The sequence below is a fragment of the Coffea eugenioides genome, chromosome 8 (genome assembly GCF_003713205.1).
Source record: "Coffea eugenioides isolate CCC68of chromosome 8, Ceug_1.0, whole genome shotgun sequence".
NCBI lineage: Eukaryota > Viridiplantae > Streptophyta > Magnoliopsida > Gentianales > Rubiaceae > Coffea > Coffea eugenioides.
In genome coordinates, this window is record NC_040042.1 from 13197295 (window position 1) to 13268497 (window position 71203).

A 71203-nucleotide genomic window follows, 5' to 3' on the forward strand; every position below is an offset into this window, starting at 1 on the left:
CTTTCTTGAATCTATGAGCAGCTTTTTTTCATTTATGTGACTATATTTTCAAAAGTGAAATTTCAGCGTTCCCTTTTCTTTTTAGTAGTTTTTCTTCAGTTTCTGCTTCATTTATTTTAAGTTTGCTGGTGTTATTTGTTTTGTGTGATCCTTTATGAAACAAATAGTTTTTATTTGAGTAGGTAATTGTGTTAATATTTTCTTAATCCAATTGTGCTGCTGCAACCCATTCACCTGAAAAAACAAGCCAAAAATGAAGATATGAACCCAGCTCCTAGTTCAATAATCCTTATTTTGAAATTTGGTGAATTCTTGAATCTATATATTATTAGTGGCATACCTACAAAAAAGAGAGATCCATTTGCTAATGTGATTATGGCCAATTGAACTGTCCTATTGGTTTGCATATTGAGGAGGCTCACCTCGGCCATCCCGCATGCCCGAGGTGAACTCACCTCGTCCCTCATCAGAGCTCGTCCGCGTCTCGGGGTTATCCCTTAAGCCCGGCCGGATCCCTAGTCTACTGTGTAGGTGATCTCGGCACCTCCACCTCAGCTGCACGCTGATGATGTCAAGCCACCTGACATCACCTGGGACCAGTGCTTTATCTGAAAAGCACTGGAGGCACTTAATGGCACCTGCACCATACTCTCCGCCATCATACCCAGAAGGCTACAGTGTCAGAGCCAGGCCGCCTGATAGGAAGCAGAGCCGTAATGGTAGGACATGGGTCCCACCGGCATAAGACCTCCGTCCTGCCCTCCACTCTCATTCTATAAATACCCCACACACTCCCAACAAGTAAGGGGACGGTTCATTTTTTAGATACTATTATCTTTCTCGTTCTCATACTAACTTAATCGTCGGAGTGATACCAGGGGAGAAGCCCCGCCATCCACTTCGCCCGCGAGGATACACCTCACCTCAACCCAGAGAGGTCTGATTTAGGTCGGTCCAACTACCCGCCAAAAATCGCCTCTTCACATATGATCAATGTTCTATCAAACAGCCAAATTGCTATATATACTAGAAAAAAGATTATAACAATGGACAACAATAACATATTTTGTGAGCCAAAATCATTAGCACAATATATTTTGTGAGACAAACTTTTGCTTGTGCTGATTTTGGGGCTGTGGCTGTGACGACCCCACCTCCCCCTAGGGCGTACCCCAGGGTTTAGCGGACCGCCTGCCCAACTCTCGCCAGGACTCACTCACTCACTCCAACTCAAATAGAGTACAACCTCAATAATAAAGGAAATAACAGTTACCCAATTTGAAAAGTACAATTACATTCATTTCTGTCTCAAACATCCATACAACCCCAAATACATCAAAAGATTGGAGTTCTAAATACATTCAACCCTAATCAAGCGACTAGTGCGACTACAATAACAAAATTCAAAAACTAGATTACGCCAACCTGTACAAGTCTCACGCCTCGTTCGTATCCCCTGTAAGAAAAACAAATGGCGTGGAATGAGTTAAAAACCCAGTGAGGTTCCAAATAGCAAGTTAACTATTATTTAGAAGTGAAAGTATCAGAATAGGAAAATAGCGAGCATAACAAGTCAAGCAAATGAGTAATAACACTTCAAATAGCAAATCTCAAAATGAGCGAGTGTAAAATTCTTTTTCTAAAAGAAACAATAACATTACGAATAACAATCAAAGTATAAGGATACAGATGGCTCTCAGGAGCCAAATTCCCGTTGTTTCACCAGAGCTTGATCAAGTATTAATTGACACTCCGTCAACTTTCAAGTAAAGTAACCAATCCAGTAGTACTTCGCTTAACACCAATCCATCCACTATTCAATCCCCTTACCGGGCCCGAACACCAACTAAACACTGGTGGTAATACTCGAGCATACCGATTAGTCGAGGAGATAGCACTCCACTCGACAATACTAGGTACCCATGGTTCGTTATCTAATCGACCAAACCCTTGCCGGCTCGACTCGATTAACTAGCCAGTGGGGTTTGGGTTCCCAAGTAGTCACTATAGACGATGACCAATCGACTAAGTCAAGAGAAAAGTACGGAGATGGAAACGAGAGGTACCTCCCACTCGTATCGAGTGTGGTACATGCTGCCGCTCAGTACTTACAAGTCAAGCACAAGTACGAATACAAGTACAGGTCAATGCAAATCAAGTTACTTGTACAAGCATGAATGAGATATCAAGTTTTTAGTTGAGTTAGGTCAAGTGCGATAAAGTACACACTTATCCGACCAAACCAAGCAAATCTTATCTGATCACGTTGGTAAAGAATTTAATCAAGTATCAAGTTCAATCATGTATTTGGAAGCACTCACCAAAGATTTAGTGCTTGTCAAAAATCACGTTTAAGTGTAACTCCTTGGTTGGAGTCCAAATCTGCGATACAATATCATTTAAAAGCTTGAAATCAACTAGGGTTTGAAATATAGGAGTTTCGCTTCAAGAAGATCAAGTAAATGAAACTCATTTAGATAGAATTCATGTTACGTATCAAACTCTAGAAAATTCAGTCTCGCTCTTTTGGTGTTGCTAAAGAAGCAACTAAAACTTTGGAATTCGCATTTGAGTCGCAAAGACGAGGAAAACGTATTTCTATTGATTTTTCCAAGGGTACGAGTTTTGGCCGAATTCTAGCTGATATACCTCTACGAAAGAGGACTCGAATAACCTAGATAATTCAAATTCAATTCAACCTCAATTCTTTGCTCGAATCACAAGTACACATACCTAGTTCTCGAGTGAAAATTTGGGCGGCATGCCCTTTGTATTTAGCTATTTTTCCAGCCATTTATGGCTTCCATGTTTTTCTCAATTCAGCTCCACAATCACACACAAGTAATGTTACTAACATAGCCCTTCAATTAAGCTCCAAAATCATCCAATTACAACACAAGTATAATAATACAATCGGAAATCAGTTTTGAAGACAAAAAGCTAAACAGCAGATTTGACATCTTATAACATTTTGGTCACAACTGGAGTTACGTTTATCGGATTGGGGTGCACCTTATACTATTTTGAAGCTAAGAAAAAGGATTACAACTTTCATGAATACAACTTAACCCAGTTCATAGTTGATCTAGGTTGAATTTGCAAATTACAGAACCCGAAGTTCATAGTTAGTCTGGTTGTCAGCACTGAATTCAAATGGTAATAACTCAAGCTACACAATTCCGTTTGAGGCGTTTTCAGATGCATTGGAAATCCGAAACATAGGCATAAAAGTTTTGTGTTCTGGCCAAAGGCTGATTTGATACGGATCAAGGTGAAAAATGAAGCCAAACTTGTGAAATCTCAAAACTGTCCACGAAATGAGACTTTTGGCAGTCAGGGGTATTTCGATCATTTCACATGCTACAGTGCTCCGATAGAGTTGAAATTTTACAAGAAGCTATATAACATCATTTTTTACAACTTTCATGTTTTAACCTAAACCTAATTCAGCCTCCATCATGGCCGAATGAAACTGGTCAGAACAGGGCAGTTCATCACTAACACAAGAGTACATAGAAGTTCATCAACCAAAACCCTAATCCAAACCCTTCATGCTAACCAAATGTTATATGCTACAAAACTAACAAGGTTTAACCATAAATTTACTTCCATAAACTAAGCATAGGCATTACTACATATGACCATCAAGAACAACCATAATTTCCAACAACCAAAGCTGAAATTTACACTATAAAGCTGAAATTTACTATACCCACTACTAAAACCATGAAATCTACCTAACAAGCCATAACTTTCACTTGTAAATCAATAAGTAGCATAACCATGAATTAATACCATCCTTACCTAGAATTGGGGAAGCACAACAACCCCTAAGAAGTTTGAACCACCAAAACTCTCCACTCCAAGATGGCAATCCACCTTTTTAAGCAACTTCTATGGATTATTTGGTGAATCTATTGGTTAGTTTGCAAGATTGAGCAAGAAATCAAGATCCCCAAAGTTGAAGCTTTTCTCTTGTTCTCTCCAAGGAGCTCACAGCCTCTCTCTCTTTTTTGTCTTAATGTTTGGCTTTGTTTGTTTTCCTTTCATTTACTAACAACTTAGATATTTAAGTTAAGGTCAAAGATACTTTTTCTCCACCAATCACAATTGAACTTAGGAAAATCCTAGAAGCTCTAAGGTTCCTAATATCTTACTTTGCTAATTCTCACACTATGGCCCCAATAACGTTTAATCTTTGTAATTATCTCCATAGTTCACCAACTAGTTGTTAAAAATTATCGCACGTACCGCACTAGCGGGTCCCACATTCAATCTACACTACTAATGTCACATGAACTAACTTATAGCGGAAAATGTCTTGGATCTTAATTCCCTTATAATAATAGCTAGAAAATTAATATAATAAAGGAAAGTATAGAAAATGTATGTACGGAATTAAATTAGGGCTAGAAAATAAGAAAAATGTCGAGTTCTCACCGTTTTTCCTTAACTCGTACGTACTAGGGTTTTCACTTATAATTCACTAACTTATTATTATTATTTCTAATCACACACTTTTTCTTATCTAAAACTCACTCTTAATCACTAAATTTAGTACACACTCTGTATAGATTACTCATACTACCAAAAGACGTAAAAACCCTAGTTTATCTTAACGATGAAAGTAAAGGAAAAATCCTTGGTTCTATGATTAATTGTAACTATTGAGAAAGTGAATGAGTAGTAAAGCTCTTGTAAAATAATGGATTCCAAATAAAAGGGACTTTTTATGAAAAGATGAGGGATTTTACAAGTCCTCACAATCACACTACCAAAATGCACACAAAAACACACACCAAAACCCTAGTATGCACAAAAACCCTAACTTATGCCCTTCCTTTAGAAAAATTATAACTTGAGTTATAAAGATAAAAAATTTATATAACTTGGCTTGTTAAAAACTAGACTTCAAATACTAAGAATCTTTAGAAGACACATCAAAGAGATTTAGTTCAGAAGTTGGTCCAAATTGAGCCATAAGCTACTACAACATTCCTATGTTTACTTGTGCAGGGCAGAATTTTCAGTCAACTTTGCCAATTTCCTAGAATTTATAAACATTGAATCAAACTCTAAATTTTACACCGTAGGAAGCCCTCTGAGTCTAGTTTCAAACGCAACAAACGGAACTCAATTCCGACTTTCCTATACGAAGTTATAGCCAATTTTCCAAAGCTGCACAGAGCCTCCTGCGAAAATTCGAGATTTTCTAACAACTTGAGATTATGAAACTTTTCTTAACAAAATTCACTCCCTTGACTCAAATTCAACCATTAAAGCAACCAAGAATCAAAGGTAAATGAGTTCACATAAGGGTTATAAAGACAAGTAAAATTTCGGGGTCTCACAGTGGCTGCTATGCTAAAGTTATTATTACATGACAAGTTCATTTTTAACTAATTTCAACCTCCTGCTACTGGTACTTTTGTCTTTAATTACAATATACATATCTAAAATATGTGACCTGTTGTTGTTCAAAATAAGGAATAACAGTGATTATCTATTTTTTTAGAGAACTTTAAGGTCAAGGCAGAGAGGTTGTTATTGGCAAAGCTTGTTTAGTCATCTAAGTGACTATTGGTTAAACAACTTAAGACTTTGTACTTCTTGTTTCTAATTGATTATTTAGTGTGTGCCTTGTTTGCTATTTCGTTTAGTCTAGACTTGTCTAGGGCAATGAAAAGCTTGATGGTTACCTCTTAAGGATATTGTATATAGAGCATCCTTCGGCTGTTATTCATTGTAGCCCTTTTAGGCAAAGCTCGTTCACTCCTTTATATGACTATCAGTTAAGCAACTTAGGTTATTGTGCCTATTTTACCCCAAGTTGCATGTAATATGCTTGCTGTTTTGTCTAATCTAGACACAACCTTAGGAGAATGAAAAACCTGATGATTACTTCTTAAGAACGGAGATTTGAATGGTGGTACTTGTTGTAGTCTAGCCAAAAGCTGGGCTCCAAAGGCATCAAATGTAATAAACATTTCTAAAGGAAAATAAAGGTTATTAACTTGGCATTCGGCTCAGTTGTGCTTTTAGGTGTCCGCTGATATCCTATTAAAATTACTTTGTTTTGTTTATAGTGCATCATTGCTCTTGCTGTGTTTGCTTCTAAAGTTCGAATTATGCATGCACCTATTTTGCTGTTTTTCTTTGCTCTTTTTTGTTCATGTTCTTTCCCTGATATTTCTTTTTCCTTGTGTTTTGTCACCTGGATAATCTTCACTTCATCTTAGAAGCAGAGCTTTGTACGCACAGAGCAAATAAATCTTTTTGGTAAATATAGGAGAAAATTTGAGTATCACAACAATTAAAATTTGCTATGAAAAGAAATTCCGTTTATAAAGTTAGTCCCCTATTCATCATGATTTGGACAAAGATTTTTGAACCAATACTATGTGTCCAAAAAAAGAGACATAATAAGTACACTACATTGATGTTAGCTACATACTTGATTGGTAATTTATAATTTTAAGAATGCTATTTCACAAACATTACTGTTACTCTTATCTTATACGAAAATATATGACAACAGATTATAGGGGGCCTAGGCTGTGCTTAGCACAGCCGATAACCTCCTAATAATTGCTACTACTAACTAACTAACAATCAAAAACATCAATGACATGAGGACACGCGGCATTCTTCCAGGAAAACGATAATAGCTGCTTCGTTCACATTTGTTATGTTGATTTCCAGTGAAGGCGTGCTTTTGCTGCCACACCTTTGACCTTGCCTTTTCCCATTTCATTTCATGCCTTCCTTGCTGGAACCACTCCTTCAGCTTATTTCTTCCTATTTCAATTCCTACTCTATGACACCATTCACCAAATTTAGGATTGTCGTGTTGTTTAGAATCACTAACAACATTATTAGCAGAAGGAGCAGAATCGCTTGGACCCATTGGAGGCAGGTCATTTATCACAATGGCAAGTGTCTAATTCTTCGACTTTGCATGTGTCCATTTATACCAATTAATGTCCCTAATTTTGTGAAACCTAACATGCTGTCCAGATCGTATTGACAAAGAAGGAGCCTAAGGAATTGAAATGCAATTAATGTTTGAGAGAAAATTGTGTTCTATTATATGAAACCAACAAGCAAAACACGCACTTATAATGAGTTTCAAAACCAGAAAAATTGACCAAATTGTGGCCAAAGACTAGATCTACTCATCGAAAAATAGGGAAGAGAGGGGAAGAAGTGGGAAACGAGAGAGAGGGAGAAGAGGAAGAGAAGGAGAGGAGGAGAGAGGGAGGAAGAGGAGAAAGAACGGAGAGGGTAACACAGAAGAGGTGGAAGAGGAGAAGAATGTGGCATGTAGTGATGGTGTAATGAGAGGAAAGCAAAAGAGAGGACTTGCAGCCATGGAGGGCAGCGAAAGAGATGGCTGGGGAGTTGCAACCATCGTCAACTGGAGAAGAAGATGAAAACTTTTAAAATTTTTAATTTGACCCATTAATTTTGAATTTGTAAGGAAAGAGTCCCTCAATTGACTATGTTTCTTTTAAAAATCTTAATTTGACCCATTAATTTCGAGTGTTGAAAAAGAAGTCCTCTATTGACTATTTTTCCTTTTAAATCTTGTAAAGTCTCATGTCACCTACAACTAATCCATTGGTTAAAGGTCAAATTTTATTTTTGTTAAAAGTAATCCCTTGCGGTTATGTTAGGATTTTTAAATAATAGAAAGGTAATCCACCGGTTTTGTGTCTTTCGATGATGCCACAAGGGCTCCATGTATTTTACCTACAAAACAACTACTCAACACATCCCATCTTAATTCATTCTTTATTTTCCAATTTCACTTTAAATATAGCATTTTTATGGCTTTCAATCCCGTCTTTCCGTTTCGCGTCTTTTGGACAACTATGTCCTTTGAACTTTACAAAGTTATTTCTTTCTCTTTCCTCAGTACCATTTTCATATTTTTCTCTTGTATCCGTAGGCTTTTTTGAGTCTATGTGCAAATATTCAATGATTAATTGATTCGTTTGCTTCTCAAGATTAATTAATTCCTTTTAATCTTTTTTTTTTATTTTCTTGACAGGAAGGGGTGAGATTTTAAGAAGCGAGAGTGGAATAGGAAGATTATAATCTAGAACCCCTAAGCTTTGAAGTCTTAACCTTAGTCACTAGACTAAAATTCCTTCTAATCAATGCACAATTTATACAACTATCTTTGCTTATACTTTCTACTTCGTACTCAAACTCAGGCACATGGCCTTGATTTTAAATCCTCTTGATTAAAATTAGGACCACAATATTATTTTTGACCATCCTTTCTGACCAGTATCAAATTCAACCATTTTTTGGACCTATTTTCAAGCATAATGGATACTATAAACTTTTAAAAAAATGATTCCGATATATATAAGGGGGAGCTTGTGTGTCACTGTTCACAAATTTTCATCTGCCTTGTATGGGGATTCAAGTTGTTATTAGTCAATTGGTTAAGCAAATTGTACAAGCATATGATGCACGAGTATGTACCAAAAGTCAAAAGACCATCTCATCCCTCCTTTGTACATACAATATGCACGTGTGAGTGACCATCAATTTGTTGGCGAAAAGGCTTCGAGTTGCCTCAAAACGCATTTATTATACACTAGGAGGCTGAAAACCCTGCAATGCACGGTTTTGTACATATTATAGTGCCCATGATTATGCAATTATGTTAATATTTTTTATTAAATAGTAAGTGAATATTTTCAAAATTAATTAACATGAAGGTTAATATTTTTCTAAAATGCATTGATATTTAACAGAATTGTGTTTAAATATTATGAAAAATTATAATTTATTTGTTGTAATAGTGAATGTACTATATTTGTTAATAAGATTTGACCAATTATATCTAAGTTGTGAACAATTGGGATATCAAAGTCAAAGACAATTATTTAGCATATGGATGCAAAATAAAAGATAAAATTTTATGTAATTAAAGTAGGGTATAATGTTGTATTTACTCACTTAATATTCAACAAATATAGACTTTTAGCAATAAATTAATCGATTTTCTTGAGACAACTCCCAACAACTACAATCATTTCTCACATTATAAATAAATAACTTACACTCAATAAACAAATGAATTACACAAAAAATCAATAAAGCAACAACTACTAAAAGTACAAATACCTGTTCATCAACCGGACTTAGCATATAATTATTGCTACAAAAAAAAAAAAGTACAAGCAAAGAAAGTCTCATGCTTCCGGATGTCTTCCCTGAACCAAAGGTCTAAAATCGGATGTCTTTCCTTAACTAAAGGTCCAAAATAAAAAATCACGTGGTAATCACAAGTGAAAGAAGGACAACAAAAATCGCTTGGAAGGTTTTTTAGTCACTTTGCTATTAGTATTGAAAAAGACGTCACTATGTAATATTCTTATTTCTTCTTGATAAAAAATAGCGAGTATAAATTGTCTAAAACATTTTAACATTTTTTTGAGCCCCAAAATCTGATTCTTTGTCACCAATATTAATTGTACCGTATAATGTAGATAATATCATAGTTGATATAAACATTAACATAAATAAATGTAGGCGCTAGAGTTCGTTTGGTTCATAGATTGGATATGATGGGATGACTCATCATCGGATTATTAATCTTGGGTTGAGTCATCCTTGGATTAATAATCTCCGTCATCTAGTATTTGGTTGGTTATAGATTGAATAGCATATATTGAGAAATAATCCTATCCTATGTTTAGTTGGAAATTGGATGAGATAAGATTACTATTTTAATGACTAAAATACCCCTTAATTTGTAGGGTCATTTTAATAAAATAAGTTAATGATTTATAACTTTATTAAAATAAAGTTATTTGAGACTTTAGAAATGTAAAGTCAATCAAGGATTTTGATATATAAAAAATTGCATTCACTCAAACTCAGCCAATTCAGGCCCTTAAAAATATGTTTTAACCTAATTTTTTAACTAACTTTGAAATTCAATTAAATAATGGGCCACATTTTGGCTAAATTATGGATAAATTGAACAAAATTCAACCCATTTAAGAGTTTTAAACATGCCAAGCTCAAGCTCATACAGAAGATTTTTCTTTGAGCGGAGCTTGGGTTCATTGAAACCCTCATTTGCAATGCTCAATTGACAAGTTTATGTATTATATAGAATTTGGTTGAGAAAATAAGATTAGTAAGGGCAATATAATCCTTTCATCATGATGTAACTAGGGGAAATTAGTCAAAAAAATTAAATTAATTAATAGGGGTAAATTTGTCAAAAAATTTAAAATAATGAATAGGGGCAAAATAGTCAAAAAAAAATTAATATAATTAGTAGGGACAAGTTAGTCCATTTATTATCATATTATTATGCGAAAGTATAATTATATAATATTCAATATGAATTTGTATCATTCGCAAGGGCAAATTAATCCAAATATTGTTATGTTGGTAGTAGGGTTAAATTAGTCAAAAAAACTTTAAATTAATTAGTATGGGCAAATTAATCCATTCATGTTATATTATCGTTTAAGGATAGGGTTATATAATTATGAGAGTATAAATTTATATTATTTATAAGAATAAATTAGTTTAAAATTTCATCATCCTACCTCTTAGTCATCCCGTGATAACTAATACCACCTCCTCCGTGGAATTATTTTATCCCATGAATAGGGGATTAATTCGGTTGGTTGGAATGTGTCATTTCGTATTTAAAATGCTATTAGGATTTAAGAGCAGAACAAACAACTATTGATATGTAAAGTATACAATAATTTAATGACAACAAGTCACCAGCATAAAAGATAAATGACATACAAAATTTAATGTAGGTCGGCCCCATCACTAAACCTACATTCACAGAAAGAAAATCTATTCTTTATTATAAGAGAAAAATTGTATACAAGAATACATCTTGAACCCAAGTCCAACCCTTGTATACCATCTCTCATCTCCTAAAAACCGCATCTCATCCCATGTATAGGGTTACAGATCACCCTTGTGTGTCCCTTGTAGTATGCCAACCCCACTTATTTATAAACTACATTATTTGGCCAACATTTTAATAATAACAGGAAATAACTGCTAATTCCTAATCTGATTTAGAATAGAAAAAACTCCTATTCCTAAACTTATACAAATAAGAAATTCCTTAACTACTATTTTAAGTAATTAAAATCAATTAGAAAACTAGTTACTTACAAAACAAAAAATATGCCTAAAAGAAATTAACCAAATTTCCTAATAAATACAACCAAACATGCGATGATAAATGATGATTAATTTAATTTTATATCATCCCATCAACCAAACGGAAAGATATACGTTTACAGTAAATGTTCTTGACACGTTAAAATTGGTGTCTTGCATTTAATCTCGTCTATCCAATCTCAAAACGCCTCATCTCTCACCTACAATTGCACCCGGGTGAGACTGCAGAGGACTTCAATCCACCAAAACCATGGCAGAGAAATCAATACAGAACTCGAAAGGCAGATCCATTGTACTGGTTCTTTAGTACGTCCTACTTTTTTTTTTTTTTGTTTATAGTACGTGGTACTTGCTTTGTAATCTGTCTTTTCACGTCTCCTCTTCTTCTACACCAAAACACACATTACACACACACACACCCTTTTTTAAAAAGTCTCTAGTCTATGGCCTCTTTCTTTTTTTCCATCTTCCCAATCCCAACTATATTTTTTTTTGTTTTTTGTATTTTTTGTTCTCCCCCTCTCCCTCTAGTTCTGCTAAACAGTTTTAAAAATTCGTGATCTATATATTAACTTTTATTAAAAAAATTTGGCTTTAGGATTACATATCGTTTCTTGTAGGCAGTTTCAAGTCGAGAGAGGTAGTACTTAGTTTTTTCTTTTGCTTTTTACTCCTGAATCTCACTGCTGTTATTGCTGTTTAGTGTTTCTGTATCTTTTTTTTTTTTGTTTTCCAAAAAGAAAGTTTTGTTCAGGCAAGATGTCTGGCCCTTTGGTTCAGCCAGTTCATGGCATCGTCAAGGAGGAGGTAAAGACCCACACCCTCGACTTTTTCATCCTTGATCTATTATGCACTTTTATTTCTGGCCCTTCTACTATGTGGTTTCTACTCAATCCATGGTACAATGCGTTTCATGGTACAATCCTGATCATGGACTCATTTAATAGTACGATCCTGTAGTTTGAGCAATGGCATACGGATCAGTTATCCCAGAAGCAATGCTGTACAGTATACTCAATACGTATATTGGTTTGATTTCAGTAAGAAACTTAAAGTTCTTATTTCTATCAGCCCTTTAGTATATTGCCATATATTGATGAAAAGCCATGTTTGGATGCGATGAACATGACCTCTGTTGCCAATCGAGAGCGCTTAAATTTTCAACCTGGATCCAGCAGTCGAACGGCTGAAGTTGATGATACTGAATATTACACAATCTCTGGGACAAGGCCGTATTTTGATGTGATTCTTTCAAGAACACATGTCACTCCTCCATATCGATTGGTAATGTCTTTCTTAGCTGAATTCATATGCAGCTAGATAGTGATAGAGAATGTTTAGCAGACTATCAATTCATTCATGGCTATACAAATGGTGAATGTTGTGATGTATTGAGCTTAATTCATAGATATAAACCAAGTAATGATTTCTCGGTTTCCTCTAGACTTAGTAACTTGGTGATTGTTGTACATCTTGTAAATACTCATGGAGGCAATTTAAGTTGAAGATACTTTGATGGTATTGTATCCTGGAAAGCAGATAAAATGATCAAGAATTTGTAATTTCTTGCTTTCAGAACCTTCCCACTAGAATGGTGTCAGAGCTTCCTTCTAAGTTAGTCCCTATGGTTCTAACTTCCTGTGGCAAGACCTGGGAGACGTTTTACCATGGACGAGGCTCAACCAAAAGATTTGGCTGGAAAAGATTTGTAATTGATAATGATCTGAGAATGGGAGATTGCTGTTTCTTTGAGCTCATGGAGTGCAGCACGACGAAAATCGTATTCAAAGTTATCATCCTCAGAGGTACCCTGCCTTTGGGTGAAGGAGCTGGAGATGGTGACACTCCGGAGACTGCAATCTTCATTGAATAGAACAATCCATTAGATTTATCACTACCTGTGATAGCTATTGGATCTTTCAACCATTTAGAGCTCCCACGTCTATTTACTGATTATCAGTTTATCACCTTATCTGGATGCTAAACATTTCATGTAACAAAATTTCTAGATCCACCCGGATGAGACCTGTGAGGTAAATTCATTTGTTTTTGTCATCTATCTACACTTGGTAAATAATCTGAGAACCATCTAACCTGACAAGTCATTTACGGCTGAATTCTGAAAGTTATGAGATGCTTTGGCTTGCTACTGCAAATGCCTTAGGTTGCCAAATATTCAGAAAAAGAATTCGCAGATGCCCTTTTCAACTAATGATCTAAAGACCTCTGCGTCTCTTGACTTTGTCTTGGATCCTTAGAGCTTGAAGCATCTTGACATGAGAAACAACAGGGACACAGGCAATTCTGCTAAAAAAACGTTGTTCCTGAGATTGCTATGCTACATTGGCTGGCATGTTTTCTGAGATGAATACTTGTAAAGTTGTTCTGGACGTATAACAGTCTTGGCACTAAATTTTCAACCATCATTATTTTGTTAATCTACCTGGAAGAATAAGCTGTTGCAGGCTGAATTGGCTGCAATTTTCAGCTTCGCCTAAAGGGCAGGTTATCAGACATTGATTCAGAGCCAATTCTGCAGATAGTTGCCTCTCTTCTCCCCTTCAACTACTGATAGGCTATTCAAATCTTCTACTTTGTCGCTGGTTGTTGTGTATCATTAAAATCTTCATCAATTTGAGCTAATGCAAGGATCCTCATGCGAGGTTCGGACAAGAAATATTTCAAGCCATACAAATTTCAATTTGAGTAAATATCACCATCAATTGCCCCAAAAATTGCAACCAATAATAGCTTTTGAGAATTGCAGAGAATCCTCTCGTCGAGTCAGCAATGACACCAGTTGTTTTGCAACTTAAATAAAATAGGAACGTTTCATACGACAACTTAGCTACGAGTTATGGACACTTTCCAGTTCTTCGATACATTCTATTTTCTGAGACAAATCCTCCTATGTGTCAAAAGAGGATTTTTCGGACTGCCAAGTGGTACTGAAAAGCCAAGGAATAGTAGTGTGGGGCAGGAGATTCACCCACGGAATTTAAAGAACCTAAAGGGCATGAGTCATATATTCTGCGGAACGCCGTTCTTGCCAAGGTTGTATGTCTTTTTTCAACCTACTCAAGTCCAACCCATTTGGACCTCTTAAAGGTTCTAACCAGGGAGCGCGCAGGTCCCAAAAACGCATGGTTTCTCCTCCAAAAATGACTTCTCCGGTTGGCGAACGCATTAGATATTTACCTAAACCAGTAGGCCCTTGGGCGGATCCCACATTAGCCCCAAGACGTTGGTCAAGAAATTTCCAAAAAGTGCAAAATAGTAGTGTGAGAGGCTCATGTGTCTTTTTCCAACTTTTTTTTTTAGAGAAATAAAAAGTTGTAACTTTTTCTTAAACCTTGTGTGCATCCAAATGAATTTTTGTAGACACCTATACGTTGATGTCCACTTATATATTTTACATGTATATGTAAACATATCAATTTGACAAATTGGCTTAAATAATTGTTGAAATCTAATCTCAAACTCAGAATTATCTCTCCGATTGATAAGCAATGTAGCACAATTTTTTCTCTCATTTTCTTAAGCGAGCAATGTAGCACAATTTAGCAATCTAAAACCGTAGTTATTAAATCCGAACCAACTGACTGGTTGATTAGTTAATTTGGTGAACTGACCATTCAATTAGACTGGTTGATGATTTGACTAGACAAAAATACTGGGTTGGCTTTTAATAGTTTGACTGTTCAGATAGGATCCCAATCGGTTTAAGTAATTGGCTAGACTAGTGTTTTAAAAACAGGGCCGCCCAATCAATTCGACCGATGAAACTACGAACTGGTCATGGTTCTAATTCAATTTCGTGTTTAGTCCAAAATGTCAAATCCACTAATCAAACTCAGTTAAGAATTAGTTGACCCGATAAAAACCCAACCTTTTGAACTTTGCTTCTAGGAGTACTGGCGATCTGAGTAACTCGCGAGCTATTCAATCAAAGACTCGATCCAAGTTCGGCTTTGGGCTGAAACCACTTTTATATAGGCAGTCAATTCAAGTTCAAACTTGATTTTCTGGAACTCAAAAGCTTGACAAAGCTTATTTGAGTAATTAGATATTTATTTATTATATATATTATATATTAATGAATTTACTATTTTAGGTGTATAAGTTCAATCATTTACGACATTTCATCCGTTTCTTATAACATTAATCAGGGCTGACGTACATTTCATAAATGAAAAATTATAATTCAAAAATCCTAGAAGGGGAAAATCATGCTTCATTCTCATTCAGATTTATGCATTTCACTTAGAGTCTCAGACCCTTCTCTTCAACAATTACATCTCCATCTTCTTCTCTTCATTTCGCAAATTGTGAATCCATCTTCTTCTCTTCAAGACTTAACTCGTAATGCGCAACTCTTCCTCTTCTTCAGCTGCTCGAATTTGCAGTGGGTATTGGGTAGCTTGCGGCCAGTGACTTTAGCTTCAGTCGAAGGTAGAGCTGCAAAATCTTCCACCCTAAATGATACTGAGCTCCTATTTGATAACCTAATTCAGCACTTAAACTTAATAGATTTAGATCTTAACATATTCAGACTGTTTGATAACAAAAAATTAACATCTAAATTAATTAAGTGACATTGAATTTTCTCGGCAAAACTTGCTCCCAAAATTAAGTGATAAACTATTCACTCATCACTGAATGTAATATGCACTCAAATGTATTAGATTTAATACTTAACAATTCAATAATTTAATGAATTCAAACTTTAGATTTTAGATTTCAGACTTTAGTTTTCGTACTTCAATTTTATCAAATGCACCCTGAGCCGCTGAGGCACTTTCACCACCTGAGCTCATACATATTGTGGTATGTTCTTATTTCTTAAGTCTGCAAACCCTAAACTAATATGGATGAAATTGGAGAAATTTTTGGTACCGTAAACCCTAAATGCAAATTAGGGGTTTTCAACGTAGAGAGTATTGTGCTTCTGGGAATTGAGAGGAGTCAGGAGTGCTAAGATAACCTAGATTTTCTAGTACATTTATGGATTTTTGGAAGTTTGTTTCCTTTGTCGATGGGAATGAAATTTTTACTGTTTTTTATATTTACTTTGTTGGTGTGAATTTTCTAGAACTACATTGGATTGGAAATTATTTATAAATGGATGAAGGGCTTGAAACAAATTGATTTTGGAGCTTATGAAATTGTACAATAGCAATTGCAGAATGCAGACTACTTCTGGCAAAATTTTATTGAGTTTGAGTACCTTTGAGTCCTCGAGCTCGATTGGGCTTGGTCTAGAACTTGAGCACAATCGAGTCGAGTCTTGAGCTCTGCAAATATGTTGTCAAGTCAAGTACGAGTTTGCGAATTATTACTCACTCGAACTCGAATATAGCGCTACTTGAGTTTGACTCGGTTTGAATTCACCCATATTTGCTCCCACTAGATTTTTTTTTTCAATGTTTTTCAAAATCATTAAACCAGAGTCAAGTTGATCAAACTGTCAGTTGTAAGCTCAATTGGTTTACTTGTGGATCCGAGTTTTCAGAACATTGAGTTAGACACCCCAATTCACTTTTTTTTTTTTGATAAATAGGAGGTTTTGAATACAGGACTTCCACTTAGAATCCCTCCCCCCTTACCACCCGACCTACACTCCCCAACATCCCAATTCGCATGGTAGTAAACCAAAATAATATATTGCTAGAATTTATTATCAAGACACGCATTAGAATTTCACACTTTGAAATTTGTAAAAAAGATGTCATAAAAACTAAACAAAAATTAAATTCTACATTTGGAAGTTGGGTGAATTATTATTTAAACTATTTTGTTTTCATTCTCACAATAATAATATGCTATAACTTCTTTAAAAATAGTTATAATTTATTAGAACATATTCTATTATTGTCTTTTCCACATATCTCGTATTAAAAATTACTAAATTTTAAATTAAAAAAATATTATACTGACCCATACATTCAAGCACCCAACCATTAATTACGCCAGTAGCCCATTGATCTGCCCTTCACTAGGCAGGTCTAGGTCCTCAACCCTACAACTATTAGCATTCAATAGCATTTCAACTTACAAATGAGGCGGTTAGTTTCGCCCATTTTCGTGCGGACGAACGTTTCTTGATCCTTTAAACACCCTTTTGTCTTCCTTCTCACCTCATTGGCACATTCTCCAAGTCCAACCAAAGAGAAAATACACGCAAAACACACTTAGCCAAAGAGCTCTCTCACCTTAGCACATCTGTAAGGGATAAAGTTCTTGCAGTGCCTTTATTTTCTGTTTGTTAAAGTAATCAAATGCGGCTATGAATATTAAGAAACACTCCATCAGTGATGTTGCATGCTTTTATTTAGAAGTTGTAAAACCATTTTTATCTTTTTTCCCCTTCTAATATGGATATCATTGATGAATGTGATGTGATGTTTTGCCCATTATTCTGATAATGCTCTGTTTTCTGGTAATCTCTGCATGTGTCCATTGTTGCTCTCTTCATTGGGCTTGTTCTTAGTTACTTCTGTTGTTAGTCAAGTCAATTTCTTATTTGTTAGAAGACACACTCTTTTTCTTATTTTTTTTCAGTTTCATATTTTGAATCACATAAAAGGGTAAAAAGCCCGTATTTTTTTTTTTCCTATTGTCCGATATAAAATGTAATATATGTGTAAGATTAAAACATGTAAAAAGCCATGAAACAAAAATGGTAATTAAAGAAGTGAACGGTAATGCCATTAACAAAAAGAAATTTTATTGTTCAAGGATCAAAAGCCCAACTCCTCTGGTTGGGATATTAACCAAAATAAGGTCATAGGAGAAATCTGTGTAACTTGGTTGTAAAATTTAAATTTTGTACCAAAATAAATACGCCATTTAGGGGTTAGTAATAATGTCAGAGTTGTATAGTACAAATGCTTCTTGGTTTTGAATTTCGATAGGTGCTTCAAAATGTCTTGTTAGTATTAATGTTCTCTATGTTACCGCAGGCGGTTCAAATTAATCTGCAATGCTATTGTGTTTTTCACTCTAGTTTATTTTTTAATTCTACTATGAATCAGGAACATAAAATAAACAAGATTGTAGTGGTTTTCCTGATCTTGTCTTAGTGGATCCCTGAGAAATCAATGAAAAGAGAATACTGAACTGTGTTGAAGTAGAGATGTCTAATCAGCCGGTACAGCCGTTTCTTTGCGCTGTCAAGGAGGAGGTATGCACCTTTGGTTTCTAGCATTTCGAATTGATGAACGAAAATTTTGTTTTGAATAATTACCACTTTATATTAGGCATGATTGTACTGTTTGGCGTGCTATGAAGCCTATGATTACCAAAACAAAGAAACATGCCAAAGAAGTTGGTCTTTATTGGGCTAGAAATTTGTCAAGTCAAAGAATTTCTTGATCTCTTTGATGCATTCTTGTAGCTCAGTTTCTTTACCAGTTACAGATCACGGTATACATCTAAGAAATTTTTGGTCTTTTATTTATGTCAGTTTAATTTTGTGAGTTCACGGTATCCCTGTAACTTGATGTAGAGCTCAGTATTGCCTCTAATGATGATTGCAGAAGTGGTATAATTCAATTAGAAAAAATTTGAATTCAAGATTTGTCATAATTCACTTAACTGATGGTAAGTTGGCAGAAAGTGAATGTCCTGTGTACAAGGACCAGGTAGTGGAATAGGATTGTTTTTTACTTGCAAAAAGTTGAAGAATGATACACATTTTAATAATGTTTAATTCATGTGGAATTCTTAGAGGTCAATGTAGTGAAGAAAGTAGCATTTCTTTTCCCTGGAAAAATAGGTATTGTAAAGTTGATATTTGGATAAAATGCATTGTTATGATGCACTTATTGCATTCAACATATCTCTGTTTTGTCCTGTGGAATGCCTTTAACTTTGATGTTTATTATTCCTCGCAGCCCTTTATGACAGACTCAGACACTGATGAGAAGCCATATGTAGACCTTATTAACTCAAAATCTGTGCCCAGTGGAGAGAACTCACAGCTTCTGTCTGGATCAAGTTCTGGAATGGCTGAAATGGATGATATTGAATATTGGACAATCTCTGGGAAGAAGCCGTATTTTGATATAATTCTAGCAAAATCACATGTTGGTCCCAGATTTCAACTGGTAATTTCTTTGTTAGCTAAAATTAGTTTCCATTAGATACTAGTAAAAGATTTTGTCCCGCATTGATTTTTTCGTTTCAAGTTAGATTATGTTGAAATCTACGACTTATCTCAAGAAATTCTAATTTGTCACTCTCAGTTCCTTCCAACCACAATTGTCCCAGAGCTTCCTTCTGCTATGGTCCCTGTGGTTCTGACTTGTTGTGGCAAGAATTGGAATACAGTCTATTATGGAGGCAGGACAGGCAAAAGGTTTGGCCCCAGCTGGAAAAAATTTGCATCAGATAATGAGCTAAAGACTGGAGATTGTTGTTTCTTTGAGCTCATGGAGTCTACAATGGCACAAATCAAGTTTAAAGTTATTATTCTGAGAGGTGACCTGCCAGTCCTTCGTTTTGCTGAAGGAGATGGTGAGACCCCAGAGAAAGCGATCATCATTGAATAGAACCATCCGTTAGATCTACAGATTTCGTGTTTTGTCATGATGTATCTCAAGCTTTTGGGACCTCAACTTATGTGCAACAATATGCACAATTTCTATAAAGCTCACTCTATATCATGCACTGTTTAGCAGCTTTGAATATATAAACGTTTTTGGTGTAGGACATCAATGCCATGGCTTGAGTAATGTATAGTTTGTTGATGAGGAGGATCTGGCCTGGGGTTTATGTTGCATTGGCTTGATTCTGGTCTTGTTGCAATCTAACTTGTGTCATCTTGTTACTGAGTTCTGCAAAATTTGGATTCCTTTGCCTCCTGATATCAACATCTATGACTCGACAAAGGTTTCTGTAACATGATATGTAAGGTTGATGCTATAATTTGACAAAGTACAACTGCAGGTTTCGACAATTATGAAAGCCTCGAGGGATCATCAGTAATAATCTACCCTAAAGTTTGTAGAGGTTCCATTACTATGTTCAGGTGATTTAGCTAGTGGCTTGATCTGTAGGAACGGTCTTCTGAGCTCATGATATTTGAGTTTGCATTTGCGGGGAAAATAATTATACGGCCTTCCAACTATGTGAGGAAGGGGATCATATAACTGGTGAGGAAGTGGAAATTTTCAGCTTAACTGAAGAGGATTTTAATCAGGTATGGATCATATAAAAGTCGAAAATGAATCAAGATTGCAGGCAGTTCTTTCTTCTTCATTTGAAATATTAGAATTGATGTCATATACTTGATAGGTTTTGCAAACTGCCAAGGAAGTCAAAAATTAGATCCATGGTATTGCTACAACAATTTATCCTTGTCTGTGGGATCTGCATGGTAGGGCGGAAAGTATTGCTTTGCAGATCACCACATTAACAATGTGCATGCATTCTTTTCCTGAACTCTTCACCTTGGCTTCACCTTCATACTTTTTCATAATTTTATTATGTTTCTTTTTTCTCCATCCTGCCTTCAGTGAGGGAAACGACTACATGCTTGGGAGACTTACAGCTTCTTCTCTTATTGGCCGTGCATAGGCATCTTTGTCGTATTCAATTGACACTATCTCCCTTGAAAACTGTCAAGCATGTGGCTGTTTCTCTTTTGCTATTGTGTGCATGATCTCAAAATCCCCTGGTGATCTTCTAATTTCAATACATATACGATTATGGGGGTCAAGGTTGTGAATTAAGGGTACTGCATCCAATTTCTGTTCCTCTCAAGACTATAAACAGCTCTAGTTCTAAGGAAAAGCAAATAACCCGAAGCAACACCAAACATAGAAATAAAGCTCCACCAGGCAAAAGTCTCACTGTAACATTGCCTACCGATGCATACCGTTGATCCATCCATTAAAACCAGCAAATTTGAGCTCCTTATGTTTCTTTGGTATAGCAAGGCAGCAAGAAGACCATAAAGAAGTGATCCCAGAGGGATATTGGTTATAAGAATGTTATGATTGACTCCAGTACTGACAGGTCCAAACAATTCTGCTGTCATTGAAACTGCTGCTGTAACAATAAAACCAGAACTTAATCCAATGAAGGCTGTGGCAGTTCTCAGTGCTGTCTGGCTGCCTGATGAAACAAGCAAAAGAAATGCAATTGGTGTTGGAACCAGTCCTAGCACAAGCCATCCAGTTCTTGGGTAATACATGTTGCTGCATTAGTAAAACAAAGACATCATGTGATTGCTACTATGAAGTAAAAATGCATTTTCTGTCAGGCAGCAGAAAAAGGTGCTGCTGCTTGTGCAGGAATTTCACCTCCTATTGGTTAGCTGTTCGGCAACTCTTAACATTCCTTTTTAGTTTCTTTGTCCCCAATATCATGAAAAACCAAAATCAATTATAGAAAAAACTTACTCTCCCAGCAAGTCTGGAATGGCAGAAAGCAGACGTCCAAAGAATGAGCAAGCAGAGTACAGAGATACAAATGAACTTATCTGTGAGCCATATCCAAGTGATTGTGCAATTTGGCCAAGATTGTTACCATAAACAATTCCTAGTGTTCCACCACAGAAGTATGCCAAGTAGTATAACCAAAAGTCCAGTCGATGGATGAGCAACCTTACTGAGTGCTCTTCTCCTAGCATTGACAAACGATCTTTGAAGAACTTTTGATCACAGCAGGATCTCTTCTCTTCTGGATCATACGCATTTCCATTGCTGCGTGTCAAGGGACTGCTTGAGTCCTCAATTTCCACAAGTTTTTGTTTAATATCAAGATCTCCTAAGTCAACTGAATTGAAACTTGTGCCCTGTAATTCGATGCTTGAATTCTCTGTTCTTTGAGCCCATTCCCGAGCGCAAAAAATTCTGGTGGTAATTAGTAGCAGGATTAGGAATAATATTGCACCAAGCGTGGAAGCACTGCTAGTTACTGATTCTGTATCAAGGACTAGAAGATATACACCGGTACAAGCTGCTAGGATAACTAGACGGAGAAAAACACAGGACTCGCGATGAATAGCACCACCGGAAAGGGCTTGAGGAGGGTGTTGCTGGAGGACCAAAGCAACGATGCCTATTGAAGCAATAAGTGGCATGATAGCATTAAGAAGGAGATATAATGCGCTATCAGTGGAGTTGATGGCATTGACAATGAGCTTATATAAAGCTGCAGTTACACCATTAAAACTGATGCTGAGGGACAATGCCAGTGGCCTGTTAGCAGGAAAGTTGTTTATGCACAAGACATAACAGACTGTGTTGAACCAGGAGATGCTACAACCCGCAAGCAAACTCAAGAGGATTACCTGAAAGGTATCAGATTGTAGCAACTTTTAGCGTGCTCAATATTGCAACGGATTAAGTAATGTGAGGGGAAAAGAGTAAGCATGATGCACAAAGTTTTAAGGGCACCTGAAAGAGTTAAAATAAAGCTGCAACAAACAATAATATTTCATGGACCTGTTTGTTATCACCTATATGATACATGGCCACATTCTGATCTAAAATATATAATTTTGGGTTTAAGGATGCTCCATTGTGATCGTGATGGCTATCTTTTGGAAAGATGATGTTCAATATGACACTGATGATGACATATTTGATTGACCCCTAATAACTAACAAGTTAATTATCAACATCTTTGTCGTTTCAGTAAAAATTAGCAGCACATAGGAGTCAATCACAGGACCTGCTGGTAACTCCCAGATTACGGAACCAGTCGGATTGCCCTCAGGCTGCTTAGCTGTGTATCCTTGAGGCAAGACTCTACATAGCCTTAGGGGATTAATCTGGGTGAAAGACTGGGATACCCTAAGTGAAAAAAGAGCAAATATTAATCTATCAGCACTCCCTCTCCACCCCCTTCAACCCCCCAAAAACTAATCCCTGATAAGCTTAAAAGGTGTGCTGGAACAACAAAAATATTAGCTTCTGTCTAGTGCAAAATGCATTTTCAAGATTTATCAATTCAATAAAAATCCATAAATTACAAAATGCCACTACATTTTTGCTGCTTGATGGACAACTGTTATATCCTGATATGAGACTTGAGTATTTTTGAACATATAAATTGGATGATCTAGCACTAAATGAACTCAAAAAGAAAGTGTAGGAGAGAAAAATTCCAATGTCTTCTTCAATCTATTGTTTTCAATCCAAGTCCAGCTGCTGCTTGATAAGAAGTGCTTATTATACCAATATCAGTTTTTGGAAAAATCATGTAGTCCTTGTAAAGTTTGCTTCAAAATGAAAAAAAAAATGAAAATTCAGCTTCCTATTTACGTGCTGTCATGCTGCAATTATTCTATACCAACTGCCTAGCTTAACTTAATGGGCACTTTCCAAGATTGTCTTGTATAAAGAATTCCTGGTTTGGATTGTCATTTTTTCTCAAAATATTTTTACTTTTCGTGAACTTATTTTTCAATCACCTTTTTATCTTATATACGTCAAATCGAGTATCTACATTTTTTTTAATAAAAATTTTAGAAAATAACAATCTAAATGAGTATTTAGTTGGTGGTTGACTGGGTTTGACTTCTCTAAAATGTGATATCTAATATTTTTCCACAGGCTTTCGTGAGGGAGTCTGCATCAATGGTCAGAGTGTTAGATCAACTGCCATTTTTTTGTCCTCTTGATAACAAAAATATACCAATTTGTTATTATTCACATAAAGTGCCCTTAAGGACAACTGCTTGTAATATAATATGGTAAAGAGATTGAAAAGTGTGAATTGCGTTTTCAAGAAAATTTTTTTACTATGATAATTTTTCATAATGTGATTTATGTGAGATAAAAATGTGATTTTGAAAAATATTAAAAATAAATAATACCCGAGTAATGTTTATTCAAATAGAGTATAATGAAGGGTATATAACTTAATAATAATAAAAAAATGTACGATTATGATGCCAAAAGATGTTTAAGAAAGATTCCTTTTTTTTTTTTCAAAATAATGCCAAAATTATGTTTATCCAAAGGGAGTTATACTTAGTAGAGGGTATATAACTCTCTAGTGTTTTGGCACACAAAAAAATAAAAATCAATTACTTTTTATCTGTAAAAAAAATTCAACATTCCTACATAAAAATGCAGGCAAATTTTGGGTTTGGCAAGGCATAAAAGGTGAAGTCAAGTGTATCAGGAGATATAAAGTTTAAAATTCTTATGTAAAAGTATACTAAAAAATGAGTGGAGATAATACTTGAATTATGAGGTGGACTCACATGTTTCAGTGTGACTATCCTATGCCTATATGAAGAAGAATACAAAAAGCCAACTACCTAACAAAATAAATGGCAATGGATTCATGCATTAGAATATTGGTACTGGTGGTTATGTTATACCTATCACCTGCCTCAAGCAACAACTTTTTTTTTCTTTTTCTTCTCTATGTTGGTTATGGTAGTTGAAACAAGTTAGTGGAGTTGGCTATGTACAATCCCAACAAATTAGGAACTCACATCAATGAAATGACAATAACAAACTCTGTCCAACCTTAACTTTTAAGCTACATAAAAAGTGAGAGGAATATCTTTTTTTTTTTCTTTTTTTGTTTGATTGGAAATGTTGTGCAAAATCAAATCTTTGATTGATCCAAGTAGTATATGAGTAGAAAGAAAGAAGAAAAACTCGTAAGAAGTGATGAAATCTGCCAATTTTAAGCATTCAAGAAGAGATGAATTTCTAAAAGAGGTTAAGAAATTAAGGGAAAAGGAAACTCACTAGGGAATAAGGCAAGGAGATGTGTCCTTGGATGACAAGCCATTGGAGGCCATAACCAAGAAATCCCATGAAAGCTGCAAGAAAGATGACAACCCATAATGGCAAATACTTGAGACAGACTCCAGAACACCATCCAAAGGCTTTGCCCATGTCTGATGCCATGGACAGATTGTTCAACTGAACCTGTGAAATGCCTAGAACAGATTTTAAATCTGAAGAGTAGGACGAAAAGTCCAAATTTGTTCCTGTAAATGCCTGTATCCACACACTTGCTGCCAAAATCATCCATTTTCTTGATTGTCCTACCATTTCTTGAATGGCTAGAATGAGAAGGCAATCATATGCAAGAAGGGATTCTTCTACGACTCAATCCCGAAGCAATGGCATGAGGGAAGGTAGGTTATATGTTTATGTTCAGGAGGATGAGTTTTATGCTTTATAGGCAACCTCTGTCGCATGATGACTATTGAGTAGGCAAGCTAATTAATGGAGGTTCTTTTGGAGGCTTAGTTGTATTGGGTGGAAACTTGTGTGGATACTTGAGAATTGACAGAACCTTTGCAAAAGTTGCTGTTGATGGTCCATCATCATACAACGCCTTATGCAAGGATTTCCACAGAATATACATCTTCATGCGTATATATACCCTAAGGCCTTCAAGAAAAGTTTTTTTTTTTTTTAATCTTTTCATGAAATGCCTTTGACTTGGAGGATTTTTTCAATGCAAATGATGATGATGGTGAAATCCCTTATTGTTATAGAGGTCAAAATTTTGAAAATTCTACTGTCTCTTTTGAATATCATACCTATAATTGTAATTCAATAAATTTTTATCATACCGTTCAATAGTTAAAACTCCTTTTTTTCTTGCCATTTGCTCAAAGACAAAGCTCTAGCTTTCGTTCTAATTTCAGCATGAAAAACATGACATGGTTATGAATGCAACAAAAAACAGCTAATCCAAACGGAGTTATATCTTACCTTTTCTCATTGTCTTTATGTGATATTTATTCCATAGAATATAATTGTTAAAGAAGGATAATGACCATAAATCCTTGTCTTTATTTAGTACGAAATTTCCTTGCAGCAATAATGGTTAGATTAGCGGTTTGAGTTAGAACTCCACTCAGGCGATGATTTTCTAAAAGAGTTATGTGTATGTGTGCTTACATACAGTCCATTTGTGTGTGCTTATCATGTGCTTTGAGGACACATAATAACAAAAAATCTTTCTAAAAAATTACTTTAAGAGTGAAACTTTTAGTCCCAAAATCATTTCGTGCTTCAAAATTGGTATTTTTAGAAAAACTTTTATCTTTAATAAGAAATAGAAATCAAACATCGACCGTTTTAAAATAAACTCTGATTTGAATAAAGAAATAAATATATTTTTAAAATTAAAGATATGCATTTTACATGATATCATAAGCAATTGTACAAGTATGCATCCAATTACTATTATTAAATACTTAATAAGTAATTTTACTAAAAGCATTAGTATTAGTAAAAAAATTTTTTTGGATAAGTCACCACAATTCCAATTGGTAATTCATCAATTAATATTCTAAAATCTAATTATTGGTCAAAATTGCTATGATTTTGGGCTTAACTACCAATTCCCAACACAAGAGTCTCCATTTCCAATGTCTAGATCACCACCCATTTTTCTTTGTTAGAAAGGGAAAGTCTCTGCATAATATCAGCTAAATCAATTAACGTGTTAGAAAATGACAATTATCTAATGAGTTACTTTGGGGCTTCATAATTTATTGACATTAAATGACAATAATCTAATGAGATTTGCAAGGAAAAACTATAAATGCAACATTTTTATCAGCGTAAATGCAATCGGCGGCAGGCAATTGCACAAAATGAAAATGCAATGGCACCAAAAAAAAAAGGCAAACAAAATAAAAATCCAACACTTGAAAAAAAAAAAAGCAAAGGAAACTTGGCTAGTCAGAGATTTTGACATATGTTGTGAAATTAGCTTCCCCCAGTCCTATATGAAGCCACACTTTTGCAGTCAACATAAATTAACTCAGTTAACGAAGACGGACTATTTCAGTTCCGTTGTCCAAAAGTAAACATATATCTCAAATCTCGTTACGAATATGAGAATTGTATTAGTCGGTAATCTGAAAGAACCTTGTATGTTGCTAGAAATATGCCCCGATACACATGATGGTGATCAAAGTTGAATCCACTCAAACTTTTTTGTACAAAAAAAAAAGAATAAATCTTTTATGTATTGACAATGCGTATAATAGCAGGTCTAGATATATGTTACATATACAAACTCTAATGTTGAAATTCAAATTCTATGACATATATTCAGATTCGTCAGTATATATATATACTAACAATATAGGAAAAATTAATTTAAAAGATAAACAAAACATAAAAAAAAAACACTTTCGCAAGATGGAGATTGTACCGTGTAGTTGTAAAATTAGCTTCCTTTAGTCCTATATGAAGTAAATTTGTTCTGTATTGGCAACAGTACATTCCATTCCACTCAGCTCGGTTCTCCGGATTGACCAAAGGGAGTAGTTGACCAGATTTATTACATAGGGTCGAAAGTAAGGGTGAGAATGCAAAGTGAGTTTTTTAAATGCTTATTTAAAATTTTATTATAATTTATTGTAAAAGTTATACATTTTTTTTGAATATTTTAAAATATATAATTTTAAAATTTTTTTTGAAGTTACTATAATTAAAATTATTAAAAAATTTATAACAGATAAACTTGAAAAAAAATTTATTTGCCAAACAAGGGCATAGTAAGATGAAATAAGGATTAAAAGTGTAAAGGTTTTAGATGTGTAGTATTTAATAGCTTTGATATAATGGAATTTTGACAAGATCTAAGTTTTGGTTCTAGAATTAAAAATAAAAGTTTGAAAAATATTAAATCCCTCCGTCCCGAAAAATTTGACGCTTTTCGAAACTGCAACTCTTTTTTTTTTTGTGGGTACAGTGATTTAATTCCCCATGGATAAGCTTTTGTTTCAGATTTACCCTTTATTTCAACAATACTAATGCAGTAGTAGTAACTACTGGAACCCACATGAACATGCCAGCAAACAGCAGTTCACATCCTCCGGTGAGAGTGAGAAATACCGGCAAAGCTAGGCCACATGTTAACTTGTTAACTTTATTTTTTTTATTTTTTAAGTAGAAACCACCAAATTTGAGAAGTTTCACTTACATTGCTCTCTTTCGTATTACTCAACATATCCCTTTCCTAACTTGTCAATCTTTTCACTCTTCATTTGCACTAGTTTTTTTAGCCTCACGCAATGCGTGAGGATGCCTGGGTCTATGTTAATCAAGATCAAATGAAGGCAAGTGGATTAATGTAAAATGGTTATATATTTAATACATGATAGGTGTTAATAAATGTGGACAATTTGACTTTAGGTAAATTGAATATTGTTGTTACTCATTTACTCATTTGATTTGTAATTTTCTCTTAGATAGTCAGTCTTTGGCTTAAGATCTTTGCGAATTCTTGATATTATAAATAAATGATGCATTCATTTAAAATGTACAAGTACATACATATATCATAAATATGGTGACGCTGATCACTTTTAAAATTATGCACACACTATTTGTATCTAATCAAGAATGAAATAAGTTTAAACAAGATCAGCTAGGTGAGAGTGCGAAAACTTCACCTTGTAAAACCGCCAAATCCAGGTCTTCAATTGGAGAAAGAAACACATCCAATATGTTACTTTACAGATGGCTTTCTCTCAAGATTACATAGGCAATACAGCTTTGTGCGGCTCCCACAGACCCCTTCGGACACCACCCACCGCCCACTCACCAGTGGAGCTCAAGCAACTACAACTATACGATGAATATACAAATACACGTCTGAACTCTGAAGCACAAACACAAAAGCCCCCAAAGTTGACCAAGCACACAACTGAAGCACGAATGCAAAAACCACCGAAGTTGCCCATAATTTAGGCGGTGGATCTATTTTACAAATGGGGTAACAAACTCGTGTTTAAAATCCAAAAATAAGTATTTATAGAATCGTTTTTTCATGCTCGAAAGAAAATTTGGAACTACTGTAAAAGTTTAAAAATTATATTCCATTTCTTAAATTGCATATTTTTTTTATGAAGAAAGTTTATCCTTTTGCAAAAAAAAAAAAAATTTACACAGCCACGGGATACCTTCATATTTTTAGTAACAAACTCGTGTTTAAAATCCGAAAATATGTATTTATAGAGTCATTTTTTCATGCTCAAAAGAAAAATTAGGACTACTGTAAAAGTTTAAAAACTATAATCCATTTCTTAAATTGCATATTTTTTTTTTATGAAGAAAGTTTATCCTTTTGGAAAAAAAAAGAAAAAATGTTTACATGGCCACAGGATTCCTTCATATTTTTTTAAATTTTTTTTTTCCAAAACAGGAGGACCCCTATTGTTTATATTGACAGTATACATTTTCACATTTTAATGCATATTATTTAATCCAAATTTGAATTCTAATATCAACTTTTGTATATATGACATGTATCCAAAAATGATAGTGAGTGTGTTTGGATTGAAATGATTTGAAAAAAATAATTTGCTTCACAAATTTCAATCACCTTTTTATCTTCCAAATCACCTTTTTATCTCATATATATCACATCATAAAATATGCTACAGTAATTATCTCAAATAAATCATCCAAATAAACTCAGTGTATACTGTATATTCTGAAACTCTTGGTTGAAATGTAAGATAATTAAAGAATATTTCGTAAAGCTACATATTCAAAACAGTGGAAATGTAAGATGCTGCTTTCAACGTGAATCAAACACAAAGATACCAAGTTTCATCGTTCTATTGCAGCAAGAAAAGTTTGCTTGCATGATATTGCACTATTAATGCCTTACACGAAGAGAACTAAAGAGGATAATAATGGATATGCCATATTATATCTAAAAGTTGAAGCACTCAAAACTGGTCCAACTTCCACCATACATACACCCAAACCCTAAGAAAACAAATCGAATGTTCCAATTTCTAGGTTTCAATTTTATAGCAAGCCTAATTAAGAATATAAACAAAAATTAAAACTCTGAATGAAGAAAATACGAATAAAAGTATCTAAAACTAAAGGTTGGGTAGTACATTACTTTTCTGAAATTTCTTATCAAGAAATAGTTCAAACATGTTCAATAATTCTTTTCTCGTTATACATAATAGTGATTAAGGCACACTCAGATGTGTGTATATAACTGATTAGAATAAAAATATTTGTAATAATAATTCTCTTATAAAAGTGAAGTATTATAGGGGAAACAAGTGCATGGGCTTAATTTCGGTGATGTTAATAAAGAAAAATTGAAGAAATGTGTGTCAAATATAGTAGATAAACATGGAGAAATTGAACGTAAAAATACGGGAAGATTCGAAGTTATAGTAAAATTGTTGTTTTATTATTTTGTTAGAGAATAAATCCATTTTATCCTTTATAATAAAGGCAAAAAAATAAAAAAAAAAGAAGAAAGAACTAACAATACAACACCGTAAAGGGCATCAAGCTTTATATATGGCACATATATGCTTCCTAAAAAATGCCACTGGAGGGAGAGGGGAAAGAATTCTAGTGTCTGAACTCTGGAGCAAGAGGGCAAACCAAACAAATTCCTATGAAATGCCATTGGAATTGTCAAAATTTACAGCATAACCAGTCCATCTGCCTATGAAAAAGCCACCGAAATTGCTCAAAATAACCGGATAACCTGTCCATGAGCACTGTAGCAACTCCAACCCGCGCTTTTAGTATAGTAAAGATTTATCAAATTCAAATTGCTTTAGTTGGCCCATTCATTATTTCCTCAAGTAGGGGTAAACTGCAAACTTGCCAAATGGGGAAGGAAATGTAACAAATATTTTGGAATGGACCATAAAGAAAAGCACGACATTATTAATGAGATAGAGGGAACAGTTAAAAAAACATAGTTCAAGGGAAAAAAGCACTCTTTCCAAGAGAGAGAAAGCTCATACAAAGAAGAGTGCACCTTCATAATCATTTTTATCAAACCTATGATTGTACCATACACAAATTGTCTAACGTGAATCAAACTAAGTTACTAGTAATTTTAACCAAGTTAGGTACAATAATCCATTCACTAGATCGGGTTATAGAAATTCTGATCTTGATATAGCCTCAAGAATCAGAGATTCTTAGTTCAAATTCCTTTATTTCCTTCTCACTTCTTTAAGTCCCACATCTCCCCTATTAGAAAAAGAAAAAAAATATCTTGATTCTTGCACATGGAAATAGTGACAAGAACCCAAGGGCCTTATGTGCAATAAAGTGAAACTGAGAGGCATCAAGGTAAATCACTCACACTAAAAAATTTCTACTCTACAGTTTTGTCCTTACTTCTTACAGCCCAAATTCAAGTCCAATATCAATCCGGGTTTTTTAGATCATCTTCAGACCAAACTCGACCCGTTTCCCCCAAATTCTCCTCATGCATAACCCTTTGCCATAAAATACACAGTGACACACACTAAGCTCACCAATGGAGGTGGAATTGGAGCCAAGAGTGAAGCCTTTACCATTCAAAGTAAAGGCTATTTCGCGAGAATCACCCTCCCAGAAGGCCAGCCATGTCTTGGATACCGACCTTCGGAACCACTGGTCCACGGGGACCAACACCAAGGAATGGATCCTTCTTGAACTTGATGTAAGGATACACTTATTTAATCTGATTTTTCGGTTTGAGTTTGTTGTCTTGCTTTGAGATAGTTAATTTGAACTGGGTTTTTGCTAGTTTTGTTTCTTGTTTGATGGATTGTAAAGGGTAGAGTTGATTGAAATTTAGTTAATGTTGGTGAAAGTTTAGGGTTTTTGGGTTAGAAAGCGGTTATCTCTTTTTTGATTGAGTTGAATTGTGACGGGCGTGTTTTGGAGTTTAAGTAGAAGTGGATTGAGTGCGGGTGGTTGATGGAGGCTGTGAAAACTAGTAGTGAATAGGATAAGATGGCGAATTAAGTTCCCTGAAGCTTTGAGAAGGCTCCCAGAATTTGAAAAGATAAATGTTGTATCAAAGTTGTGGTGGCACTGAATTTAGAGGTATTTATTTTGGACAATGACCACATGCTCACCAACGTTTATTGGTAACCCATCAGCATTTCCAGTATCATCTTACATTGCCATATTTGTTGGTGTCGGTTGCTTGACCAAAGGAAGCCTGATTCTGGAGTTGTAGGGTTTATGGATTCAAACTTGAAGAACTGATTTGCTACCCATGGAACTTCTGAGTGTTATGCTGATATTTGTTAAATATCATCGATTATCATCAGAAAATTTTTAAAGGTATTTTTCATGTTGCAGGTGTTATTGGTCTTTTTGCATTGAATCATGCCGATTGTGTATGATTGTCTTTTTTTTTTTTGATGCAAATGATGTACGGTTGTCAACTTAAGAGTATGTCTGCTAATATGGTAGTATCAGGTGAAAATCTTGCTTCTGGTTTTTTATTTACTGAATATTCTTTTTGCCTTGGATTTGTCTCTAAGAGATTTGAATAATTTAGTAATAGATGTACTCGTCTTTGCTCCTTTTTATTTACGTATGCATTGTTTAGTATCTTGAGAGAAGTTGAACAAGCAGTGACAATGGTGATACTGAATCATTGCATGATGTAAACTTATGTACTAGAGATGGCATGCTTTCCTTGAAATATTGCAAAGTAGAACAATGAAAGTTAATAAATGCCAGAATTTTTGTGAGGACACTTGTCTGTTATTTAGCTTGAAGTCTCACTGCTTGTCTATTTTGGAGAAATTCAAACTCTTTATACAGAGCCAACGAATAGTGTAATGGCCAATTTTTTAAGAACATTATCCATGTATTCCTGTTTCTTTCTTTTTTAATCAGTAGCACCTAATTTCATTTCATCAGTACTCAGCTTCTCTATCTTTATGAATAGGTTTGCAAGTCAATTAGTATTAATAGAAGAATTATAACCAGTAGTTTGCTTGGTTCCAAGAGGTTTATGCCGGCTTATTATGAAAACTATGATGATAAATTTCAATGCATATAAATTATTATGAAATGAGTCGTGATGGGCGCCTTAAATTCGAAAGGCACAAGGAACTCATCTTCCATTCCTTGGAGATTGCCTCAGTATCTAAAATCACATGCCCTCTGGCAATTTGCCTTTCACTTGAGGTCCAGCGACAAGTGTAATTGACCCCAATGTCACCATCTAGAATACTGGTAACGAGTATGCTGCATCGGACAGATCAGTTGTTAAAAATACCATTCAAATGCTACCATAAATGGGCACATGGCTGTCAAAGCTACTATCTGGACAGGAATAGTCATGGTATTATTTACTTTGTTGTTCCATCTCCTATTTGCAAGGACACTACTCAATACCATAATCGGTGGATTTTCATTTCTTCTTTGCGAATAATGTCCTTTGTTTGTTATTATACTTCCAATATGACAGGTGACTAGTGAAGCTTAAGGCGATAATTTGAGACAACCCTAATGTTATTTGTAATCTGTTTCAGCCAAAAGCTGATTTTTTTGTTCTTTTTGCTGCGCTAAAAATTCTGAGTTTAAGTAATTAAAACTTGGAACTAGTGCTTCCTTCCTGCAGACTATACCTTTTTTATTTATTTAAATGATTAACTAACTAGATGCACTTCAACGTAAATTCCAAGTTGTATCAATCAAGTTTTTCTACGTGGTCTGTTATGCCTTAATATTGTCATTATCTCTGGTACTGGAGGGAAATTAAGGAAGAGATTTGTATGATTGTATTGATTTTACAATAATGGTTTAGTTGTTGATTTACTTGGTTGAAAATATTACTTGACCGGAAAAAGTTGAAGATGTTTATCCTTCTGTTTTGAATCTTTTGAGAAACTGTTGAAGTTCATGGTAAAGCTATAACTTACAAATAGATTTACTTTGTCTTGCTTAACAGAGACTTGGGATTGTGAAACTGTTCTTATTATTTAAGTATTTAACTCATTATTCTTTAAAAGAGGAAATTCAATTGATTTGGAGAAGAGATGAAAATGGGAGGATCAGAAATTACTAAAATACAAGCCAAAAGTTAGTACGCGTATTGCTTGCCATGGTTCTACAAATATGTTAGCGAGATATTTCAAAAATCACATTTGCTAATGCCTATGGCAAATACAGAAGTTGATTCTATTCTACAGTAACTCTGCATGCACAGATTGATTGTTAAAAGTCCGGCAATCCTGCCCTTTTGAACAACCCAAAAGAAATTCTGACCTAGCACATTAAAATAGAATTCTTCCAATCACAATTTAGTTGCATGAATATCAAATAATTTAAAAAAAATCCACCATCATTTATTCAGGTACTGATAAATTCTTTGTTAATGATTGAAACTAGGTTGGTCAAGCCTTTAGTCTTTTCCTTTCTTTAGAAAGACTGCTATTATCACTGCTTCTCTTCTTTTATTTTCGGCACACTGTTTATTAAGAACTTTGAAGACGTCCTACATGATTTTATAACCTTATCTACTTGTATATCCCTTTAAGGTTGGTTATTTCATTTGTTTTTTTCACATTGTCTCATAATGTTTGTCTCCTAAAATATCAGTCATTTTACATTTTATATCCAATTTTCTGTTCCCCATGCCTCATTAGCCTTTCTGAATTGTCCTCTAATACTTGTCACCTAAAAGATCAGTCATTTTACCTTTTGTTTCCAATAATGACCCCACTCTAACAAATGAGCAAATTATCCAGGTAGTCACTAAACTTTTTCAACAGTCAAGATTTGGCCACTCAATTATTAGTAGTACGTCTTTACCCATTAAACTATCAAAAGTGTAAATTTTGGGTCATTCCGTCTGATTTCACCGTTAACTCTGTTAGATCAAAGGGTCTGCATGATTTACGAGACATACTATTAATTGTTAGATTTGATAGAGTTAGTGGGAAAATCAGATAGAATGGCCCAAAATTTATACTTTTAATAGTTTAGTGGGTAAAAACATGCTATTAATAGTTGAATGGTCAAAACTCGATTATTCGAAAAATTTAATGGCTATCAAGATAATTTGCTCCTAACAAATTTGCCTTATCTGGCAGACAGACACTCAAGAAATATACTTAACTCAGATCATCAATGCTGTTGATACAATTATGTGTCCTTTCTTCTCAGAAGGGACGAAAAAAGTGTCCACTACAATCATGAGCATCTTTTCATTTGATATGAAATTAGTGGTAGAGCCAAGAATGATTTGAAGTAGGGGCAATAACAATATTAATTATTATTTTTTTTTTTTTAGAAGTAAGACATAATGAAAATATTCAAATAACAAGTAGAAGTGATATATCTCCTTTGGAGTTATAGGCATACTAAGATAATAATACTTTTTTTTTTTTAAATTTAAAATAAGTCCACAACAATGGAGTTTAACCAAAAAAAATTCCACAGCAATGGAGTGCAAAAACAAGTTTTAAGATTACTTTATTGTAGAAGCAAGAGGCTTATTGGATTCTTAGATGTTCCATTTCCATCAAATTACAAGTTCAGTCATATATATATATGTTTCCACACCAATGGAGTGCAAAAACAAGAAGTTTTAAGAGAACTTTATGGCAGAAGCAAGAGGCTTTTTTGGATTCTTTGATGCTCCATTTCCATCAAATTACAAGTTCAGTCATATGTATATGTTTACTTCTCAACAACTTAATGGGGGAAATAAATTAAATTGTTTTAAGATTTTGTGGATAGCAATATAATTTTCCGTGCATATGCCCCTGATGTAGATCTTCCATTGAATGGAAGCAAGGTATCTTAACTATTGTAACAAATATTGTGGCTGATACAATTCCTACTACAGAGGTGTGCCATAGCTGTTTTTAAACTAGTGACAGAAAAGATTGATTTGAAGTAGCTCTGAAAAAACAAGCATGTCGACCATTTCTAGACATTGCCAAGTGAAGGGTGCATGTGTATCAGTGGAGTAGGAGGATGTGGAAAAAGATGAAAAGAAAGAGAAAGGACAATATCATACTAAAAACTCTACAGTTGAGGTGCTCCAGGAATTTTTCCCCCCCTTTGTGTTAGAAAAACTAATTTGCTTTCCAATTAATTGCTTGATGCATGAGCGTATCTGCTGTAAATGGTGTGCGCTCCCCTTTAGCAGTTATTTTGTAGTAAATGCTGATTGAGCAAAATATTATTGATGCAAAAATTCATATATCATGCTAAAAACTCTACAGTTGAGGTGCTCCAGGAATTTTTCCCCCCCTTTGTGTTAGAAAAACTAATTTGCTTTCCAATTAATTGCTTGATGCATGAGCGTATCTGCTGTAAATGGTGTGCACTTCCCTTTAGCAGTTATTTTGTAGTAAATGCTGATTGAGCAAAATATTATTGATGCAAAAATTCATATTTCACTAGATTGAATACACTGTGAGATATGGATAAGTCCTAACATGACTTTTGATAAATGGCTTGAGATGGTTTATAGTCATCTGGTGATGATTGTATGAATGATTTTGCATCTTCAGGATGTTATTATACCTTGAATGAAAGTAATTCCTTTCATTTATTCCAGTGGTTGCACTTGTTGATTGCCTAAAGGGATCCCCATTTAGATGTCATCTTTTGTTTTCTGATGTTGCCTTTATTGCAGGAACCATGCCTACTTTCACATGTACGGATGTACAATAAATCCGTGTTGGAATGGGAAATTTCAGTGGGCTTGCGATACAAGGTTGGTTAATTATACGCTTTCACCTATGAATTGATTGAATAATTGAATTAAATTTCAAATCCAGCAAAGAAAGTAATTTAATGGTTATTTGTGTACTTGATAGTGGCTGTTTTTACAAGACTTCTATTGCCTCTCTTTGGTGGCTACAGAAACCCCTTTAAACTTTTGATTCAGAAATACAATTTTCTTTCCTTCCTGAATTGCAATTGGAGTCTTATGAATTTTTCTTCATAGCCAGAGACATTTCTAAAAGTTCGACCCCGCTGTGAAGCACCTCGGCGAGACATCGTTTACCCAATGAACTACAGTCCCTGTCGCTTTGTTCGAATATCTTGTTTGCGGGGAAACCCGATTGCTATATTTTTCATTCAGGTCAGATTTGGGTTTATACATATACATACATACACACACACACACACACATATATATATATATATATATATTGATCGTGCATATTTATTTGTCAATTGCTTTTCTTTGCATTTCTCTGCTTTTGTTCCTTTCTTATTACAGCGTTTTTGAGCTTTTAATTGATTGCTTGAGCAGTGTTACATTTGAGGATTCGTCTTTTTTACAGTTCCCCATGTTTATATATATCATTTTTAAGTCAAATAGTAGAAAGAGTTTAAGGATTTTACCTGTTTCTTTAGCTGATTCAGAATTTTTTTCCTGAAGAATCTGTTTTAAGAGAAGGTTATTTTTCCTTATCTGGCTATTTTAAAATAGCTTCTGAAAGCATCTCCAGATATTTTCTTTTGAGCTCAAATAATTTTAAAATAGGTGATAAGTAAACCCCAACACCTTAAAACTACTTGAAGCTTATAAAATAGCTTAAATAAGTAAACCCCAACGCCTTAAAACTACTTGAAGCTTATAAAATAGCTTAAATTAACTTATTCTAATGGGTTTGTCTACATTGCTGCCTTGGAGCTGTTGCATGCGGTTATAAGAAAAGTGGAATTTTTTTTTTTCAAATAATGGAAAGAGCATCTTTACTTGCAGGTTAGGATGTGCATTCCTCATGAGCCATAGTTTTTGAGTTCTTGTACATGGGCCCTTGATTGGTTTCAATCAATCAGTGTAGTGTAATAATTGTAGTTTCCTTTTCTGTTGGCTTATTTTGGGCTGTGCTTAAGGTTTTGTAGTTTACTTGTCTTGTAGGAAAAAACAAACAGAAACAAAATATTTTCCATTGTTTCCTGGTGCCAGCCAGATGTACCTTTCTCAATTGCTCTAGATTATTAACACCTTTCATGACGTTTGGGCCAAAAATTTATGGTGAATGGATTACTGGGATTTTGAGTGGCACAATCTTTTTAGCTTTCTGTGTGCATCAAGTTGGGTGCATATTTCTATAAGAATTGGGTTCTCTTCAATTGCTACCTTCTGCTAATATGATCAAGCGAAGGATGCCTAATTTCATGGAAGGTTAATTGTGTCCTCCCCCCTCCCTGCTCCCCCCCCCCAAAACACAAAAAAATTTAAGAATTTTGTTGTTTCATCAGGAAAGTCAATCAATTTTGTGCAAATCTCGTTTATGTGGCTGGTGTTTGATTTGCATCCAATTAATTCATGAGCTTGTTTGGTAAGATTAATGTTCCCTGGGTATTACACAGAATTGCTAAGTTTGTGTAATGACCAGAAAAGCTTCATCCATTTCTACTAGCTGCATGTTACACGAAGGAACTTCAAAAAGGTATCTTATGATCATAGCAGAAAAAGGTCGAGTAATCTTGAAGTTTTAAAACTGAGTATTAGATGGAAAATTGCAAGCAATATTTCAGCCATAGGTGTTGGCCATCTTTAACATGCAATTGATTGTATTGTACTGATGGTTTTGGTGGTTTATTCTTTTTAAACTGTGCCTTGTATTTTGTTGTTATTTTTAATGTTAAATAGGGTATCTTACTGTATTGATTTGTAACTGTTGGAAATCTGTTTGGCTACCTGTATCATTGTTGAAAAGCTGTAGTTCCAGTTCCCTTACAATGTAAGATTGTTATTTAGGATTAATTTATTGCATATGATAAAGTCAATGGTTAAAGTGCTATGCTTAGAACGTTAAACCAAATCAATGCTTATAAAAAAAATTCATTGAAGATGCAAAATCCTGTTTTTTTTCTTTTCATATGAAGTTCTTTGGTGCTTCTTAATGTCTCTGGCCATGGATATAATTTGTATAGTAGTCTGTCTTTTATCATGGAACTAAACAAAAATTGGCTCCTTCCATTATATGAATTTGCAAGCTTTATGCAACCTCGGTTGGATGCATTTTTTGTTGTCACACCACTTAATTCCTACTTTTAGCTTTACCTCCAAGTAAATGAAGTTTTCAGCAGCTCTTTTTTATCTTATCATCCCCATTTACTCTTTATACTTGCGGTTGCATGCTGACTAAGCTTCTACTACTTGACTATTTTCTGTGTCTTCTCTGCAGTTGATTGGGATTTCTATACCTGGTCTTGAACCAGAGTTTCAACCAATTGTTAATTACCTGCTTCCACACATAATGTCTCACAAGCAGGATGCTCATGATATGCATCTCCAGGTGAGACATTTAATCGAACATAACTTAAAGTGAGCATGAATCTTGATCTTGTTCATGATTTTGTAATATATAATTGCATGCAAAACAGTTGCATATGTACTTACAGATGTACATATGTATCATTAATTCTTGTTGCTTTCTAAACTTTTTCCTTGTAGTTGCTTCAAGGGATGACTAGCCGATTGGTGACCTTCCTTCCTCAGCTAGAGGTACAATTTTCTGAATTTGTAAATCTTAGACATCTAAAGTTTCATAAGCATGATCTTCCATCCAAAGTTCTTCATTTGTGTTCAGAATGCCATTTGATTGCATGCAGGTGGATCTTAATGGCTTTTCAGAAGCTGCCGAACCTACTTTAAGGTTTCTCGCTATGCTCGTTGGTCCATTTTATCCAATCCTACGTGTTGTAAATGAAAGGTCGGTAGAGTAGCTTTCCATGTTTTTAAAAATTTTGTGATGACATTCAAATCAGCTGCTTTCCTCTCTCTCTCTCTCTCTCCCCACACAGATAAATCACACGAACATGACATTTATGGGCACGCATCATTGCATACATACATGTATATGTATATCTCTTCCTTCGTGTCTGTGTTGTGTGTATAGTCACGGTGTCACATACATCAACGTATGCACATATATCTGTATGTCAACCTGGATATGTATTTATATCTTCTTGCACACGTTTGGAATTAGTAATTATCCTTTTCAAAAATAGACCTATTTTGCTGAATATTGATTTGTTTTTAAAGTGAAAAGTTAATATACATCAAGTGCGGTCTGTTCATATTTTTGTCACATGCCTTTATTTTGCCTTTCAACTAAAAGGAGGAGCTGCTTATCCTTCTTTTTGACTCTCTATAGAAATTTAAAATTTTTTTTGAATTAGAGTTAATTGTTCCAGATATCATTTCCTTTAGAGAAAGGGGAGCGCGAAAGTTTGTTGGCTTGTGTGCATCCAGGGATGCGATTTTGATGATGATTGTATGATTGGCCTTTGTTTTGAGTGATTCTTTGCATACTGAAAAGTAGAGTTGTGGGGATTTAACTTCAGGAAGCGATGTTTCCTTACAACTTTTTTCCAACTTTTGCAGGGAAGCTGCTAAGGTTGCAGGCAATGTTTCAGACTATGAAGCTTCTAAGAATAGTCAAGTTTCGGTGGCCTTCACTGTTTCCTCTAACTTTGAGGTGATTGTGAGTTCTTGCTTCCTCTTAAATTTTATTTAATTGTGACTTACTGTTTTTTTTTTAATCATCCATTTAGCCAAGGAGATTACGTAGTGCATCTGCGTCTACCTTGCCCTCCTCCAGTTACTTGGTTTTTCGCCCAGATGCAATCTTCATGTTGTTGAGGCTAGCTTATAAAGATCAGAACCTGGGAAAAGTTTGTGCAATGGTAACTATGCTTTCTTCATTTTATTTTGTTAAAAAAAAGTACATTGTGTTGAAAAACTAAAAGAATTTGAGTTTAGGTTACTTCTCTTGAGAGTCCAACTTTAAATGTCTGTTATTTTATATGTTAAAGTCGCATCTTTTAAATATCCCTTTGACCTTTACATGAAAATTGAATGGTTCTCAAGTATGACGAAATATATGAGGCTGATGATATATTGATATCATAGGGCCATAAGTCATATAATCAAACATAAGTTTTGGAACAAAGTAAGATGAAAAAGGCTCTGTTTTGGAGGCCTCGTGTGATGGCTTTGCAAAGGAAGATGATTAACTCAATGAAACATGACTAGGAATCTAGAAGTCAACATGCAAAAGGAAACAATGCTCCACTACTTGCTCCTCCTATTTTTTTGTCTCCTCCCTCGATGTCTTGTACTTCTTCACTTGTATGGTTTAGCAAGGCTTTTATGCAAATAAGCTGACACTCATGACCTAAGGGATTTATTTTGGAAAGTTGTATGCTCTTTTGAATGGCCTAAATTTTCATCCTGATGGCCTTTCTCATGCTCTATTTCAGGCATCTCAAATTCTGTTGAAGTTGACAGATCCTGCAGAGCAAGAAGGTCCTAGTGCTGCCTCTGATATAGCCTCTGATGAAGCATCTAAATCTGAAACTCACGGGCCTCTCTCTTTTGTTGATTACTCGACCTTGTTCGGAGAAGAAATAATCCCACCAGATTGTAATCCTGAGCCTAACTATTTGAATATCTTGGATATTGCAACGGTGGAAGAAGGACTGTTGCACCTACTGTATGCTTGTGCCTCCCAGGTAGATTGCAACACCCTGTCATATGTAACCAATACTATTTACTGCTAAATGCCTCCTATTTTGGGCGTCAATTAATACTTAAATTTGGTGTCTCACAGCCTCGTCTCTGCAGCAAATTGGCGGATAGCATTTCGGACTTTTGGTTGGCACTACCTCTAGTACAAGCACTGCTTCCAGGTTTTAGACCTCATATTTTGGATCTGTCTGAGTGTGGATAACAAATGCATAAGATTAGCAGCAATGCCAATTGATAGTGAAAATTTTTTCAAGTGCATATCCTTATTCTATAATTCTTCCCACAATTTCAAGAATGTCACTATTTTGTGCTATCTAAATAGTCTTTCAATTTTTTGTTGGAGAGTGTTGGACATTTTTTATTAACATAAATTTATATTTCTTCTGTAGCACTTCGTCCAATTGTCAATGGCCCAGATCAAACAGATGATTCCTTCTCACATTGGAAACAACCTTTTGTACAACGTGCCCTGTCAGAGGTATTATGGTGGTTTTGATATTGATATGATTTTTCTATTCTTTTGCCCTACGAAAGAACCTTCTTGACTTTGTGTAAAAAAAATTGCAGGTTGTGGCAATGTCATCTTCATCAGTTTATCGTCCTCTTCTTCGTGCTTGTGCAGGCTACTTGGCATCATTTTCCCCTTCACATGTTTGTCTTTCTCCTGTTTCTTTTCTCATCTAAATTTTAGTTTTGGAGGTGATGATGCACTTTTTGCTTGAGAATATGGGTTCATCTTCGAAGCCTCTTGTTTGTCTCATGCACCCATACGCACATCAATACATCCATTTATTAATTAAACATGTTGTGGGCCTGAGCATCCAAAAGCCTAGATCTTATTTTTATTAATCTGGAAGTAGCCCATAGAGCATATCAGAGTAGAATGTTATATCCATTTATAATTCTTGGAGAGTGAATTGCATAAGATTTTCGTGTAATATGCAGATTTAGGTCTTTGTTGTTCTTGGCAATCTCAATTATTTGAAGACGTTTGCTGTAAACAAGCATAAGTAGTTTGTGATACTTTTTTCCATGTAAACGTGAGGGAAGAAAGATTAAAATGCATGATATATGCAATTGTAAACAATATCACTATTGTTCCTTGGAGCTAGAACTACTTTGCCATGTACATCTTAGCTTTGCTGGTCAACGGATTCATTACTTTCCAGAAAGTAAAGCATTTTGGTGTCATTTTTTCCTGCAGGCTAAGGCAGCATGTGTCCTTATTGATCTCTGCTCTTGTGTGCTAGCACCATGGATGGCTCAAGTGGTTGCGAAGGTAAGATATGCATTGATCCATTGCATCCATTATTTTTTGGTCTCTTAGTGAAATCTCTGAAGTGATAGTTTGGTTCTAATGCAGATTGACTTAGCTGTGGAGCTTGTGGAAGACCTTTTCACCGAATTACAGGTATATTGCAGTGCTGAGTTATCAATAATTTTAGTAGCTAGAAAACAATTTTTAGTTAGAATTACTGATTATTCATTAGTATGATTATAAGACTCAGATAAGAGTAGAGCTGTCTTTATATTTTTGAACTTTATTATCAACTTGCATTATAAATTTAGAACCATGCTGATTCCTTCTCTATGTACTAACATGCATATATAGTGCTGTAACACATGGAAATTCATGTCGTGTGTTCATGCACGAATACTCCAAAACGTTCTGACTGTTTTGATAGTTCTGTTTCAGTGTAAATGGTTTATTTTCTATCATTATGATAGTGTGCAGTCACATTTTGTCCTGCACATTTGATCATTTATACTATGGTTTGCATATTGAATAGTAGTCGTGAGAGCGGCAACACTATTGCTTCATTTATTTTTTTGGGCAACACTATTGCTTCATTCAGGTTTTGGCCATCAACACTATTTATTTTTTATATTTGCGTATTGGATATTAGTCATGAGAGTGGCAACACTATTGCTTCATTCAGGTTTTGGCCATCAACACTTTTTATTTTTTATATTTGCATATTGGATATTAGTCATGAGAGCGGCAACACAATTGCTTCATTGAGTTTTTATCCATCAATACTTTTTATTTTTTATATATTACTTAAATTCTATTTGCGTATTGGATATTAGTCATGAGAGCGGCAACACAATTGCTTCATTGAGTTTTTGGCCATCAACACTTTTTATTTTTATATATTACTTAAATTCTAGGGGAAATAATGAAGAATTTTCTTTGCTTATTGAATACTTTAGTACTTGTCACATTCCATTGTGGATGAGAAAATTTTCTAAAGAATTTACCATGATATACCTGATTCATGCACAATATCTTCCAAAAATCGATAGGTCCTTGCGGCCTCACATGTTTTTCAATCCATGGCAAACCCCCTACCCTAGATTTTCAGCATTATTCTTTTATCTACCATTAATTAGTCAATTGTCTTCTGGTTTGATATCAGGTTTCTTTGGCATATGTTAATGGATTGCATTTTCCTAATTTTTGCTTTGTGGAATACAGTAAAATGCGTAACCAGAGAATGATCTGTTTAAGATGCATGTGATGGTAATTTGTTTTTCTTCTAGTCTTGCACATTATGAATTCCCTTTTAAGATACAAGTACTGATATGGAGACTAAATATACAACAAATTTCTACACTTAAGGATTTTTGTTCTGCATAATTGCTAAAAAATTCTATATTTGTAATGTCATGTTGATACATGCTGGTATGCTTATCAAGTTAAACAAAAAGGATGACCGTTTCTTCTGTGTCTTTGTTAGACAACTGTGTCTTTTATAGACAAAGATTTGCAATAAAAATTACTGTGGAAGGTATACCACTGCATAAAATATTCAGATTACTTTGTTGACATATCTTAGATTCATCTTTAATGGACCAATATGAAGATTCCGGATATCAGAATAAGAAAACTGTATTTAAGCTTGGGAAAAAAAGCTTATAACCTTTTCTTTCAACTGACTTATTGACCTTGGTTGTCTTGAGGGATGCTGCATGGTTATTTCTTTTACCCCATAGGAGCAAATATGTTAAAATATACTACCATCCAATTGTAACACCTCCAGTCTTGTTTCTGTTAAGCTCCCGTTAAGAAGTTGTATTGTCTTCCTTCATGGTTGTCTTTAGATCACACATTTGGAGCTCCAGTGTCTAAATTTCTGGCCATGTCAGACGTCTGTGGTTTTTAAATAATCTGTACTTCTGGGTTGTCTTGTGTCATTAGCGTGTTTAGATCACACATGGGTGAAGTTTCTGGTAGGAAGTCTGTATTGTCTCCCTTCATGGGTGTCTTTAGATCACACATCTAGAACACCAGTGTCTAAATTTATGGCCATGTCAAATGTCTGAGGATTTTAAATAATCTGTAATTCTGGGTTGTCGTGTCGTTAGCATGTTTAGGTCAGACATCTAAGCTCCCTACTCTAAATGTTTGGCCACATGAAGTCCTTTTCAACTCTTGTACATTTGGGTTTTGAGAATTTACAGTATGCAGACAAAATTATCTGTCAGGGTGTGTAATAGTACTCACATGTGGGAAGAGGTGCTCTTTCATGTTTCTTGATTGTTGGACGGACAAAATCATCTGGCGGGCCTTTATCTTGAATTGAACTATGAAAAGGGACAGGTGAAGAAAGATAAAATCATGGCCTTCCATTGCTGACCTGGGTGCCTGGTGTACACTCAGTGAACATGGATATTTGAACACGAAAGTTGCTAACAGATATCTGGTGTTACAGAAAGCAATTACAATCATTTGCTCAACCAAAATTGAATATGTCAGAACCTATTGCTCCTTTTATTTTTACTCCACCAGAATAAAGTTCATTTACCTTTACACCTGTTACTTTGACATAAATTTCGAGATATTTCGTCAATCATATATGTGCTGCAATCTGGAGCCAATGCTGAGCCATGCACATCTTATTTACACATTCAAAGTTTCTGGAGGGCTTGTTCTCAACAGCTTAGGAAAAACTATCAAGAGATAAGTTATTGTTGAAAAAATAAATGCCTTGTTTGGATTGTGATTTTTTGTCAAAAAATTTCTACGTTTTCTGTGAATACATCTTTTAATCACCTCTTTATCTCACATATATCAAATTGTTACAGTATATAAAATAACAATCCAAACATAGCGAAAGTTAATTTTGGAAATTTGTTGAAAGATTTAATAACATATTTCTGTTATTCATGTTTTTAAAAGCTAAAAGCTGTCTTTGGAAATCAACTAAGGCCTGCTTCCCAAGATCAGCTTTTTCCAAAATAAAAAATGCTGCTTGTAGCTTATTATAAGATGTTGAAAGTCTATAGCTGCTTGTCTCACTTGAGTTCTTTGTACCTGAATAGCTCTGTTCAAATTTCCTCAGCTGCCTTGGTGTCTTGCTTGCAAAATAAACACCATCTTTGCTATTGCTTGAACTGTTTTGGGTAGCTTTTGTCATCACAGTTTTTTTCTTTGCAGAATGACCTTTTCCTACAATAAAAAATCTTAAACCTACACCTTTTATCTGGCCTGTTTGTCAGGGTGCTCAAGTCTTATTTGCTCGTGCACGTGCAGCCCTCAAGTATTTAGTGTTGGCATTATCTGGGAAAGTGGATGATATAATGGCCAAATACAAGGTTGGGCTTTGGTAAAATTTCCTGATGTTTTAGTCCTCCTATAGTTTCTGCGGTTATTTTGATATTTCAATAGTGCTTGACATTTTTTATTCTGCATCATGGTTTCCAAATGTCATATCTTCTATTTTCTGTGATAATTACTGTGTTTTCCAGGATGTGAAGCACCAAATTCTTTTTCTGGTAGAAATGCTGGAACCTTTCCTGGATCCGGCCATGACTCCAGTGAAGAGTGTGATATCATTTGGAAATGTCTCTTCTACATTTCTTGAAAAGCAGGAGCATAACTGTGCAATAGCACTGAACGTGATCCGCGCTGCCACGAGAAAACCTGCTGTGCTTCCATCCTTAGAAGCTGAGTGGAGGCGAGGATCAGTTGCTCCCAGGTAATAGGAAAACTTACTAAGAATCTTCTGTGAAAATCCTTTTTCTTAGGATTTCGCTATTTGTTTCCTCTTATATACAAGTTGCAATCTTTATGATTTAGCGGGATGGCTTTGGTATTGTATCCAAGAACTTTTCACTGATTATTCTATTGCTCCATGGTAATAAGCTCATATTCGTGTGATAAATATTTCTGCAGTGTACTTCTCTCAATCTTAGAGCCTCACATGCAGCTACCTGTGGGTATTGACCTGCGCAAATTTCCTGTTAGTGAATCACCAGAGACACAGTCATTAACTGTTTCATCTTATGTATCTGTTTCCCAAAATGGAGGAGCCTCTGCCAAGTCAAACAGTCAAGATGATAGTGATGGAAGGACAGATAATTTTGATATCACAGGGAAGATGGATATTACTGAGGAGTTAAATGCTCTTTTTGCCCCATCAGAATTGGCTAGTTTGTCTCTCACAAATGCTTCGTGCAGTGTAGACCTAAAACAGTCAGATTCCGACTCTTGCAATGTTAATATGGAGGGAAACAATATTCCAAAGGATTCAAACAAGCAATCACAAGATAATGTTCTACCAAATAACATTTTTGTGGCAGAATACTCTAATTTACAAGCTGATTATTTGCAGCTTATCAACTATCGAGACTGTGAGTTGAGGGCTTCTGAATTTAGACGTTTTGCTCTTGATCTGCAGTCTCAAAGTCCTCTTGCTCCAGAAGGTCATAATACTGCCATAGATGCTTTGCTCTTGGCTGCAGAGTGTTATATTAATCCTTACTTTATGATGCCCTTCAGGAACACTTCTCAGGATATTAACAAATGCAATGTGAATAGGAACTCTGAAAGCTATGGACTGACAGATGTCAGAAGGGTTCTAGAAAATAAAGATACCGAGTTGAAAATAGTAGATGGTCTTGAAAGAAAAAGAGATAAAGCTGTTCTTGAACTCCTGCTTGAGGCAGCAGAGTTGGATAGAAAGTATCAGAAAACAGCGTTGGATGCGGAACTTGATACTTCACATATTGAAGAGCGCGAGGAAGTCATAAGTTTGGCACCGGATGGTATTCTGTTTGCAGATGCTATCACCTTAGTGCGGCAGAATCAAGCACTTTTGTGCAAATTCTTAATTCAGAGATTACAAAGGAACGAGCAGTCTGTGCATGAGATTCTCATGCAATGTGTTTTGTTTGTGCTGCACTCAGCAACCAAACTGTTCTGTGCCCCTGAGAGTATAGTTGATATAATACTGAACTCTGCTGAATTCTTCAATGGGCTACTGAAATCAATTTATTATCAGTTCAAAGAAGGAAATTTGCAGGTGGATCAGAGCAAGCTGCATGAGGTACAACGTCGATGGGTGCTTCTTCGGAGATTGGTAATTGCTTCAAGTGGCACCGATGAGGAATCAAGTACCTCCATAAGCGTACAAAATGGTTTCCGGTTTGCAAACCTTATTCCACCATCAGCGTGGCTGCAGAAAGTATCTGTATTCTCTTGTTCTGCCTCTCCTCTGGTTAGATATCTTGGTTGGATGGCAGTGTCTCGTAATGCCAAACAATATCTGAAAGACCGCCTTTTCCTTGGTTCAGATCTGTCCCAGTTGACATATTTGATATCAATATTTTCTGATGAACTCTCTCTGGTAGACAATATTGTTGATCAGAAAAACGACAAGCAGAAGACTGAAGAATCAAGAGTTAGGGACACAGGCAATGAGCAAGTGCTAGGACATTCCAGTCAAGAATATGTGGATCTATCATTTCATGCTATATACCCTGAGATTAGTCAGTTCTTTCCCGATCTAAAGAAAGAGTTTGAAGCTTTTGGAGAATCCATACTAGAGGCTGTAAGGTTGCAGCTGAGATCTCTATCATCGGCTGTGGTGCCTGATCTGATGTGTTGGTTTTCTGACTTGTGTTCATGGCCTTTTCTAGGACAAGAAAAAGGTCAACTTTATTCTCAAAAGAATCCTGATAATTTGAAAGGTTTTGTGGCAAAGAATTCAAAGGCTGTTATCCTGTTTGTGCTTGAATCCATTTTGTCTGAGCATATGGAAGCGATAGTACCAGAATTACCTAGGTTGGTGCAAGTTCTGGCATCACTTTGTAGAAGCTATTACTGTGATGTGACGTTCCTTGATTCTATATTGCATTTACTAAAGCCAATCATAGCACATTCTTTACATAAGGTCTCTAAAGAAGAAATCCAATTGAGTGATGATTCATGTTCTAATTTTGAGTCTCTATGCTTTGATGAGCTTCTTGATGATATTAGGCAGAACAATAATGATCAAGGACATCAAAAAATCTATTCCAGGGCATTAACAATTTTCGTTTTAGCCACAGTTTTTCCTGATCTATCCTTCCACTGCAAAATGACAATTTTGAAGTCCTCCCTCTGCTGGGCTGATTTTGCTTCTTTTGAACTGAAGACTTCATTTCATGATTATCTTTGTTCCTATCAGACCCTAATGGAAAGTTGCAAAAACTTTTTGGTTGGGACATCCAGAGTCTTGGGTATCATTCCTTTTAAGACATCCCTCTATTGTGATGGAAGAGTATGTGAATCTCTCGATGACAGCTCTGAGTCATGCTCATGGTTTCTTGGTGATGTCTGTAACCTTGCTTCTTCGACTGGGGTTCCTGAGAACCTTGAAAAGGAAAAAGATACTGCTGTTCACGTAAATGAAAAGGATTGTAAATTGACTTCTGAGGAAATAGTTGAATTTTCAGAGGAGTTAGAGTGCCTCATTAATAAGCTTTTTCCAACGCTAGATGAATGCTGCAAGATTCACCGTAGACTGGCAAAAAGGTTGGCTATTACTTCGGCAGAGTGCTTTGTGTACTCAAAATGCTTGTCAATGTTCAGACAAAGGTTACTTGTGCCCTCGCAAATTGATAAGGAAGGTATTATGCCAACCAGTGCTGAATATGTATCCATGGATGGCTGGAACGTCAGTCTACAAGAATATGCACAAATGATACTGGTGCTTCAGGAAAAACATTGCTGGGAAGTTGCATCTGTGATGCTTGATTGTTTACTAGGAGTGCCTGAATGCTTCAGTTTAGATGGTGTGATTGATAAACTCTGTTCTGCAATAATTAGCTTTTCTTCCGGGGCACCAAATATTGCCTGGCGGTTGCAGACTGATAAATGGCTGTGTTTCTTGCTAAGGAGAGGTACCCACCTTCTTCCCAACTGTGAAACTCCTATAAACGATGTGTTTGCTTCCATGCTTAAGCATCCTGAACCAGAGCAACGATTTATTGCACTTAAACACTTGAGGAAACTTATGGGTGAAGATGCAAATGGTGGAGCAGCTTCTTTATCTTTAAAGCCAACTGGTGGAGTAGCTTACTCAGACTTGGTTATTTCTCCTGTGCCAATATTATCAAGTCTGGTTGCTGGTATGTGGGATCAGGTGGCTTGCCTGGTGTCATCTGATACATCACTTCTTTTAAGAACCCATGCAATGGCGCTTCTTCTGAACTGCATACCTTTTGCTGGGCGGCAGAAGTTGCAGTCTTTTCTTGCAGCAGCTGATCAGGTTCTCCCAAGCCTAGCAAATCTGACACGGTCCACTTGTCAAGGCCCCGTATCAAAATTTTCTTTAGCACTCCTTGCAAATTGTTGCTTGCATTCTCCTGCTGAAGATATTTCTCTTATACCTGAAATTGTTTGGCAAAACATTGAATCTATTGGAGTGCTGGAGAATGGTATTGTTTCTTAGTTACCTTTATATATTTCCGAAAAGATTGAAGCAGTTTAAGCATGTCCCTAATGTTTTTGCTTTTATTTCCATTTCTGTTTTTAGAAAGCTGTCCTTTGAGCTTGGAGAGAAGGGCTTGCCAAGCCTTATGTAGCTTGAGAGCTGAAGGGGATGAGGCTAAGCAGGTAAGCAGTTGACTTTGGTTTGATGAGGCATATTGGTTTAGGTTGGTAATTTAGGCAGCAAAGGCTTTCTATGGTCCAATGTTTTATTTCTCTGTCTTCTTCTAGTCCAATTTTCCAAGGTAGAGAGCTTTTTTCTTTTTCGATGAGTTTTCATAGAGACCTCAGTCTTAATGTTATCCTAACCCCTGGGAAAATTTGTTTTGTCTGTGTAAGATGCTGCAAGAGGTGCTCTCTTCAGCTTCTCCAGAACAACTTGATCCAGACTTTAGAAGTACACGCGAATCAATCCTCCAGGTACAGAAGCATTATTTGGTTATCATCTTGCAATTCAGGAGTGTGGAATACCATTATCATGCCCTGGGGTAAATGGCCTTTTGTTTACCTCCTATTTTCTTGTGTGGATAGGTTGTTTAGCGAGTTGAGATGAATGAGGTTTTGAAATGAACCTTGGTATTGTAGCTGTGACTTATTATTTTTCTTTTGGAATTTTTTTAATGCCTTTTACTTTGTAAATGATTAAAACCCTATCCTAGTTGTTTTTCTTTCTTTTTTTTCGCCCCTCATTGTTTAATGGGCTAAATTATTATGATCCAATCCTTGAGTTTAGCACGATTGCAAGGATCTGGCCTAGCAGATAACCCTCTTTTTTTGCCCCTTTCTTTGGTGGCAGTGGCAGCGATGGTGTTAATGTTTTTGTAGGGGGGGTAGGTTGGATCATGAATTGGATCTTTATATGGAGGCATTTGAAGCTTCTCTTCAGAACACAGATACTATTGAATAATGGATGACAACCGTATTTAGACAGTACATTAGGGGTTTTCACCTACTGCTTTAGCTAACTAGGATCTTTGTATTTAGAGGGTTGTTTATTTCTTTTGTATCATCTTTCTCATGTGGAATGAGAATTTGTCATGGTAACTGGGCTCTGGAAAATCTTTTGTTTGGTTTATTTTTTTTTCTTATCATGCCTTATCAGAAATTTTGTTTTTCTGGATTCGACCTGATTGCTGTGGCAATTTAGCTTTCATCTTTTGAATTACTTTTTACTTTACATCTGTTCATGCTTCCACATAGTTCTTATTCAGATAGAAGATTTGGAGTATTGAATTGTGAGATGATTTCCTTCTTGTGTCTACTTGGATTAGACAATTATTTAGGAAAGAAAGTTGAACTGGTAGCTTACCTTTGTTCACCAGTTTGTCACATTCCTTTCTTGGTATCATCTCAACGTATTTGTATTTGGTGATTGTGATTGCAGTATTGACTTGTTTTATATTCACATCGTACTTTTTCTATCACTTTCTGAAATACTTCGCTAAATTGTTACTTTTGCTAATCATTTACTCTTTCTTTTGCGCCTTTTGTCTAATTTTACAGGTTATGTCCAACTTTACATCTGTCCAATCATACTTTGATTTCTTCCATAAAGAAATGGATAAAAAGTGCTTGGTCAGTCTTAACATCCGTGGAAAAGTTCTTTTCATATGCCAATTCTCTTGTTGTAGCTAAATATGCGTTTTGCTTTAGGAATTCGAGGAAGCTGAGATTGAAATGGAACTTCTTCAGAAAGAGCATGCCTCACCAGAATCAGCTAATGATATTAAAGATTGGCATCGGCTTCCTTTTGTAGCTGGTAATGGAGTTCGGTACTAGATAGTCCGATAATAGAAATCTACTATACCTTGTTTGTAACTTTTGGCATTCGCACCAAATGAAGGCTCTTTTCGAGTGATGACCTTTTGTTGTTGTGATGAACATTATACTATTTTTATAGTGTACTAGATGACCCTTTTAAAATCAATGACCTTTTAGTAGTTGTATCTTATATTACACTGTTTACTAATAGTGTAATGCTTGCTGTTTACAGTACATAATCTCTCAGTGAGAGTTAATTAAGTTGATCTGGCATTTATTCAACCTCTTTTGCTCTTTGCAGACTGTGCAAAGGATGATAACCGTCTGCAGCAAATCAAGAATCACATTAGATCTCTGTATGCTCCAGCTTGCTATTTCTATGGATTTTTATGATTAGTAGCTAGTATTTAGGGAGGTTTTAGTATCACTTGGATCTCTTATCCAGAAACATGTTATGGTGTTCTTGTCCCCATTTTGTTAGAAAGAGCAACAGAAGGCAATGTTTTCAAACAATGTCTTATTTTGTATGTTCAGATTTTTTGTGAAAAGACTTTTAACAATATTTGTCATTGGTGAAAGAAAAAGATAGTGTAGATGTATCCCATTCCTGAAATGGTAAAGAGCAACATCTTCTTCTAAAAGCAGCCGGATAGAAAAGAAGAAAAGGAACTAAGGAACTTAATGCTTCAAGAGGATTATGTTCCATTTTGGATTCAGCAACAACTGGTACTTTGAAAATGTGAAGACTGAAATGCACTTCTGATTCCTTCTTTAAATATTCCCTCTACCATATCTTTCTCTATTTTTGTGTCTCCCATAAATTTGAGAATCTATGATACTTTCTGGATTCTTTTGCTGATTTCTGGTTCTAGATAATTTCACCAATGGGAATCACAGAATTAAAACAACTTTATACATATATGTTGCTGCATTTTTTTTTTCTGTTTCACCATTATCAAATGATGTATTAGCTTCACTTTTTCTTGATGGATTTACGTTGCTAAAGTTCTGTATGAAATCTCCAATCAGAGAGAAGACAAAACTCAGAGAGGAGATTATAGCTCGCAGGCAAAGGAAGCTACTTCTAAAGCGTGCCCGTCAGAAGTACATAGAAGAGGCTGCTTTACGAGAAGCAGAACTTCTTCAAGAACTTGATAGGTTCTGCCTCCTTTTCCTTGTTTATATTATTTTCACTCCAGTTCAGTTCTGAATATGTTGATGCTGGAATCCATATCAGAGAGAGTACTTCTGAAGCAGAAAGGGACATCGAGAGACAGCGGCTGTTGGAACTTGAGCGTGCAAAAACCAGGGAACTGCAGCATAATCTTGATATGGAGAGGGAGAAGAATACACAGGTAAGTTGTAAGATCATTTAATATGTTCCTGATCATCAGTTCTTACATATGGTAATCCGATCTGATGTAGCCTGATTCAGAGATATGTAGCCCTTTAGCAATTTTTAGCGTCTTTAGTTCTTTCTCAAACTCTTTATTTGCATAGATAATTCTTTCTCGTACTACCATGTTCTCTCTAGTTGTCAGTAACTTAGTCAAGCATCTCATGTAGTTCCCCCAATGCCTTCTGACATAATGATGCACATGAATGGTGTAATTTCCTAGTGACGGAGAAATATCCATATTCTTCCAGCCATGTATTTATTGTTGGAAAGAATTGCCTCATTTCTGTTATCCATCTTTGTGAGTTTATCAGTATCATTCAATCTGGGATTTCCCTATTCAGTTAAATCTGGATCCCTTTTACTTACCTGCCATCTGGTAAGATAAATAATCCAATTTTGAGATGCTTTTTAGTTGCTTGACCAAAATCCTTTAGCGTGTTTCTGAAGACAATCTTCTTCACCCCTCTGTGAAGCTGTAAACTGTAATAGTGGTGATATAAAGCTTAGTGTGATCTCCTTAGCTTAGTCACACAATATTGTTTTGGTCTATATTGAAACTTTTGATCTTTAAATTGACTTCGGTAATTACTTTTTTTCACTGTTTGACTACCTCAGCAGATTATCATATAAGCTTGTCCTCTGAAATGATTTGGGAAATGGTTGGTTAAAAGGTCAACAGACAACTCATTTTGATAATCCTTTGTAGATACATCTATACTTTAATTCTTAAGTTTATTTACTTGGGTTGGGCTTCAGTTATCCAATATCTTGGCAAATTGGTTGGGATGCTGGGCTAAAATGGGGTTTCAGTATCAATTTTCTTTTTATTCTGAGTATACCTCAACTATTGGGATTCGTTATCTTTTAACTTGGACTACTGATCTAGGAGTGGATGGCAAGTTTATACCTGATTAGGCTGTAGACTTTACAGTTGCATCCTTGCTATAGCCTCTAAAATCCTTTTGAATGGAACTAAACCATCTTTCTTCTTGATCTCTTGAAGAAGATTGCTTGAAAGATTACCATGTATATGTGCCAAAGGTAGTCTGCGTACATGAACATGGATACATGTTTATCTGATACGGATGAGTGTTTTGTCTTGTAGAGAGAACTCCAGCGGGAGCTTGAACAAGTGGAATCTGGAAACCGACCATCACGGCGGGAATTTCCCTCGTCCACTCATAGTAGGTAGGGCTTCATTAAATATCACCACCACATCTGATAACTTCTCAAGTATCTTACTTTCACGTGCTTGTTAATAATTGTTTGTTCGTTGTTTGACTGTCTCCTAAAAATTTGGAATTAGCTTTTCTTCAATTGTCTGATGCTAATGGTTGAGGTTGCATCCTTCAATAAACTGCGTGCTATATTGGGCCCTTCAGTAGGATTTCTCTTTTTATAGGCATGAGAACAAACATGTTGGGAACGTATAGTGTCAAAGAAAAGAAGAAACAGAAAAACTTGTTCTAATTGCCTCCCCTCCCCCCCTTTTGAAAGACAGCAAAATGATAAGACTAAAGTAAATTTAGAATTGCAAGTCTCCTAAAACATCTCCATATGTCTTCCCCCTATGAAACTTAACCATAGCCATTGTTGATATATCTTGATTCTCGTATCAATAACAAGTTTTCTGGAGCACAAATGCTGTATAAAGTTCGGCTAATTGCAGCATTGCTACAAATGCTATAAAAAGTTCACCAACTATTGCAACTGCAAAGGCCGTCAGTGAATCATGATATCAATTGTCACAGTTGGAACTCTCTGCAATTGCAGCATTGCTATTAATTTGAATATAACATATACAGTTGTATACGCATCATACACTAAGTATTCGCCTAATCTGAGATAAACATGTTATTTATAGACATTCATGTATTATGCACCTTTTTCGTGCATGCCTGTGTTTTTCTTGTTTGAACCTACTTGTGTATATCTTTTGTTCGTATACAAGATACATACATGTATAGATGCTACATACTGAAGGTTTAATGTTTTATATCTACACTGGGACATCAATAATACCCATTATTGGGAAAGCGGAGTTTGGAGGGGGAACGGATTACTGAGTTTGAGCTGTGGTTGAGCAGAAATAGGGTGGTTGTTCTACTACTGATATTAGAATTGTCAGTGAGGACAAAGGAGGGCTTTAGTGGAGCTGGAGTGCAAGGTAGTTATAGGCCACCAGGAGTGATAGGTGCAGGGTCCTGCAACTGCAACCACAGGGGAGCTCTGCTGTGAGGTTTCCGAGGGAGCCCAAGAATTTTGTTTTTAAATTTTAAAAGGCAGGCAGTTTTAGTGTTTGCTTGTTCCATTTTCACATCTCGAGTAAATACAGCTTTTCCTTTTGCCACATTTTCTTTCCTTCTATGTTTGTTTTGGAAAATAAAAGGATGAAGGATTAAACCAGTGTGCATTTCTTATTTTACAGATTTAGAAATTAGAACACCAGAAACAAATAGTTGTGAAATGGATTATTCTATGAATTTTCTGCCTGTCATTGTGGTGTTTAGAACAACTGCTTTTTCCCATGCCAGCTAGAATGATGTTGGTTATTCTAACAAGTAGAAATACCGGAACATATTAAATGACCTACGTCATCAGGTATTAAAGTTTTGGAGATACAATTTTAGAAATCTGATGCTGTTTGTTACTTTAACAACGCAAAGAAATTATGCTTTTGTCTGCTCTATAGTCTCTCTCTCTCTTAGACATTGCAAGCACTTGTAAACAGCTTTTATAGCATGCGTTTTATCCACGGTGTGATCTAACTATTAGTGCTGACATGAAGTGATTGGGTGGTCAGTAGTCAAGGTTGATGAATTTAAATTTGGTAAAATTACCTTTTAACTGCTTTATGCAGCAGACCAAGATATCGGGAGAGAGAAAATGGAAGAGCAGTAGGTGAAGGTAACTTGAGAGGAAGTACTGGCAGTATGCAATCTGAGACTACTACTACAAGTTCTTCCATGGCAACCATGCCAAAAGTTGTTCTATCAGGGGGTAGGCAATTTTCAGGCCAAATACCAACCATTCTACAATCACAAGATAGGCCAGATGATTACGGCAGTACTTATGAAGAAAATTTGGATGGAAGCAAGGACTCAGGTGACTCCGGTAGCATCGGTGATCCAGATTTGGTTTCAGCTCTTGAGGGACAATCGATTGTTTCGGGGTCCTCTCTAAGGCATGGATCTAGAGGTGGCAAACCTCGGCAGATTATGGAGCGAAGAGAACGAGAGAGCAGACGAGAAGGAAAATGGGAAAGAAAACATTGATAAGATATTTGCATGATTGTATGTATGTATTGTTACCTGAAGTTTCTGCAATTAACTCCCATGATCTCTCTCTGTATCCTCAAAAGAGATGATGCATTGCTGTGGTAGACCATATCAGCAGATGCCCGTCTCAAGGTGAGGCAAGTTTCATGAGCTTAGGAAATTAGTTTGGTAGATAGATTTTGTTACAATTCTTCTTTCAATCAATTGATTTGTGTTTATAGGTGCTGTATAATACACATTAAATTGCATTCGCTGTTGTGATGTAAAATATAAATATAGGATTAGCTAAGCATGTGTCTTGATTGAAGTATAGATTTACTTTTAAATCTGGTGTTGCAGCCAGGCAGCTATTTGCTCGTCCCTTTTTTTTTTTTTTCTGTTAATTGACAAAGAAGTTTCAATTAAGTAATGGATCAATGGTAATCAAAGAATCATGTAATCAATTAAGATCTTTCTCCTTCAAGTAATTTATCTATTCAATTTTTTTTAACTTATTCTCTTCATTGAACTTTTATTTTATTTTTTTTCATTTGAATTACTTCTTAATCTCTATGCTCAGTTCATATAATAATTGATAGACTGATACATCTAATGACTTTTTACCAGGCTGTGTACTGAATATTTATTAGATTTATTTTTTTCAGCTGATTTAGACAAAAAAATTTCCTCACTTGTTCAAGACAATTATCATCATCATCATTCAACTAAACTCAAATAATTATTTGTTCTAAATGAAAATATAAATATGTCCTGCAAGCACTGATGCCCGAGTTCAACTTTAATTCTTTAAAGAGTTTGATTCCCTCATTTTCCTTTCCCTTGTGCTTCTCAATCCTCCCTTTTTGGCAGCAAGCAAAATGCTCTTCAACTGTATTCAAGTCACTGGTCGATGTCAAGAGTACAGAAGATATGCATGATTAGTAAGAATAACGTACTTTCCAAATTTAGTTCTATTTTTTCTAGGAAGCAGAAAATATGCCTTGTTTACTATGAATTATAGTGGGGCTGAAATGGGGTACGAATGTTTGTAAGAGATGATCATCATTCCAAAGTCCAAATGGCCAAGATTGGCCCAAAAAACTAAATTCTGAACAAGTTTTTAGTTGTTCACGTTCAAGAAAGTTATCAAGCGTTTGTAGGCCTTGCAGAATTTGTTTTTGAAGTTGAGTCACGGTGAGGAGATATCTAAAATGTGCACCAAACTTTGAATGGCCACAATATAACTTTTTGCTTATGAGGAACTTTTGAGCTTGTAATACAACCTTGGAACACACTCCCATAGCCCTACATCAATGGAATAACCAAATTTCATTGCATCCCAGTTTTTGTTGCCAAATTCCATTATTTTGCCCATTTTGAGGTCATTTTCCTATTTTCATAATAGTTTCCTTGTTTTTTACTTTTTTTTATGACATTAGGGTGTGTATTGAGTTTTTATACCCCATGTCATTAGCTGCTTTTTACTAGAATAATATTCCAGCTCTTATCAATAAATTTTCTTTTAGTATAAGCAGGAGGTTTCGAATTCAGAACCTCTCATTTACACTTCCTTCCCCTGCACTCCCTTCCTTTGAGCTTCTCAATTGCATTGAAAATTTTGCACCTGCCTGCTTTTAAGTTTCTTTTAAATTTTAAAGAAAAAATTGTTTCTCTTCTTCTTTTGGTGGCTTCTACATCAATTGGTCAATCCAAGCATAGAGTGAAATTTTCCATGGCCATGTATTAGCATTTACAACTAGTGTCTCGTGTTCTATAACGTACTAACATGTGAATTGCTTTGTATATTACATAACGCATTATTCACTACAAATTGTTTGGACTCTTGGATCCTCATTGAGCCATATAACCGTTGTGTTGATGACTTGATGCTGGATCATCTATTTATGTGGCAAGGCATAATTATCAGTTCAATCAAGCAAACTCTTTTCTCTTTAGTTAGAAGGCAGGCAGACATAAATTGGTGGATATGCCTAATTTTTTTAATTTCCGGGTTGGGAAAGGAAACTATCATTTTTTATAGTACTTTATCTAAATTATGTCCTTCTTAAAAGCTTCAATCTGTAAGCCTTTAATTTTTCCAAAAACATATAAAGTGGGCATTCTGTTGTGCACATGATCTTTTACAAACCTAGTCCTTGCATGGATTAATTTCGTGAGAAAAGGTGATCTATACCAACTCGTGGTCCTTGCATGATTTGAGATTGGCAACTAATCTTTAATTATTGGTTCAAATACATCTCAATTTACCCAACAATCACACATGAATAGCAGGATGGTACTTGTTTTTGTCCTCCAATTCAAACACTGGGACAAAGATGTTCGTGCACACGCAACCTTGTGTTTATTTGCCAATATAGCTCCATAATTCCCTTTTTGCGACCACCGTATCTTTCGATATTGTAGCAATCAAGTGTGAAATTTCTCACTAAAAATTAAATAAGTTCAAGTAGATTTTGTGTAAAAATTTTAGTGACCACTTTATTTTGGTCACAAAAATTATTAATAAAAATAACACACACTAGATTTTTACTAACCACAATTTTTGGTGACGAAAAGCCAAATATTCGGCAATTAAAATTTGGTTGCCATACCCATTCAATGGTTGCTAAATGAGATGGAGGGAAAGAATAGTCTGCCATAAGAGTTTTAGTGACCGGATTGGCGAACAAGATCTTTGTTCCATTGCAAATACTTTTCATACTATATACTTTTGCCACGCAAGGTTTTTTTTGTCACAATTTGTTTGTTCTAGATGCCATTTTACCTATGCTTGCCAAGTATCTTCGTCGCTGAATCCCAGTTTGGTTGTAGAATTGCACATTAGTAATAAGTTTCAGGACAAGAGTTAAAAGTTTAGATTGTACATCACTGCTCTAATCATATTTGGTGGATTCCAACACAGCTCCATTTACAGATTAAAACTAGCTTGATCTACATTCCCAATCTCTATTCTGCAGTTGTTCAATTCTTGATACAATATTGTAGCGATTTTGGTCCCTAGACTGCCAAGCAAAGAAACATTACCATGTCCCCAGCCACACTAACATTATGTCAAAGATCATAGATTTACATTCTAAAACTGCCTCTTCTTCCAATATTAATCAAGAAACCAAAAATCCAAAGCTGACAACTAGAAAATGCATAAACATATAAAGGGTAGAAACGCGTAATCGTTCAATTTTTGGAGTTCAGAATTTGGAGAAAGGCTATATCCGCGGAACTTCAAAACAAAAAATTACTCTATTGCATGAGCTATTAAAAATTGCATTAGGTGTATGATAGCCTAGATTTTTATATTGGGAAAGGAAACTAAAATCCATTCAAATTACGTTCTCTTTAAAGGTTACCAGCCCTTGACGTTACTTTTTCCCAAAAATCTATGAAGTGGCAATTCAGTTATAAACATGACCTTTAGCAACACTAGCCCTTGCCGAGATCAAGTTTGGTGGAAATAGGTGATGTTTACCAACCCATGGTCCTTGCATTATTTGAGTTTGGCAGGTCATTTTTAGTTATTATGCCTAATCCCTCTCAAATAACTAACAATCCCCCAAAGAATGATAGGATAGTACTCCCACAGTTCCTCTAAATTCAGACATTGGGACAAACGTATTTGTCCCTTGTGTTTTCATGTAAATATAGCTAGCACTTGAGTGCAAACTAGGCAGTACCTAAATGAACTGAAAACTTGACGATAGTGCTTACCCATGAGATGTCTTCTTTTTTTTTTTTTTTTTTTTTAAATTTTTGTCATTCCCATGAGATGTTACTCTATACAAACGCAAGGCATCTTAATTATAACCTGCAAAAGTTACTAAACATGTCATGCACCAAATCTTGGTATCAAGTACTAGATTCAACATATAACATGTCATACCCATGAGATGTTACTCTATACAAATGTAGGGCATCTTAATTATAACTTGCAAAAGTCACTAAACATGTCATGCACCAAAAATTTGGGTATCAAATATTAGATTCAAAGATATAACATGCCATATCCTTGAGATGTTACTCTATTTAAATGTAAGGCATTTTAATTATAACTTGCAAAAGTCACTAAAAAGTATAACATTAAACATTTTGTTACAACTGCAATCAATAATTTGAAAGTCATAACTTTGAAATCTAAAATTACTTGAATGACCACCGTAGCTCAAATATTTTAAAATGGGGGTAATCGAAACTTAGGACCCTAAAACTCAGTTATTAGGGGCTTCTATATATAATAGTTTGCAAGAAAAACGTAAATAAATGTAAAGTTTAGATACATTTGGAGCAAGGATAGCTCATTCTTGTTTTAGACCCTCATTTTACGCTCTTATCGTTGTTGACCAGAGTTGCAATGAAATGTTTAAAGATTTAGTTTGTAGTATCTTGTATTCACTAATAATAGGTCTCACAAAAATGAAGTTCAAATTTAAATTGGAATTAATTTTTTAGTTAATTGTTTTTATATTGGAAATTAATGTTATATCAAATTTACTACAATACATGTTTTAAATTGTTTGAAGATGAGGAGAGTTAAAAATTTTAATTTAAAGAACAAGTACGTACTTATATGAGCACTCCTTTTAATAACAAAGTATACACTCACATATATCCTTAGGGAAAAAAAACATTTTCTATATATGTATGTATTCCAAATTGTATACTATCGATAAGAAGGAAAAGATATAAAACAAATTAAAGATAAGCAGGAATTTTAGTTGGGAAATGCAAAATAAATATAGTTATTCTTTGGTTATGAGTTTGTCAAATTTCTATAGTTTCCCTCAAAGTAAGCATACTAGCGAGGTCAATTACTGTATACTGGAATTTTATTCATTATATTTAGGGATGAAACTCGAACCAAGCTACTGGAACTTTTGATCGAGTTCAATTTGATAAGAGCTTGTTTGAATTTGGTCTATCTATTAATTAAACCAAACAGAATATCATTTTTTGGCCGCTAAACTTTCGAGTTTGAATTAAGCTTAGCTCGATTAGCTTGAAATTTGAGATTTATATATAAAAAATTTCGAGCTATTTGTTCTCGACTAGGCTCAATAAAATGTTGTTTAACCTTGACTCAATAAATAGACAAATCCAGTTTATATACAATTTCAAACTAGTTAAAACAAATAAACAATTGGAAACATTAATGGGGTATCTGGCTTGATTAAACTCATTTTATTCTTTAGAAAAAATGCGATAGACGTTGTGAAAATTACAATTCAATGTTAACCATTAATTTTCTCAGTCTTAAGCACTATTTTTTTTTCAAATCTATATTTATGTATCTGCTTATCCCTATCTTTTAGATATTTTTAACCTTTTTTAGACAATTTTCAAATATTTAAAGTCCCAAGTGATATACATAACAAGAGAACGTTTTTATATAAATGTATAGCTCTTAAGGTTACAACATCTGTCATGCTACTAGGTACTATTTTTGAATGGAAAATGTTAAGATGGCGGACCATAACTTAGGAATAAGTTATGGAAAAATATGGTCCACGACTCACCAATGCTTTTTTTTTTTTTGCTTTTTTACCTCTCCCCATCCCCTAAGCTCTTCCTGCCCCAAAACTGACATTCGAACCTTGATCTGTAAGGCAGGGCATGAAACCCCTGGCTAATTGCCCCAATGACTATTGGTTCAAAGCAATGGAACTTGATACTAGCAAATAAATTGTCAAAAGGCCCTTAACTTTAGTCTATTCCAAACTCAACCCATTTTATCAAAACTGGGGTTAGCTCCGGTGTATGTTATGTATCCGTTATTTAATTGCTGCTCTTTTTTAATACATCATGTTGTACTGTATTTATGTACAAGAAAAGAGAAATAGGATGACCAATAATTGTTAGGTCAAATGATAAAGAACTTGATAGTTCTTAAGCAGAATTCTAAGTTCTGTATTTCAATAAGGTGTTGATTCTTACCCAAGTCAATGTCTCTTCACTACCGCCCGTATTTGAGAGATTAATAAAATGAATATTCCCATACGACTAGTAGCAGAGGAAATTTTATTGAAAGATCAATAAATTGAATACTCGTCATAAATTATAGTTTTACCTGTAATACACTTTATGGAATTTTATTTCAACTCTGTATTTTGTCCCCCCCAAAGCATTTGTGAAACTTTGTGCCCTCCCTCCCCTTCTCTGTCTAACCTTTTCCTCATAAATATTACAATTCTTTCTCCTCTTTAAATTTATCTTTGAATGATTTTTTCTTTGTATCATTAATTTGTCCATAAAGGATTCTTTTTCTTCTTTTAACCATATAGTCTTATACCGTAGGTGCAACTTTTGTACTTCCATACGTAGTATTTTACCACGGGTGTAATATTTGTACTCTCTTTTTTTTTCTTTTTTTTTTTCCTTTTGTGTCTAGAAAAACACTCAATTTGACTAATGCAGTAATCAAAATTAAAGCTTTTAACATTGCCAAATACAAAAATTTGCAAATTCTATGTTACAGAATAACATATATGCTGCTCTTTATCTCTGAACTATTGCTGAATCCTGGCTCCACCACTAAATTCTAGGCCATCCAGATTAATTTTTAAAACATTTGTTCTTCTTCATAGGTATGTATATGCAGCAGTTGCTGACCCTTTTGCCAAAGATGTCAGGAGTGGTGAAGCTAGATGATGCGACTGCCAAAGTGAAGGTCCGACCTGACCGGGTGCCTAGGGAGCGAGCGGAATCGTCCGACCTGCGCGCGGGCGAGCTGCGGGGCTGGGTCCCCTGTGGCAACTCCGACGATCAAGTCAGAGGAAGATTTGTAAGTGAAAGAGTAGAGATTGTGCTATGAATAGCGTACCTTGTGCCTCTCTTTTGTGTAGTATTTATAGATGCTCAGGTAGTAGCTTCCTGGTAAGGACAAGGATCCTTACTGGAGTGAATGACTCTAGGGTCCCATGACACAAGCCTAAGGAATGCGGACCCTGCAGTCCCATACAGGCCCCTACCCTGAGAGGCGGCGTCCGCATGGCCGACCTGAAACCGTAGCCCAGCACCTCCAGTACGAGAATCGTGGTCCGGACTGGGCTGTTCGTGGCCCGGGGCCGACGTGTTCGTGGGCCCCACTACACTAGCCCCCCCTCAAGTCTAGAGTCATCGATCGTGCGCGTGAATCTAGGCCGAATTCTAGGAGGTCATGTCAGCTCCTTGTGGGACCCGCCGTCAGAAAGTGGTGCAAGCAACCGTCGCGTCAGTTCGCGTCGGTCACCTCAATCGTCGCCTCGGCCAATTATGGCGGTTAGGAACGGTTCCCCATAACTGCTTTAATAAATGCGCGCCTCTTCGTTTTCCCGCGCTGTCGCTGCCTATAAATAGGGTCCTCCAAGCGTCATTTTCACTCTCCTCCTCTCATTTCTTCAGTTCGCTCCTTCACTCCCCAGTTCGCTGCTTCATTCCTTTCTCTTCAAGAACACATCGGGTCGCCCCGCCTTAAGAGCCCAGAGTCAGCCCGGGCAATCCTTAGATCACCAGTAAGTCCCCCTTTCCTTTTATGTCTTCTTACAGTTCGGATAGTTCTGACGTTACCAGTTCAGCCCATAGGCACAGAGCAGCCAGCCCCATACTCTTAGATAGCAGCTCTTCCGATTCCTTTAGCTCTTCTCCTTCTATTTCATTTGGACCGAGACCAGTAGCCTCGCCTAACCTGTCCCCAGTTAGAGTAATGAGCCCAGCTGAGCGACCTGCCCAGCCTATAGTAGGAGCAGCCGAACAGGCTGCTCCGGATCAGATGGCAGCAGGGACCTCAGGGGCGCTGAGGGGCGACTTTGGAGAGGTCGACACTATTCCCCCAGCCCTGGCTCAAAAAGATGTTGACGAGCTGGCGGAAAAATACGAAATTCCGGCCCAGTTTGAGCCCAGGGCCGCCCGTCCAGGGGAGGTCGCCAGCCGACCTCCCCCTGGCTTCGTGGCGATCTACAGGGACCAATTGATGGCTGGCCTCCGTCTGCCCATCCCCAACTTCCTCTTCTTCATTCTTACCTTCTGGGGTATTCGCATAACCCAGGTCATCCCCAACGCTGTTCGCTCTATCATAGGCTTTTTCATCCTCTGCCGAGCACTCGAAATCCCTTTTTCTCTTGACCTATTTCGAGCCTTCTTCCAGATGAAGGTCAGCGGGAAGGTGCCTGGGTGGTTCTACTTCGCCCGACGAAGTGGAACGAAAACCCCCACCCGCGAGGTGTTTACGGGGGCACCTTCCTCCATCAAGGACTGGAAGCCTCAGTTCTTCTTTGTGAAGAACCTAGGTTTTCCTCCCCTTACCTGGAGAGCAGAGACTCAAGTCTCAGATCCCATTCCGTCCCCGCTCCCCGTGTCCGAGCTGAGCCGCCTACTCAGCTCGGACACGAAGCTGGACGTGAAGGAGTTCAGCAATGGCCAGCTTTGGGCGGCGGGGCTGATCCGAGCTAGCTCCTCGGATCCTTCCTTAGAGGATAGGCCACTCTCGACAGACGAGCTGGACGTCTGTAACTATCCTGCCCTTCCATCATCATTATTATATTATATTATTTTTATTTTTTTTGAACCACTGACCTCTTGGCCTTCTGTTTGTGCAGTGAAGCGGTTTTCCTCACTTCTATCCATTGGCGGCAGCAGCAACCCGGGCGCCGCTACTCAGACTCCGTCGGCCATCCCAGCCAGCTCGGTGCCTGCTCCCGTACCTCAGCCAGCTCCCGCCCAATCCTCCAAGGCGGTTGAGGCTGGGAAGAAAAAGAAAAAGAAGACCACTGCTAAGAGAGCCAGGGTGGAAACGCCCTCGTCCCCAGCTCGGGAGGAGAGGCCAACACCCGAGCCCGCCCAAAGCGGCCACTACGGCGTGAACACCGTCGAAGAGCAAGCCCGCGCTGAAGCTCCTCCAAACCTGTGGCAACGCCAAAGCTCCCTGCTCTTCGACCCCCAGACGCAGCTGACGACGCACCAACACCCTATGCACTTCTGCCCCCAGTGGAAGCTATCCATAAACGACCGAGCTCAGTTCCCAGACGCAGCTCGGGAGCTTATCCAGGGCGCCATCCTTCCACGCGACTTCAACTTGACCAGGCCCAATGGAGTCATCCGACCCCTCTCAAACTGCTTCTAATACGGGAAATGGCGCAAGCGAACCTGTTGGGCCCGAACTGGCCAAGCGTTACGAGGGCCTGCTCCCCCTGCTGACTGAAACGAAGGCGGCCAACGAGAAGTTGCTCAGCCAGAACGCAGCAGCTGTGGCCGAAGCTGAAGGCCTGAAGAAGCAGCTCGCGCAAGTCCACACAAACTTCGAGCTAGAACTGAAGAAAAACGCCGATCTAACCTCACAGCTGAAAGGGGAACAGCAAAAGGCAGCTGGGTTGTCTGCTCAGGCAGAGGCAGCTAGGGCTGAGGGAAGCCAGGAGGGTGTGCGGACCTTCCTGAGGTCCGAGGAGTTCAGGGGCGACCTGGCCATCCTGAATACCCCCGTTCTGCAGCACGGGTATTCCCAGGCCCTGCAGGAAGTGCAGGGGCTAGGGCTACCCGGGTTTGACCTGGGAAACTTTCCCAGCTACAATCCCCTAGCTGTGGAGCAGCTCGACCGCCTGGTGGAGGGCTATACGCACGGGCGGAAGCTGGTCGACCTGGTTGCCGACCCCCTGCTGCCAGTGACCACTCCTGAATCCGAGCAGGAGGAGGAGGAGGGCGAAAACTAGAATAGGGCTTAGGGTAGAACCCGAACTATCGGTAGTTCGTTTTGTATGAACTCTGCTCTTCATTGTACAGTTTTTATTGAATGAAATGAACAGCCTTCCTTTTGTCTTATACTTAATCGCATTTGCAAAGTTTCTCACAACAAGACATATCAGTTCGGCCTTATGCCGACATAAGTGAGCTATTCCCTAAGATGAAAACAGCTTATTAGCCAAATACACTAGCATTAATCAAAGTCTTGACCTTGAGACGAACTGTCGTGTGCGAGCCTAACGAAAAATCCTCAGGTTGGAATTGTGCCAAGTACGAGGGACCTCTTCCCCGCTGAGGTGAGCTAACCTGCAGTATCCAGCACGGTCTGCTTCTTTCACCACATAGGGTCCTTCCCAATTTGGACCCAGCTTACCAGTGCCCTGAAGCCGACTTACGCTGTTCTTCCTCAGGACCAGGTCCCCTTGCTTAAAAGCCAGAGGCTTTACCCTAGCATTGTAGTGTCGCGCGATCTGTCCCTTATACTTGGCCATGCGTATAGCTGCTTCTTCTCTCCTCCCTTCCAGCAAGTCCAGGTTAAGACGCAGCTCCTCTTCATTGTCCCGAGCTATGAAGTTCTGAACTCTGTTCGAAGGAACACCTATCTCCGCCGGGATCACCGCCTCCGCTCCATAGGTCAGCACGAAAGGAGTCTCCTGCGTAGCAGTTCGGGGAGTGGTTCGGTAAGCCCACAATATGGTCGGCAGTTCGTCCAACCACCCAGTTCGGGCAGACTCCATCCGTGTCTTTAAGCCGTGCAGTATGGTCCTGTTGACGTTTTCGACCTGGCCGTTTGCCTGAGGGTGGCCTACCGAGGTGAAGTGCTGCCGGATTCCGAGCTCCGTGCACCAACCTTGAAGAGCAACGTCAGCGAACTGGCGTCCATTGTCCGAGACCAGGACATGGGGTATACCAAATCGGCAAACGATGTTTTTCCAGAGGAACTTCTGCACCGACCTGCTGCTAATGGTGATAAGGGGCTCGGCCTCCACCCATTTGGTGAAATAGTCTACAGCCACAACCACATGCTCATAGCCCCCTGGAGCTCGGGGAAATGGCCCCAACAGGTCGATTCCCCATTGGAAAAAAGGCCAAGGGCTCTGAAGAGGGATCATCTCCTGAGTCGGGGCGTGATGGATCGGCGCATGCAGCTGGCAGGACTTGCACCGAGTTACCAGCTCAGTCGAATCCAAGAATATGGTCGGCCAGTAGTAACCAGACAGCATTCCTTTCTTGGCCAAAACCCTCGGGCCGACGTGGTTTCCGCAGATGCCCTCGTGCAACTCACGCAGGATGTAGTTTCCCTCCTCCGGAGTAATGCACCTCAGCCACGGGCGTAGGTAGGATTTCTTGTAAAGCACCCCATTTGAGAGCTCGTATCCCCGCGACCTGAGGAGGACCCTTCGCGCCTCCACCCGGTCTTGAGGGAGCTCTCCATTAGCTAAATACCGTATAATGGGATCCATCCATGAGCTCACTACTTGAATAACAAGCAAGTCCACCTGGTCATACGCCCGATTTCTGACGACTTCCACCAAGACTTCTTTGTTCAGCGTGCCGACCGAGGTGGAAGCTAGCTTGGACAGAGCATCCGCCCTCTTATTTTGGCTCCGAGGGACCTGCTTGAGCGCGAATACTTTGAACTGGGCCCTTAGCTCATGCACTTTGGCGACGTACCTTCTTAGGGGCTCCTCCTTAACTTCGTAGCTTCCCCCTACCTGGTTGACTATCAGCTGTGAGTCGCTGTAGACTTCTATTGACTCGGCCCCCAACTTCCGAGCTATCACCATCCCTGCGACCAGGGCCTCATATTCGGACTCGTTGTTAGAGGCCCTGAAATCAAACCTCAGGGCGTAGGCCAACTCATCCCCCAGAGGGCTAGTCAGGAGGAGCCCGGCTCCGCATCCTTCCTTGCTTGACGATCCATCTACGAACAGGGTCCAGACTGGAATGATCTGATCAACTTCGCCAGTGGCCTGTTCGATCTCGACAGCCTCTTCGGCGTGTTCAGCCTCCGCTGCGTCTCCGATCTGTCCGGCCTGAGCTCCCTTTGTGGCCTGCCCGACCTTGACATGCCCCTCCGCCTGCTCGGCCTTGAAAGCCTTGGCGGCTCGCTCGACCTGGGCAGCTTTTTCGGCATGCCTGGCCTCTGCCGTGCCTTGGGTCGTCCGGGATCGGGTCGTCTGCGCGGCCTCGACAGCTTCTCCGACCTGCTGGGCCTCGGCTGTGTCTCTGGTCCGTTTGGCCTGCGGCTCCGGTTGTCCGAAGGAGACCCCTTCGGCTATAAAATCTGCCAATGCTTGGGCCTTAATGGCCGTGCGAGGTTGGTAGCTGAGGTCGTATCCGGACAGCTCCACGGCCCACCTCACCATTCTACCTGAGGCGTCAGGCCTTGAAAGAATTTGCTTGAGTGGCTGGTCGGTCATAACCACCACTGGGTGAGCTTGGAAATATGACCTGAGCTTCCGAGCCGCGTGAACTAACGCCAAGACATATCGCTCAATCGAGGTGTACCTTGTCTCCGCGCCCTGCAAAGCTCGGCTGACATAGTATACAGGCTTCTGGACCTTTCCTTCGTCCCGAACTAGTACCGCACTGATCGCCTCCTCCCCTACTGCTAGATAGATAAATAAGGTTTCTCCATGCGCAGGAGAGGTCAAGGAGGGCAATCGTGCGATGTGGGCTTTCAGCTCGTCAAACGCTTGCTGACACTCGGGGGTCCACTCGAACTGAGGGCCTCTTCGCAGGGCCCTGAAGAAAGGAGAACCCCGAACTGCAGATTTCGACAAGAACCTGTTCAAGGCCGCCATCCTGCCAGCCAGCCTTTGAACCTCTTTTATGCTTCGGGGAGGAGCCATGTCCATGATGGCTTTTACCTTGTCGGGGTTAGCCCTTACTCCGTCTTTTGATATCATGTATCCAAGGAACTTGCCCGACCTGACCCCGAAGGTGCATTTCTTGGGATTTAGCCGCATCCGCGAGCTCCGTAGGACGTCAAAGATCTCCCTGAGGTCGTCGACGAACTGCTCCTGAGTTCGGCTTTTCACCAGCATGTCATCCACGTATACCTCCATGTTTTGGCCGATCTGGTTCTTGAACAGCTTGTTGACCAGCCGCTGATAGGTCGCGCCTGCATTTTTCAAGCCAAACGGCATGGTGGTATAACAATACGTACCGCATTCGGTGATGAAGGCAGTCTTCTCTTGATCCTCCTTATCCAGAGCTATCTGGTGATACCCTTTGAAAGCATCCAGGAAGCAGAAGATCTCGTACCCAGTTGTTGAGTCGACCAGCAGGTCGATGCGAGGGAGAGGGTAGCAATCCTTTGGGCAAGCCTTATTCAGGTCGGTGAAGTCCACGCACATCCGCCAAGCCTTGTCCTCCTTTTTGACCAGCACCGGGTTGGCCAGCCAGGTCGGATAGTGGATCTCCTTCACAATTCTAGCCTCCAACAGCTTGCCCACCTCTTCTTTAACGACCTTGTTGCGTTCAGGTGCAAAGTTTCTCTTCTTCTGCTTCACTGGCCGGATGCTCGGATCCACATGCAGCTTGTGGACTGCCAGTTCGGGAGGAACTCCTGGCATGTCATCGGCACTCCAAGCAAAGATCTCGGCGTACTCCTCCAGGAGGGACTCCAGGGCCCTCCTTACCTGCTCGTTTAGTCCAGATCCCGCCTTAACCACACGATCAGGTCGCTCGGGGTTGACAAGCAATTCAAGCAGATTTTCGTCCGTCTCCAACCTCTCCTCCTTCTCAGTAGGCTCCCAGGGCTCCAGAAGGGCTGTCTGCGCCACCAGCTTCTCCTTACCCTTGAGGGTTGCAATATAGCATGCTCGAGCTACCTCCGGGTCCCCCTGCACCTCGGCCACTCCCTCGGGAGTGGGAAATTTCATGCTGAGGTGTAAGGTCGAACAGACAGCTCGGAGTGCGTTTAGGGTTGGACGTCCCAATATCATGTTGTAGGAGGACGGCTCCTTTACCACCGCGAAATTTACCTGAACAGTTCGGCACCTTGGTGACTCCCCTATGGTGACCTGGAGGGTTATCATTCCCTCAGGCCTTACCGGCGGACCTGCAAACCCTATCAAGGGGGTACGAACTGGAATGAGCTGTTTATCTTCTAGCTGTAGTTCTCTGAAGGCCTTGTAGTACAACACATCGATGGCGCTCCCATTGTCAATGTATACCTTTTTGACCTTATAGTTACATGCGACGACCTCTATCACAATTGCCTCGTGGTTATTGGAAGCTAGAGGTACCGCATCCTCCGGCCCGTAGATGATCTCCTCGTACATCTTTAAACGCTTGTTTGAGCTCTCCCCACTGGGGGGAGGCCTGTTATTTCGCCGAGCCGAATGGCTATCCCCTCCAGCAGGTCCCCCTGCAATAGTGTTGATCACTCCCGCCAGAGCCTGCTCCCCGCGTACCGGAGTCCGCTCCCGAGGACCCCGAGGTCGGTCGTGCGAGCTGGGCGCCCGATCTCGCTTGAATCCTCCTTGCTTATGATCAGTTCGCCCTTCGCGGACGAACTGGCCAAGATGACCCCTCCGGATCAGCTTTTCAATTTCCTTCTTAAGGTGGCGACAGTCTTCAGTGTCGTGGCCCACATCCCTGTGGTACGCACAGTACAGGTCCTGATCTCTCCTGCTTCTATCCCCGGCCAAGGGCCGGGGAGGTCGGGATAGCCCTTCCTGCTCCATCACCGTGAGGACCCGAGCTCGGGGGGCAGTGAGGGAAGTCCAAGGCTTGTCTGCCCCTAAGGGTCGGCTCCTAGACGGGTGGTCATAGGTATTTTTCCGCCCTTGGTCACGTCGCACGTCCCCCTGGTCGGTTGTCCTTCTTCGCTTGTCATCCCTCTGCCTCTCC

The 71203-nt window shown here is 37.4% G+C and overlaps 5 protein-coding genes across 5 annotated transcripts; 4 read left to right on the forward strand and 1 right to left on the reverse strand.

Moving 5' to 3' along the window:
- Positions 1-11946: 11946 nt before the first annotated feature.
- On the forward strand, positions 11947-13214 carry LOC113780292 (B3 domain-containing protein Os04g0386900-like). The gene is made up of 3 exons (XM_027326107.1): positions 11947-11994; positions 12259-12471; positions 12764-13214. The coding sequence occupies exons 1-3, from the start codon at positions 11947-11949 to the stop codon at positions 13058-13060; spliced, it is 558 nt and encodes a 185-aa protein (XP_027181908.1). The 3' UTR covers positions 13061-13214.
- A 4149-nt stretch (positions 13215-17363) lies between these two features.
- LOC113781165 (B3 domain-containing protein Os04g0386900-like) lies at positions 17364-19853 on the forward strand. Its single transcript, XM_027327035.1, has 4 exons — positions 17364-17411; positions 18222-18370; positions 19083-19295; positions 19434-19853. The coding sequence occupies exons 2-4, from the start codon at positions 18323-18325 to the stop codon at positions 19737-19739; spliced, it is 567 nt and encodes a 188-aa protein (XP_027182836.1). The 5' UTR covers positions 17364-17411; positions 18222-18322; the 3' UTR covers positions 19740-19853.
- A 995-nt stretch (positions 19854-20848) lies between these two features.
- Positions 20849-25399, reverse strand: LOC113781166 (protein NUCLEAR FUSION DEFECTIVE 4-like). The gene is made up of 3 exons (XM_027327037.1): positions 24909-25399; positions 21594-22486; positions 20849-21389 (listed from the first exon to the last, which is right to left on the reverse strand). Exons 1-3 carry the CDS (start codon positions 25215-25217, stop codon positions 20918-20920), a joined length of 1674 nt encoding a protein of 557 aa, XP_027182838.1. The 5' UTR covers positions 25218-25399; the 3' UTR covers positions 20849-20917.
- Positions 25400-31371: 5972 nt separating this feature from the next.
- LOC113780293 lies at positions 31372-56927 on the forward strand. Its single transcript, XM_027326108.1, has 26 exons — positions 31372-31620; positions 36577-36657; positions 36892-37029; positions 39095-39205; positions 39364-39414; positions 39522-39622; positions 40297-40390; positions 40467-40598; positions 41175-41426; positions 41525-41603; positions 41832-41920; positions 42010-42093; positions 42647-42721; positions 42806-42853; positions 45946-46041; positions 46195-46424; positions 46622-50148; positions 50247-50326; positions 50540-50620; positions 51704-51775; positions 51854-51959; positions 52263-52317; positions 52991-53119; positions 53199-53316; positions 54466-54548; positions 56221-56927. The coding sequence occupies exons 1-26, from the start codon at positions 31456-31458 to the stop codon at positions 56633-56635; spliced, it is 6492 nt and encodes a 2163-aa protein (XP_027181909.1). The 5' UTR covers positions 31372-31455; the 3' UTR covers positions 56636-56927.
- Positions 56928-64310: 7383 nt separating this feature from the next.
- On the forward strand, positions 64311-66309 carry LOC113780294. The gene is made up of 3 exons (XM_027326109.1): positions 64311-65112; positions 65203-65696; positions 65812-66309. Exons 1-3 carry the CDS (start codon positions 64311-64313, stop codon positions 66307-66309), a joined length of 1794 nt encoding a protein of 597 aa, XP_027181910.1.
- The last annotated feature ends 4894 nt before the right edge of the window (positions 66310-71203 follow it).

Excerpts from the sequence above, each read along its gene's own strand:
- LOC113780292 (XM_027326107.1), top strand. The coding sequence starts at position 11,947 with ATGTCTGGCCCTTTGGTTCAGCCAGTTCATGGCATCGTCAAGGAGGAG. Across the intron at positions 11,995-12,258 it reads ATGGCATCGTCAAGGAGGAG|CCCTTTAGTATATTGCCATA; the intron begins GTAAAGACCCAC and ends TATTTCTATCAG. Across the intron at positions 12,472-12,763 it reads TCACTCCTCCATATCGATTG|AACCTTCCCACTAGAATGGT; the intron begins GTAATGTCTTTC and ends TCTTGCTTTCAG.
- LOC113781165 (XM_027327035.1), top strand. The coding sequence starts at position 18,323 with ATGTCTAATCAGCCGGTACAGCCGTTTCTTTGCGCTGTCAAGGAGGAG. Across the intron at positions 18,371-19,082 it reads TTTGCGCTGTCAAGGAGGAG|CCCTTTATGACAGACTCAGA; the intron begins GTATGCACCTTT and ends TATTCCTCGCAG. Across the intron at positions 19,296-19,433 it reads TTGGTCCCAGATTTCAACTG|TTCCTTCCAACCACAATTGT; the intron begins GTAATTTCTTTG and ends TGTCACTCTCAG.
- LOC113781166 (XM_027327037.1), bottom strand. The coding sequence starts at position 25,217 with ATGGTAGGACAATCAAGAAAATGGATGATTTTGGCAGCAAGTGTGTGG. Across the intron at positions 22,487-24,908 it reads TCTCCTTGCCTTATTCCCTA|GTAATCCTCTTGAGTTTGCT; the intron begins GTGAGTTTCCTT and ends GATACCTTTCAG. Across the intron at positions 21,390-21,593 it reads ATTCCAGACTTGCTGGGAGA|CAACATGTATTACCCAAGAA; the intron begins GTAAGTTTTTTC and ends TTACTAATGCAG.
- LOC113780293 (XM_027326108.1), top strand. The coding sequence starts at position 31,456 with ATGGAGGTGGAATTGGAGCCAAGAGTGAAGCCTTTACCATTCAAAGTA. Across the intron at positions 37,030-39,094 it reads TTGCTATATTTTTCATTCAG|TTGATTGGGATTTCTATACC; the intron begins GTCAGATTTGGG and ends TCTTCTCTGCAG. Across the intron at positions 41,921-42,009 it reads TACAACGTGCCCTGTCAGAG|GTTGTGGCAATGTCATCTTC; the intron begins GTATTATGGTGG and ends AAAAAATTGCAG.
- LOC113780294 (XM_027326109.1), top strand. The coding sequence starts at position 64,311 with ATGAGCCCAGCTGAGCGACCTGCCCAGCCTATAGTAGGAGCAGCCGAA. Across the intron at positions 65,113-65,202 it reads GACAGACGAGCTGGACGTCT|TGAAGCGGTTTTCCTCACTT; the intron begins GTAACTATCCTG and ends CTGTTTGTGCAG. Across the intron at positions 65,697-65,811 it reads ACTTGACCAGGCCCAATGGA|GCGGCCAACGAGAAGTTGCT; the intron begins GTCATCCGACCC and ends ACTGAAACGAAG.